Source organism: Microtus pennsylvanicus, chromosome 5, assembly GCF_037038515.1.
Source record: "Microtus pennsylvanicus isolate mMicPen1 chromosome 5, mMicPen1.hap1, whole genome shotgun sequence".
Classification (NCBI taxonomy): Eukaryota; Metazoa; Chordata; class Mammalia; order Rodentia; family Cricetidae; genus Microtus; species Microtus pennsylvanicus.
The window spans coordinates 63,325,107-63,381,861 of NC_134583.1; the positions used below are offsets into that span (position 1 = coordinate 63,325,107).

At 42.7% G+C, this 56,755-nt stretch overlaps 3 protein-coding genes across 6 annotated transcripts in view; 1 reads left to right on the forward strand and 2 right to left on the reverse strand.

The window, feature by feature from the left end:
• Ndufab1 (NADH:ubiquinone oxidoreductase subunit AB1) overlaps window positions 1-182 on the reverse strand; it is a 10,273-nt gene extending 10,091 nt beyond the window's left edge. Inside the window, exon 1 of the mRNA XM_075972095.1 lies at window positions 1-182. This exon is cut by the window's left edge and continues 21 nt beyond it. Coding sequence (XP_075828210.1) covers window positions 1-147 — 147 coding nt within the window. The 5' untranslated portion in view covers window positions 148-182.
• A 6,950-nt stretch (window positions 183-7,132) lies between these two features.
• Palb2 (partner and localizer of BRCA2) lies at window positions 7,133-34,303 on the reverse strand. 4 transcript variants are annotated; one of them, XM_075972096.1, is made up of 13 exons: window positions 33,971-34,303; window positions 31,304-31,363; window positions 30,756-30,849; window positions 28,587-30,020; window positions 24,498-25,165; window positions 23,885-23,956; window positions 20,970-21,131; window positions 18,928-19,013; window positions 16,454-16,615; window positions 13,657-13,773; window positions 10,284-10,371; window positions 9,210-9,358; window positions 7,133-7,561 (listed from the first exon to the last, which is right to left on the reverse strand). In XM_075972096.1, exons 1-13 carry the CDS (start codon window positions 34,016-34,018, stop codon window positions 7,351-7,353), a joined length of 3,351 nt encoding a protein of 1,116 aa, XP_075828211.1. In that variant the 5' UTR covers window positions 34,019-34,303; the 3' UTR covers window positions 7,133-7,350. The 4 variants fall into 4 exon arrangements, with proteins under 4 accessions (XP_075828211.1, XP_075828212.1, XP_075828213.1 ...); XM_075972097.1 differs by lacking the exon at window positions 30,756-30,849 and having other exon boundaries at window positions 33,971-34,167; XM_075972099.1 differs by lacking the exons at window positions 7,133-7,561; window positions 9,210-9,358 and adding an exon at window positions 9,956-10,143 and having other exon boundaries at window positions 10,268-10,371; window positions 33,971-34,139.
• On the forward strand, window positions 34,285-51,839 carry Dctn5 (dynactin subunit 5). The gene is made up of 6 exons (XM_075972100.1): window positions 34,285-34,443; window positions 35,427-35,495; window positions 37,240-37,358; window positions 40,524-40,635; window positions 47,164-47,266; window positions 50,745-51,839. The coding sequence occupies exons 1-6, from the start codon at window positions 34,396-34,398 to the stop codon at window positions 50,840-50,842; spliced, it is 549 nt and encodes a 182-aa protein (XP_075828215.1). The 5' UTR covers window positions 34,285-34,395; the 3' UTR covers window positions 50,843-51,839.
• The last annotated feature ends 4,916 nt before the right edge of the window (window positions 51,840-56,755 follow it).

A 56,755-nucleotide genomic window follows, 5' to 3' on the forward strand; every position in this document is an offset into this window, starting at 1 on the left:
CTGCAGAGTCCCGGACCTCCTCCGGGTTCCCTCAGGGCAGACAGTGATGCTGAGTGGCCGGGCCAAGGCCAGTGTGGGAAGCCGGGGCAGCGGCGCGAAGGCCGCGGGCAGGCGGCGGACACACACGGAAAGGACACGAGCCGCCATGGCTGCGTCAACCCAGAATGCACTGCGTCGCGGTCTCCCGCCCAAGCTTCTGTTAGCTCCGTACGCTGGCGACGCATAGAGCGGCGCTTGAGGACTCCGCGGGCGCTGGCGACCCCTGGCGGCTCCTGGAGGCGCTGCGCCCACCTCCGTTTGAAGGACGAGAGCTACCTTGGTGCCAACTGCACAAATGCCATCTGCTCTTAAACAGTTACTGACAAAAAAGGAACTTATTTATTTTCTCAGAGTTCTGAAATATATTGTTTTAAGAATGTCCGCCTTTGATTCTGGAATTGTGGCAAACGTCTTTAAAGTTAGCACTCTGGAGGCAGGAGGGTCTCTGTGAATTCGAGGCCAGCCTGGTCTACACCGCAAGTTCCAAGCCAGTCAGAGCTACATATTCTTTTTTTTTTTTAAATATTTATTTATTATGTATACATTATTCTGTCAGTGTATATGCCCGCAGCCCAGAAGAGGGCACAGATCTCATTACAGATGGTTGCGAGCCACCATGTGGTTGCTGGGAATTGAACTCAGGACCTTTGGAAGAGCAGGCAATGCTCCTAACCTCTGAGCCATCTCTCCAGCCCCAGAGCTACATATTAAGACCCTGTCTCAAAAAATAAAATATGCCACGATTCTCACGATTCTCCCATAGCATTAAGATTTTTTTGTTTGAATGAAAACTCAGTACAAAATATGAGTGTGAAACAGAATGGATTTAAGACTAGTAGCCAGCTGTGGCTGCTACATCTATGATCTCAGCTCCAGAGGCTGAGGCAGATGATGGTAATCTAGACTACATAGCAAGGTACTGTCTCTAACTAAATAAACAACCCAAAACACACATACACAAACAACCCCCAAAAGCCCATGTGCTTGCTTATGTAATCTGAAGACTGATAAATGTGGAAGTTTAACAATCCATATTTTAAATTTTGGTAATGTACAACTCTGGGTTAAGTCTGCAGTACAGCAAAAGGTACGACTGGACAATCTGTAAGCAATATAACCAACAAAACGAACAAGTGGCAACTTTAGCATCCACACACCAGTTCCACTAAGTAAGGCAAACACCCAAGGGGCAAACTCCTAAATTTATGCACTTTCAAAGTGTCCTTTATTTTCAGCGAAGGCTTTCTGGTGTAAATTGAGCATGCCTGGAGGCATTCCTGCTCATCCCCCCCCCCCAATCTCATAAACACATACCCCCTTACCTAAAAATGTACCTACTATCTTCTTAAATTAATTAAGCTGAGCATGCTCAGAAGTGTTTGTAGGGATGAGAGTATGATTAAGAATGGGCCAGCCACACTCCAGCACTTCCCCTTTTAGGAGCTGTAGGATCCTGACCCAGGGCAACAGGAGGATATCTGAGTCTCTGAGGGCCCAGTATTGACTTTGTATCTGAAGCCAGAGGCCTTGAAGCAGCCTAATGACTCACGGCAATGAACATTCTTAAGTAAAGCTGCTTGGAGGAGAGTATACTATGTGACACACCACAATTTGCAATGTCACCATGACGAATGATTATGTGATGGAGATGCGGGAGGGATGGAGGAGCAGAATGGTGCGTGCACCAGAACGCTGCAGTTGGTAGAGGAGCAGGGTCGACAAGATGTTTTTGTTTTGTTTTGTCTTTTCTAATTTTATTTACTTCTGGAGGGAGGCTACAAGAGTGGAGGGTGAATATGGAAACACTGGGAAATGGGGAATTGGGGTACATCATGTGAAATACCTAAAGATTCAATAAAAAAAATTATGTTATAAAAAAACAAAAACATGGGCCAACCCGTGTGGATATATAGAGCTCACTGAATAAAATTCCCCAGTGTTGGGGACCCAGGGGGGGTCGCGCAAAGATGAGAACACCACCAAGTCTAATAAACCAGAAGCAAACTTTATTCCAGAAACCAGATCCTAGGAAAACCAGAAGCAAACTTAAAAATAAAAATAAAATGCCGCAGGGCACAGAAGCTTATCAGCTAGCTGAGACCACAGCCAGAGATGGTATTTGTTAGGCTGTGGTCCTGACTAGTTTTTGAACCCACCTTTTATAGTAAGGCACCAAGCATTAGGTCTGGGCAAAGGAATTTTTACAACCTTGCCCTGATGCTTGGGTTAGTCAGCAGAGACCCTAGAGAGGGAAGTGAGTTTTAATGTCAATGGGTAACTAGGCAGCCATCATGAAATATGTTTCAGAGGCGATTACAGCGAAAATCACTAATTCTAAGAAAAACAGATGTCTTTAGCAATTATTTAGAAAAGGGACTGCTAGTAATACTAGAAGGTTAATAAATTAGGATTAACTGGTTCTTAGGCTGAGAATTTAGAAGATAGCAGAAAGCTTTTCACACTATCTAAAGATAAAACTCAGATACTGACTGCCATACTTTACAACCTCCATTATCAGAGCTCATCTATTAAACCATTGTTTGTATTTGTCCACTGTCTCCTGTACCTCCAGGCAGTGTATACTGAAGCCCTATGCCTCTCCTTAATGGTGCCAGTTTTCCATAACAGAGACAGTGCCTAACCCAGAGGTCAGTATCTCTGTCTCCTAAAGCTTAACTCAGTTCACATCTGTCGTTTATCAAGGGTGGCCAGGACACTACTCTCAGTTTGCAGGGAGAAGCTCTGGCCTTGTAAATGAAACATCTAGTTGTGAAATGACCTAAGCTTCACAAGCTTCTGAGAAAACAGCTCACTGTGAATGAATGATCCTTGATCTGCTGAGAAAGCTGCTGACAGTCTGTTCTCATTCTCCTAGACTTATAAATTTGTATTTATTTCTACATTCTTATTTTTGGAATCTACATTTTTATTTTCTTATTCTTGGACTCTTCACCCAGTACCTTTGTTTAATGAGTATCCGCCTTTGTTCTCCTGACTGCTGCACTATTTTACGTCTTGGCTGTACTTATTTTAACTGTGTAGATAAGAACTCGTTTTAACTGGCAAAGCTTAGGTCACGATAGTCCCTCGAGCCTGAAGCAATACCTGCCCTATGGGTCCCAAGAACCCTCCTTAGTCTGTGCTATTAGTTAAAGCAGTGTTTCCTAAGGACCAATCATGTGGGTAAACATTCACTTCAAGCTATACTCAGACTACCTTCCCAAGAAGCCTTCCCCCACTAATTTAGCAACTAGCGTAATAATTGCGGAATTTATTCAGCACATGGTTAATGTAGACTGGGTAACTGCGAGGTCTATTAATTAGTCTCTTGTTTAAAGATTATGAGACTTCAAAAAAATTCTATAATCAAGGTAAATCAAATTTTTCTTTCTTCTTTTGCTTAGTCTGAGTACTGGGAAGACCCTAACTGCCATCATCCGAAGATCCGGACATTTCCTATAAAGAGTGGGATGGTTTGTGGAGAAGAGGACTTGGGCCATGTGATGTAAGCACAAGAACACATGGCCTTGCTGTTTCCTTCTCCCCCAGCTCTTCACTCAACTCCTAGTTTCTGTTAATGTTATCTAGGATTGAAATCCAGATGATTTAACAACCACCTTCAATTAAAAATTTCCCTTTGCACAGCAATAAACATGTAGTTTTCTACTTAGGCCCAAGGGCCATGTCACTAGTTTGAGCTAGAAACCAGACAGGTGGGCTGTAAATCCAGACAGCTGCTGGGAGCAGCGGGGTGGCACAAGGAGGAAGAAAGGTGTGCCTCTTGAGTTACACAGGGAGGTCATCAGGCCAACTGAAGGAGAAAGGATGGCTCTTCAGAGAAATGGGGAGAAAACCCAGAGGGTCAAGGAAATCATGCTTTGGCTTTGGGACAGTACCTGAAAAAGGCAGAGGGAAAAGAAGGGTTATACTTTTATGGTTTTTTTTTTTTTTTACCTAAAGCTTGAAAAGGTGGGCAGGCTTAGCAGTCAGACTTGTAAGATTGTATTCTGATCATCTCCTTGTCCTAACCATACAGAACGCCCTAACCCTAACCTATGGCAGGGCAGAATGTAGCCAGGCTGGAAAGCCAAACTGAATCCAGGGAGAAAGAAAGGAAGGCGGAGTCAAGGGAATCACCGGAAGCCTCCAGAGAAGCAAGATGTGAGGTAACAAGCCACAAGCCTCATGGTAAAATATAAACTAATAGAAAGGGGTTAAACTGTAAGAGCTAGTTAATAATAAGCCTGAGCTAATAGGCCAAACAGTATGTAACTAATATTAAGCCTCTGAATAGTTATTTTAAAAGTAGTTATGGGACCAGGTGGGATGAGAAAGCTCTGTTAAATCTGCAAAAAAACGAGGCAAGGCTATACATACCTATAATCCTAGCATGCTGAAGGTGGAGGCAGGAGATGGGGAGTCTGAGGTCATCCTTGGCTACATAGCTAGTTTGAGGCTAGCCTGTGACACATGAGACACTTTCTCAAAAAGGGGAATGAAGATGGGCAAGGTGTGATGGCACTTGCTACCCACAACCTGGGAAATTGAGGCAGGAAGATACTGAATCTAGAAGTACTTGGGCTATACAGCAAGACCATCTGGTCTCAAAAAACCAACCAAACAAACAAAAGAGGCTATAGAGATGGCTCATCAGTCAAGAGCACTAGGTACTATTCCAGGATCCAGGTTCAATCCCCAGCATCCTCACAACTGTTCACGTCTCCATTTCTAGGTGATCTGATGCACTTTCTGGCCTCTGAGGATACCAGATGCACAAATAGTACAGATATACATGTAGGCAAAACACCCATACACATCAAAAAGAATTTTTTTAAAAAAAGAATGTGGGAGAACCTCTCCAAATCCCTTAAAACCACAGGCTCAAATCCAAGAAGACACTGTCCAGACAGAAGCAGCAGAACCATTTCTCTAGAACTGCTTCCTGTGTGGTAAGAACAACTTACCCTCAAAAGACAAGCTCTCCTGATGAGGGCTAACGTATACTGCACAGTCTCCCTTATTTCTGAGAAGGTAGGTAAGGATCTGCAAGTGGGAAGGTGAGCGACACAAGCCAGGCATGCAGGCATATACCTGTTATCCCAGCACTTGGCAAAAGAAACTGGAGGATCTAGAGTTCAAGGCCAGGCTTGGCACAAAACCTTCTCAAAATACTAACAACCAAAATGACTACTTTTCAGCAGTACCCCACGGGAGTGAATAAGCACTCCAGTGCCTCCCTTGTACACACCCCAGCAACACATCAGGTATCCTTCTTCCTTACAACCCATTTGCCCCACTGTCACCCCCTTCTTTTCAATCCACTCTTCTTTGTGTGCTAGGCAAGTGTCCTCATCCATTTCTCTACCTTTAATAATTTGTCTGGTTCTTTCCCACGAGTCCACATACATGCTTGTTTCTAACTTAAAGCCAGAGGACCCTTCCAATGACCTTTGTACACTTCTGGTGCTACCATTCTTCCTTGTCATGGTCAAGCGTAAGAAACGACCTATATTTAATTCTTCACTTTCTAACTCACTCTTGACAACTAGATTCTTTTCCCCCACCCTCCTTTCTTTCTTAAAGACCCGGTCTTTTGTAGCTCAAGTTGGCACTTGGAAAGATGAAAAGATTAATAGCTGTAAGTTTGAGACAAGCCTGGACTAACATAGTGAGTCCCAGTGCAGCGTGAGACTTTATCTCAAATGAAATATGTAAATAAATCTCCTTCATTCACCATTTAAATACCAGTCTTAGGGTGCTGCCTTTAATCCACCCTCTGCTTTAAACATTCAAGATTTTAGAACCAATGTGCTCCAGAGATGTTAATTCCCACCTGAATCTGACTCTGATTAACAGTTCAATATCCAATTACCTAGTAAATGTTCTTTTTGGGTGATTTCTAAGTATTCAAACAAATCTTCTTCCAACTACTGATACCATCACTCATCAAGCCCAGGTTTTAGGATGCCTTCATTTCCTCCCTACTCAGGCACAGTCCCGCTCACTTCCTTGTTGTCCAGCGGCTCTGCCCTCTGTCTGCCTCTGTTCTGTCTGACCTTCACGAGCCTTTACTCACTTTGGAGAACAGAGTATGACCTGATTTTACAACTCAGCCTCTCTTTTTCAACTGCACAATAAAGTTCGGACAAGACTGATTCTCAGGGGCTGGAGAGATGGCTAAGTGATTAAGAGCACCGCCTGCTTGTCTAAAGGTCCTGAGTTCAATTCCCAGCAACCACATGGTGGTTCAAATCATCTTTAATGAGATTTGGTGACTTCTTCTGGCCTGTAGGCATGCATGTAGACAGAATACTGTATACACAATAAATAAATCTTAAAAAAAAAAAGACTGATTCTCTATGACATAGTTTGTCTTTGTAAATCTGAGCTGTCTGTCCTTTCTGCCTGGAATCCTTCACTTTGGCTTCACTTATTCATCCTGTGGGAATCACCTGTCAGCCTCCATGGAGCTTTCCAGGTTGTTCTAACTGCATAATATTTGCATCTCCATAGCAGCACTGGAGCTAACTCTTTTTGTTTTTTTTTTTTTTCGAGACAGGGTTTCTCTGTGGCTTTGGAGCCTGTCCTGGAACTAGCTCTGCAGACCAGGCTGGTCTCGAACTCACAGCGATCCGCCTGCCTCTGCCTCCCGAGTGCTGGGATTAAAGGCGTGCGCCACCACCGCCCGGCTGGAGCTAACTCTTAAAGGACCCACACAGCACTTAAGCTTTATGTTTCCCAGGATAGAAAGTGATGTTAAATTTCATTCAGTACTGTAAATTGATTTATTTTATGGGCATTTGTGATTTGCCTGCATATATGTCTGTGTGAGGGTGTCAGGCACCCTAGAACTGGAGCTATAGATAGTTGTGAACTACTATATGGGTGCTGAGAACTGAACTGAGGAATCTGGCTATTTTTGCCTTCCCAGTGCTAGAATTACAATTCTGTCACTATGTCATTGTCTCCCCTGGTAACTGATGTCAAGTATATGCAAGTACTTTACTGATTATCTTCCGCAGCCTTCTAAGTAATTCTTATTATTGAAATGACCTGAACAGACTGGGAAAAAAAAGGAATAGCCAAGCAGGATGTATCAAAATAAATATTTATTAACATTTACTGTTTATGTACACCTATAATAGCAAATGTGCAAATATGGACTTAAAACCATAACACCAAAACAAACATAAGCAAATATTGTCAGTAGTGCCACCATCAGGCAATCATGTTAAATGTCTCTTAGATATTGTATTCTTTTTCAAAAAACTATTCAAAGGCAAAATACCCAGAAACTATTTGCCTCTTAACTTAAAAGTAGCGGTATATGAATATATTTCCATCTTTTTGTCCAGCTAGTAAGTGAGAATCTGTAACTGACCACTTGACCAAAGACCAATTCTGATTAGAGACAGGTGGGAGGAGAGCAGTGCAGTGACCCAGTGTCAGGTCCCAAACGGCAATCATCCCAGAAGTCAGGACTGCTGCTGCGACATGATCCTTCACATCCCCTTCCAGTAGCCTGAGACAAAGAAGAGACAATTCCGATCTGACGTCAAAGGCTTTAAAAAGGCCCTGAGAGAGTGCAGGAAAGGCACTTCACTGAACATTCGTGTTTAATGTCTGGAACCCACATGATAGAAAGAAAAATGACTATTGAAAGTTGATCTCTTAGCCAGGCTGTGGTGGCACATGCCTTTAATCCCAGCACTTGGGAGGCAGAAGCAGGCAGATCCCTGTGAGTTTGAGGCCAACCTGGTGGTCTACAGAGTGAGTTCCAAGACAGCCAGGACTACACGGAGAAACCCTGTCTTGAAAAACAAAACAACAAAACAAAAAAAGTTTTGAAGGAGTGCAGGGGCTGGAGAGGTGGCTCAGCAGTTAAGAGAACTGGTTGGGCTGCTCTACCAAAGGAATATAGCTTGACTCTCAGCACTCATGGCCATCCTAACTCCAGTTCCAGGGGATTTGACATCTTCTGGCCTCTGTGGGCGCTGTTTATACCAGGTACAGAAACATATACCCAGGATGGATGTACACATACATTAAAGAAATAATAACAAAGCAACCCTCCCCCAATATCCCAAACTTTGGGAAGTGGAGGAGATGGCTTGTTCCATCTAGTCTGTTGTTGCACCAAGAGGAAGGAGAGAAAACACTTATGAGTCTTTAATAAATCACCACATAAGCGTCTACTGATCAGATTGGGGAGCCTTGTTTTCCCTGGCAGCCCCAAGCAGGGGCAGGAGTGAGACCATAAATACACCTGTGCCAAGTTACAATCACCTTTTTCACCAATCAGGATTCAGGGATTAAGGGCTTTCCCTATATGTCCCGTCATTATCAACCAGCACAGAATGTTCAACCAATTAGGTCCATTTGTTCTTTCTGTTAGGAACAGCCATAATGTCTTGGAGAACTAAGGGGCAAGTTTCTATTGTTTAAGGGGGAGGTGGGCCAACCACTGGAAAGGTCTCAGCTCCCCTAGGGTCTGGGAATCTGAACTTTATTTCACCCTAGAGGTAAGATGGAATCTGAAGTCAGACTGGCAGTACTTAGGCCAAGGTGCTTTTCTCTGCTCCCTTCAGGCTCAAATGCTGAAAAGTATTAGCTGCTTTGCCAGAGGGTCTGGGTTTGACTTCCACTACCCACATGGTACCTCACCATTATCTTTAAGTCCAGTCCTATTTAATCCCATACTGATGGGACATCAGAAACTAGGGAGACTAAAATTTAGTCAACTCCAGGAAGCATTCTCTTCATTTCCGTTACCCTCGGTAATGATGATTTTTTTTAAAAATTTATTTATTAATATTATTTGTTATTTTTCTGAGACAGGGTCTCTTTTTGTAGTCCTGGCACTTGCTATATATATATAGCCAAGACTGACCTTAAACTCACAGAGATCCTCCTGTTTCTGACTCCCAGTGGGATTAAAGACATGTACCATTGCATTTAAGATTTGTAGCCACTGAGCCATCTCCCTAGCTCGGTGGCAGAGATCCTGACACACTAGTGTGGCATCAGACACACTAGGCAAGTCAGAACACACACACTGAGCAACTCAACAGCCTTTAGCATCTCATGTGTCTAGTAACACAAAAGTACTGGTTTTATATCTGCAGTGTCTTCCAAAACACCCCACCCTTGAACAGCAGTCACACACTTACCTTCCAGCTTGCCCTTGAGGAAGGCAGCACAGCAGAACGCCCACACTCTGAGCCGTCTTAGGGTTAATCACCAGAAGCTGAAACACGGGGCTTCCAAAGGCTTGGCTCTCTTTGGCACAAGGATGACTCAGAACAACAAATAGGAGCCCCTGATGTAGGAGAGAAATAACCAATCAGACCACCAAGAGAATGTTTGGGGGTGGTGACAAAACAAAAGTAAAAGGAATGATCACCAGACTCTTCAATATGAGGGACATAACCACTGGCCTCCCTTTGTCCGTACAGCAGCTGCTGAGAGGATCTCCACAGTAGACCTCTGGATCCTCGGCCAGTCCTGTCATCCTGAATCCAGCCGACTCAGTCTCCTTACTTTAGCTACACCTCGTGCCATCCATTTAGGAAAAGGCTGGCACAGGGAAGGAGGTCATAGAGACATAGCATTCTGGAAGTAACCCACTAAAGACCCTTGTTTATAGGACACCGACTAGTAGTAATTAGTACATATCAAATAAACCAATTAGTTAAATGAAAAACAGGTAAATTCTAGAAACAAATTCAACCTTCTTAAAAGATTATAAAAGCCAGGTTCAAGATTTTGTGACAGCCTGATCTACATATTGAATTCCAGATCAACCAGAGCTATCTTGTGATTTTTTTTCCCTTTTCCTTTTTAAGTAGTTGGGTATTTTAAAAATATGAATAAAATCCACATCTTAGAATGTTCGTCTTTATATCATACAGTTAGAATATGAGACAAGTAATCACATAAACCTATTTTTATTCATAAACTTCAAAAAGAGCAAATAGGTTAGGAATGTAGCTCAGTCAATCGAGTGTCCATCATGTGCTAGCAATCCCAGCACTGGAGAGGCAGAAGCAGGGGGGTCACAGCTCAAGGTCATTTTATTCAATACATAGGGAGTTTCAGGCCAGCCTAGGCTACACGAGACCCTGTCTCCAAACAAAGCAAAGCAAAGCACACTGTCATCCAATCTGACGACTGCTACTACCACTGCTCTCACTAGTGAGACCAACAGAGTACAAACAAACACCAAGACCCGGATCACCACTCACCATCTCAGAATAGGCTCTGTGACAGACCGAAGCTTGGTAAGAGTCATCAACGTGAACCTTTTTCAGGAGTTGGCCAGTTTTTAAGTTCCTTAGACATCAAAATAAATGAGATGATTACATTCTTTCAGTGAAATGATTTTCACATCGTACACTTTTCTCCACTGTTTGAAGTAAGGCACCACTAATGCAGCTTAGGCTGCTCTCAAACTTGAGCTCTTTGGGCCTCACAGTCTCTCAATGCAGGTATGGCAGTCCTGTACCACCATGCCTGGTTCCTCATTTGTTACAAACTATTTTGGGAGGTGGCAAAAAGAAATCAATAAGGGACAGAGCATCGTATTTTTGTTTAGCCCCACTTTATACACAACTTTTTGATCTCTGAGATAAGGTCTAACTAAGTGGTCCTGCCTAGTCTAGAATTTTATATGTAGGTCAAGCTGGCCTCAAATTCACACCTGCCTCTACCTCCTGAGGGCTGGGATTAAGGACATTCACCACTATGCCCAGCACTTTATATACCCTTATTAAAAGTGTAATGACAGGTTAACTTTGCCAAAGATTGAACTTGATACTTGGGTGAACTCTGCTACACCACCATGGAGAATCTCTCTACCATCTACTCAACCTATTCCACCATCTCCCTGTGTTTGGAATTAAGCCAGCTACAAGTAATACCTCTCGACATTATGACTTTTCTCCCCCCACCTGCCCCTTGGCCAGATGGTGGTGGTGCACACTTTTAATTCCAGCACTTGGGAGGCAAAGGCAAGCAGATCTTTTTGAGTTTGAGGCCAGCTTGATCTACAAAGCAAGTTCCAGGAATGCCAATGCTACACAGAGAAACCCTGTCTCAAAAAACTAAATAAAGAAATAAAAAATGTTTTGCCCCCACCAATCTTCATATACACACTGTGTATGCCTGTATTTATGACACTTGCATGCAGTGCCAGCAGAGGCCAGAAGAGGGCATTGGATCCGTTGGAAGAGGAGTTAGAGGCAGCTGTGAGCTTCCTGACTGGAAGTGACCTATAAGAGTTATGTGTCCAGTTTGTGTTCACTCTTGTTATGCTAATATTTCCCACTGAGAATGACCACATTACCAAATTACACTTTAAAAAAATTTATAGCTATGTCTGTATTTTACTTATTCATATCAGCACTAGTCCAAAATAATGGCATGAGCACAGATTCAACATAATGCCCATCAAAATCACAGCAAAATTCTTCAAAGAATGGTCTTCAACTTCATATGGAAAAGCAAAAAACTCAGGATACCCAAAACAATCCTGTACAACAAAATAACTTCTGGAGGCATCACAATCCCTGACTTCAAACTCTACTACAGAGCTACAGTACTGAAAACAGCCTGATATTGGCATAAGAACAGACAGGAGGACCAATGGAACCGAATAGAAGACCCAGAGATCAATCCACACATCTTCGAACACCTGATCTTTGATAAAGAAGTAAAAAATATCAAATGGAAAAAAGAAAAGTATATTTAACAAGTGGTGCTGGCATAACTGGATATCAACATGTAGAAAAATGAAAATAGACTCTTATCTATCACCATGCACAAAACTCAAGTACAAATGGATTAAAGACCTCAACATAAAGCCAGCCACACTGAACCTTACAGAAGAGAAAGTGGGGTGTACACTAACGCATTGGCACAGGGAACCACTTCCTAAATATAACCCCAGCAGCACAGACACTGAGAGAAATAATCAATAAATGGAACCTCCTGAAACTGAAAAGCTTCTGTAAAGCAAAAAACATGGTCAACAAGACAAAACGACAGCCTACAGAATGGGAAAAGATCTTCACTAACCCCACATCAGATCTCCAAAATATACAAAGAACTCAAGAAACTGGACACCAAAAGAGCATATAACCCAATAAAAAAATGGAGTGAAGGCCAGGCGGTGGTGGCGCACGCCTTTAATCCCAGCACTCGGGAGGCAGAGGCAGGCGGATCTCTGTGAGTTCGAGACCAGCCTGTTCTACAAGAGCTAGTTCCAGGACAGGCTCCAAAACCACAGAGAAACCCTGTCTCGAAAAACAAAAACAAAAAAAAAAACAAAAAAAAAAAATGGAGTGAAGACCTAAACAGAGAACTCTCAACAGAGGAATCTAAAATGGCTTAAAGACACTTAAAAAGGAAATGTTCAACATCCTTAGTCATCAGAGAAATGCAAATCAAAACAACTCTGAGATTCCATCTTACACCTGTAAGAATGGCCAAGATCAAAATCACTGATGACAACTTATGCTGGAGAGGTTGTGGGGAAAAGGGAACACTTCTGCATTGCTGGTGGGAATGCAAGCTGGTGGGAATGCAAGCTGGTGGGAATGGATGTCAGTGTGGTGATTTCACAGAAAATTAGGAAACAACTTTCCTTAAGACCCAGTAATACCACTTTGGGGTATATATCCAAAGGATGCTCAATCGTGCCACAAGGACATGTGCTCAACTATGTTCATAGCATCTTTGTTTGTCATAGCCAGAACCTGGAAACAACGTAAATGCCCCTTGACCGAAAAATGGATAAGGAAAATGTGGTACATTTACACAATGGAGTACTACACAGAAGAAATACATAACGACAGCTTGAATTCTGCAGGAAAATGGATGGAGCTAGAAAACATTATTTGAGTGAGGTAAGCCAGACACAGAAAGACAATTATCACATGTACTCACTCATAGGTGTTTTTTTTAAAAAATATTTATTTACGTATTATGTATATAATATTCTGTCTGTGTGTATGTCTGCAGGCCAGAAGAGGGCACCAGACCTCATTACAGATGGTTGTGAGCCACCATGTGGTGCTGGGAATTGAACTCAGGACCTTTGGAAGAGCAGGCAATGCTCTTAACCACTGAGCCAGCTCTCCAGCCCCCTCATAGGTGTTTTTTTTTTTTTAACATAAAGCAAAGAACAAAATCCCAGAGAACAATGAAAACACTAAGAGAGACTTACATAGATCTAATCTACATGGGAAGTAGAAAGTAGAAAAAGACAAGATCTCCTGAGTAAATTGGGAACATGGGAACCTTGAGGGAGGGAAGAGCCAGGGAGGGGTGCAGAGAAAAATGTAGAGCTCAATAAAAATAAAAAAAGATTTCTTTTTCACATATCTGGGTTTATTTTCTCCTGAGAGTAGAAAAGAGAAAACTACAGTCATGTTTGCAGTCTCTTTCCATGTATCCAGCAGTGGTCAAATTAGCATTTTCCCCTCAATCTCCTGTTTTCTTGGATTACAGCTACGTAGCACCATACCCTGCCCAGGCCCAGCATATCTAACTTTCACCACTCTATACAAACAGAAGCATATTAGTATATATAGATGAGTACCTAGAGTGAAAGCTTACCAGATCACAATGTTGTTCACAGTAGTGGTGCCAAGCAGAGCATCCTGTATCCCTTGGACTTCAGCAAAAGTCAGTATAGTCTCATCAGGGGGCATCAAAAGCTGTTCATCTTTGCTACTGTATTTAAAGCAGTACTCAAAATCACTTTTTGAGCCAAAACAGTTTCTAAGTAGTTCTATACATTACTGGACTATGTACAATAAACATTAAACAAACAGCAGAAAAAGGTTGTAACCAGAAGACATGTGTTCTACACTTTCTATGATAAACACATTTTCTTACCTCATGACTTTCCGGACACATTATTTAGCTCACAGACATTCTGTTTAAATCTGTTCTTTTCCATTCCTACCTCAATGAATGTAGTACCAATTACGCAGGTGACCTACTCTGAAAACTCACATTATTGTGGCCTCCTCTTGAGGCACTCATTCATCATTCAGTGGTCTAGAGACTCTGTAGGCTCATTTCTTACAAACTTGTCTTCTTTCCTTGGCCATCAACACTTTCCTGGGGATTGTTTGATTTGAGCCAGTCATAGGTCCAGATAACTGGACAGCAGACCTAAACTCACATCAATTTTCCCAATGCTGGAATTAGAGGTGTGTACCACCACAGGTGGTTCACTTTATTAATTTAAGGAATCACTTGTCTCTTGCCTAGATTGCCATGTCAGTTCAGGGGTAACTATGACAAATAATATGCTTGCCTTCAGTTATTAGGAATAACAAAATAGTAAGTACAGCAGGATATTCTTAATATTGTCGAGGGTTCAATCCCCAGGACTAAAGTAAACAAAGTAGGAGAAAAGTGCACGCTATGGTAGGATATGCTCCAAAGAGAGAACGTTTCTTTGTTCGGGTTCCTATGTGCTATTGAACAAGCATGCAGGTCTAGAGCATGAGTGGCTTAGAGCTTGCTACGCACGGTCAGTGGGCAATGAACATGAAAGAGTACGTGGTACAAGGCACTTCTAATACTTAAGGGACACAGACAAATTTCAAAGAAAGCCAAAGAGAGAGCAAACTACATTTGCTGAGCTTCTCCACTCCACAGGCTTCTGCCTCTTTAAGCCTGCTTGTTGGTTAAAATGTGGCATTGAAACCATGCTTGCTACATGTGGTAGTTTGAATGTAATTAGCCCCCACAAGCTCATAGAAGTGGCACTATTGGGACGTACGGCTTTGTCGGAATGGGTATGGCCTTACTGGAGGAAGTATGTCACTATGGGGGCAGGCTTTGAGGTTTCCTTTGCTCAGGATACCACCTAGTGTCTTAGTCAAATTACTATTGCCTGCAAGGTGAAGGACTCTCAGCCACTACTCCAGCACCAAGTTTGCCTGCATGCCGCCATGCTCCCTGTCATGATGATAATGGACTGAACTTCTGAAACTGTAAGTGAGCCACCTAATTAAATGTATTCCTTATAAGATTTGCCATGGTCATGGTGTCTCTTCATGACAATAAAAACCCTAAGACCAGGGACTGGGATACTACTGTGATAGGCCCGACCATGTTTTTGATGGAATAAATATGGACCTTGGGACTGTAGATTAGAAAAGTTGAAAGCTTTAAACGCTTCTTAGCAGGCCGTACTAGAAGACGTTGGTGTTGAATGAGATTTGATAAACTTGGGGCCGGGGTGGCTTGCTCAATAGGTTACAGAAGAAAAGAATTGTAGTATGTTGCCTAGAGATCATTCTTGTGATATTTTGAAGACAGTGACTGCTTTTTGCCCTTGTTTCAAGAGCTTACCTGAGGCTAAAGTGAAGAATTTTGGATGAATTCCCTTAGCAGAGGAAATCTCAAAACAGCCTAGTATACACTGTTGTGTGGTTATTAGTGGTAACTCTAATGAAGATTTATAATGAATTACAAAATGTAAAATTTAAGGAGAAGAGAACACCAAACAGTAGAATGGAACTAAATCCTATGTTCAAGGAGACAAACAGATTAAGAAATGGAATAAAGGGAGTGATGATCTCAGGGCAAGATCCCACCCAGCTAACATTTCAAATTGTAGAAAGGAACTAAAGGAAAGCTTAGAGCCAGGTATGGTAGGGCATACCTTTAATTACAAAACTGGGAAGGCAGAGGCTGTCAGATCTCTGAGTCTGAGGCCAGTCTGATCTACATAGCACGTTTCAGGACAGTAAAGCTTAGGCAGTGAAGGACAGAAAGCTGGTGAAGATGCAATTGCACGAGGGTGCCATGTTCTAGCCACAGCAAGCAGAACTTGGCAGATTTGGCCATGTGGTTCTGGCTTTAGAGTACAGGTAGAAGGGACAGAAAAGGGATATGGAATATTCCTCTGCAACTAAGGAATGTCACTGAGATCAGGCATGTGCCAGGGGTGCCCTGAATGAAGGCTTAAAGAGGCCAGTGTGTGAAGCTGTGAAGGAGAAGGCTGGATTGTCTTGGAGACCACAAGATGATAGAGATGCCAGAGCCATGGGATACATGCCAAGGAAAGTTGCTTTCAGGGAGTGGAACCAGCCCAAAAGAAAGTGTGTTGTAGTCAGCAAAGACAAAAGGAATTGGAGATGTGAAGAGCACTTTGACATCATACATGGAGTTTGAGATTTCCCCAGCTGACTTTTGGTCTTACTTTGGTCCAGTATTTCCTCGATATTCTCCCTTTCCTACATTTTGGAATGGTAATATATATCCTATGTGTTTATGTTTGAAGAATGGGATCTGCTTTTTGATTTTGATTTTTACAGGGTATTACAATTAACAGATTGGGGGAAAAATGCCTCTTTACAGAATAGTGAAGACCAACCAATGCTTTTCTTACCCTCCATCGTCGGCAAATGTCATGATTTGTACTTGTTGACTGCAAAAGGTTCCAATGCTACTAACCAGTCTTCGCTTTGTTAGGCCAAGCACAGCTTTTATATTTCCAGATTTCAGTAATACTTGCTTTTCACTTTCATCCCCAGAGGAACACAGCAATGCCCTAAACAAAAAGCAAAGACAAATGGGGAGAAGCCAGGAATAAGCAGTGAGCTATAAGGAAATGAGCACAAATTCTAAATACCAACTTCAAAGACATCAGTCTACACGTGGTTTTATCTCTTAAGGATTTTATCCTACTTGTGTCTCAGCTAAAGATGTCAGTCCACACATAGTTTAAGGATTTTAATGTGTAGGGGGTGTGCACATACATGTGGATATAAATCCTGGTGCCTAAAGACAAGAAGAGGGCTTAGAGTCTCTCAGAGCTGGAACTACAGGTGTCTGAAGAGCATCTGGCTTATTATGTGGTTGCTATATTCTGAACTGCTAAGCCATCTCTCCAGCCGCTAAAATTTTTAAGACAAAGTTTCACTATGCAGCCCTGACAGGCTCTGAACTTGCTATGTAGATCAAGGTAGCCTTAAACTCAAGAGATTTGCTTGCCTCTGCCTCCTAAGTACTAAGATTAAAAGCTTGTGTTACCATGCTCAGCTAGACTAACACAAACAAACAAACAAAAAACCAAAATACAAAACACACAAAAAATCCACAGATCTTCTTTTAGAAATAAATTCAGATTCCCCTTTTAAATTTTTTGAAACAGTGATTCATGTACTCTGGGCTGCCTTAAAACTCACAATCCTCCCTCAGCTTCACAAGAGTTGGAGGAGTGTTGTGTGTCACCGTGCCTGGATCTACCTTTCTCTCTCATTTATTTTTATTTATATGTGTTAGTGTTTTGCCTGCCAGCGTGTCTGTGTGACAGTGTTGGATCCCCTGGAACTGGAACTACAGACCGTTGTGAGCTGCCATGTGGGTGCTGAGAACTGAACCCAGGTCCTCTGCTAGAACAGTCAGAGCTCTTAACCACTGAGCCACCTCTCCTCCACCACCTGGATCTCTTTTAAAATAAAAAAGTGACTTTCATTTTCAGTTACATGTATTTGTGTGCCTGTGTGTGGTATGTGCACCAGTGCACTGCCCACAGAAGCCAGAAGAGGGAGTCAGATTCTCTCAAGATGGAGTTATAAGTGGTTGTTAAGCTGCCCCACAAGGTGCTAAAAACTGTACATGGGTCCTCTTGTAATAGTGTGAACTGTTCACTGCTAAGCCATCTTTTCAGCCCTGAGATTCTTCTCTCTCTCTCTTTTATTTTTTTTTTGGTTTTTCGAGACAGGGTTTCTCTGTGGCTTTGGAGCCTGTCCTGGAACTAGCTCTGTAGACCAGGCTGGTCTCGAACTCACAGAGATCTGCCTGCCTCTGCCTCCTGAGTGCTGGGATTAAAGGCGTGAGCCACCATCGCCCGGCTTCTCTTTTTTTTTATTTGCTTTTTTTGTTTTGTTTGTTTTTTTCGAGACAGGGTTTCTCTGTAGCTTTGGAGCCTGTCCTGGAACTAGCTCTTGTAGACCAGGCTGGTCTTGAACCTACAGAGATCTGCCTGCCCTTGCCTCCCGAGTGCTGGGATTAAAGGCACATGCCACCACCGCCTGGCTTTTATTTGCATTTTTATGTGTATATAAGTGTATGTACACAATGCACATACAGGCGCCCAGCAGCCAGAAGAGGATCATAAGTAGCTGTGAACGTCCATGTGGGGCCTGGGAACCAAACCCAGCCTTCTCAGAGTAGTAAGCACTGGTACCCACTGAGCCATCTCTCCAACCCATTTGTTTGTTTGTCTTATGTGGGCCTTGAACTTCCTCTGTAGCTAAGGATGATGATAACCTCTAACTCTTAATCCTCCAGCTTCAATTTTGCAAATGCTAAGATTACAGAAAAAAAAAAAAAAGATTTAGCTGGGCATGGTGTCACATACATGCCTCTAATCCCAGCAGCTGGGGGGCAGAGGCAGACAGATCTCTGTGAGTTCAAGGCCAGCTTGGTCTACAAAGCAAGTTCCAGGATGGCTAGGGTTACACAGAGAAACCCTGTCTCTAAAAACATAACAAAACAAATTACTTATTTTATGGTTATGTGCCTGAGCATATATGTGTACATGCACCATATGTGTATAGGTGCCTGGAGATGCCAGAAGAGTGTGTCAGAGCCCCTGGAATTGGAGTTGAGGGTAGCTGTGAGCTACCGAGCATAGGTATTGGGAACCCAACCTGGATCCTCTGCAAGAGGAGCAAGTGGCTCTCAACACTGAGCTGTATCTCTCCAGCTTTGGAAACTCAAGAGTCTTTTAAGACATCCTGCTTTTAAGACTTACGAAAGGTCAGAATGATTCAAAATAACCTGAAAAGAACAAAGATAAAGATGGCAGAGTGTGAGAGCAAGAGATCACGTGTGGAGTCTTGAGAAACTGCATACCTGATTTCTCTGATTTCCAAATTTCCCAAAGCTACACATATAAGACTGTAAACATCAGGCACTGGAACTATTTGTAATACTGGAACCTACATAAAGCAAAATTATACTCAGTCATTTATAGTTTCATGAATAGTTTATAAAAATTTATCACATTCTTTTATGTTATTGCAACTGAGCATAGGGTCTTGCTTATGCTAGGCAAACACTTTTATAACCAAGCTGTAGCCCTGGCCTTTTTACTTTGTATTTTGAGATAGGGTCTTATTTAGCTGTTGATGTTGGCCTGAACTTGTAATCCTTCACCAGCTAATCATATTCTCTTTAATTCTCGTGCTATCAGATTTAAATTCCAACATTCAAACAAATGTGAAGGTTCAGAAAAATCTTCTTGTCACTTACTACCCCCATTTAGCATTTGTGTGTGTGTTTTGAAACAATGTCTCACTATGTAGCCCCGACTGACCTGAACTCAATGTGACTATTCTAATTAGTGAGTTCTAAGACAACAAGAGACCTCATTTCAAAAAGCAAGATGGAGAGCTAATGAGAATTGACCCACGTGACACACACATGATGTCGTCCTCTGGTCTGCACATATGTGTACTTCAAACTGAATACATAGGTGCATTACCTGCACACATAAATATACAGGAAGGAAGGGAGGGAGAGAGGGAGGAACACTCATTCATGTTAGAGGCTGGACGTGAAGTTCAATGGCAGATCACGAGCCTATTAGCATGAATAAGGCCCTGGGTATAATCCTCAGAGTAAAAAGATTTTTAGTCACTGTGGAGACAGATGTTCATTGTCACCTCTGTGCAAAGCCCAGTGTTCAAAGCTGTGGGCATAGAAAGAACAAGGAAAGAGCACGAGTACATATAAAGAATATACAGGTAGGACAAGCATATGGTATGTGCCTATAACCCCAGTACATGACAGACAGAGGAAGGAGTTCAAGGTAAGCTTTACTACATGGGGAGCGCCAGGCAAATCTGGACTATATGAGACCCTGTCTCCGTACTTTCCTCTCCCAAAGAAAAGAATAGATAGAAAGAAGTAAATGTTCATATGGATTTAAAAATCTTATACAGGGGCTGGGAAGATGGTTCAGCAGGTAAAAATACTTGCTGTACAAGCCCAGTGACCTGAGTTCAATCCCGGGTGCTGGCATTAAAAGGAGAGAATGATTCCTGAGAGCTGTCTTCTGACTTCAAAACACATGCTGTGGCATGCACACACCCACGCACAATAAGAATAATAATAATAATAGTAGCAATGACAGTAATAGTAATATTTCTAACTGTAACTACGTTAAGAGGTGTATGAAGATGAATAAAGACAATATATAGAAAACAGAATAGTGTTCTGAAGAGGAAGAACACAGCTATCAGCAGTTTAGACTGTAGAATAGACACAAATGCAAGCTTCCCAGAAGACCCACTGCAGAACTCCACTTGCATGCGTGCATGACGAAACAATGTATGATGCTAACTGTAACATGAATTCTAGTTGTCTTAATAATAAAGACCCAGAATCAGATATAGGGGTTAACGCTGAAGATCAGAGAAGCAGAGTAGCCAGATACTATAGAGTTCTTTTACCTCTACCAATGCTCAGACTGAGGGGCGATCCTGTCCTCAGACTGCATCTGTCTCCACCAAACCTCAGACTGCACTGAGCTCCTGTCTCCTTCCACCTTATCTTCGTCTCCCTACTCACTCATATCCCTTCCTGTCTCCACCTCCCTAGTGCTAGGATTATAAGTGTGGGATCCCAGGTGCTGGGATCACCTTTGTGTGAGCTGTTTCTCTTTTAGACAGATTCAATCTCGTGGTTTAGCTCTGCACTCTGATCTTCAGGCAAGCTTTATTTATTAAAACATAAATATCACTAAAGCTATACTGGCATGAGATGGTGAGCATGTGGTGCTCAGTGTAAACTTTCATAATAAATGCTCGAACACAAATCTGCAATGAGTAGTCACAGACTAAGTTGTCCATCCACACCGTAAATCCCCCTTTCAGTCTAAAGACTGGACATACTTCTGTGAAGTGCCAGGTATGAACTTTTTCCCATTGCAAAGCATCCAAAGGTTTCCAAAGAGAAACTACATCTTCACAGGCAGTTACGATACACGGCTCCTTAGCACCAGCTCTGTCCCACCACACGGCACTCACATCCACAGAACAGGAACTGGAAGGATTCTGTCCCAGAAGGAAAAGTTATGTTAAAGTTCTGCTTCGCGGAAAGAGTAAGTACAAAAAGGATGAGTTACAAAGATGAGAAGAAGCACCAGCTAAGTCATATGAAAGTTTTATGCAGGTTCTAAGAAAGAGCTTAATAAATTTTATGTCACAAAACAAACAAAAAAACCCAAAACCATCTACCAGATTTACACCATGATAAACCACAAGAAACTTACCTGTTTGTAAATTAAACGTCCTGATGAACAACTCAGGAGTTAAACCATACACCATAAACTTTTGTTAGAAGACAGGGTCTCGCTGGGCAGCCTTGGCTGAACTAGAACTTGAAAGGTAGATCAGGCTGGCCTCCCAAGTGCTGGGATTATAGGCATGTACCACTATGCCCCACTTCACTATGCCATTTTTGATTAGGACAAGGAGAGTACTATGTGTCAAAATCCACAATCATGGTACAAATGGTCTTTTTCAGAAAAAAATAAAAGATTACATATAATCTAAGAAGTTAATAAAAAAACCAAAGAGAACGAAGTAAAAACAATGAATGAACCAGGTGTGATGGTGCATGGCTGTAATTCCAGTACCAGAAAAAAGAGGCACGAAGACCTGAGTCTAAGGCCAGCTTGAGCTACACACTACTCCATCTCTAAAGCAAGACAAAAATCAGTATAATCAAGAGCTATATGCTTTTGAAAACAAACATGAACAAAAAAGACAAAATTTTAACGTCTGATGCAAAAGGAAATTACTTTCAGAAATAGGGGGATATGCCTTATTTGGCAAAGTACTTATCTATTGCATACAAAGCCCTGGGTTCAATTCCCAGCACCCAACAAACTGGCCATGAAGAAATATATTGTAATCCTAGCACACCCACAACTTGGAAAAGTAGAAGGATAAGAAGTTTAAGACCATCCTCAGCTAAATTGCGACCGTCTTGTATACTTCAGTCCCTGACTCAAATAAATAAATTAAATTTAAAAAATAGGAGAATGGCTGGACGATGGTAGTGCATGCCTTTAATCCTAGCACTCGGAAGGCAAAGGCAGGTGAAATCTCTGTGAGTTTGAGGTCAGACTTCTTTACAGAGCAAGTTCCAGGACAGGCTCCAAAGCTACACAGAGAAACCCTGAATAGAAAAACCAAGGGGGTTGTGGGGGGAATGAGATAAACATGGTGACACACATCTTTAATCCTAAAATTTAAGAGGCAGAGGCACGCGGATCTGAGTTTGAGTTCCAGGACTGCCAGGGCTACACAGAGAAATCTTGTCTCCAAAAACCAAAAAGAACTGTAATCTTTAACAAATAAATTTGAAAATATGAACAAAATGATAAAATTCCATCAGAATTTAAGGCATTTAAATTGACCCGAGTTGAGGACGCCAGGCGAACATGGCCCACGGAACCAAGTAGGAATCATAGGGGCTCACAAGACTGAAGTGATAATCACAGACCTTATATGGGTCTGTGCTAGGTCATCTGCATATATTTTATGGTGTGTAGTTTGGTGTACTTGTGGGACTCCTAATTGTGTGTTGGGGGTATCTCTGACCCTTCTGTGTGCTCTTGGGATCCTTTTCCTCCTACTCAGTTGCCTTGATATGAGGGTTTGTGCCTAGTCTTATGGTAACTTGTTATGCTGTGCTCAGGTGATATCCCTGGGAGGCCTGTTCTTTCTGAAGGGAAAGAGAGGAGGATGGCATCTGGGATATGGGAAGGGGTTGGGAGGAGTGGAGGGAAGGGCAACTGAAGTTGGGATGTAATGTATGAGAGAGAAGAATGAATAAAATAGATATAAACATACACATGTATATAAAATTGACCTGAGAACAGCTTTGACATAGAGCATAGGTGCTACTCCTACGTACCTGCTACAGAAAAGGAACCTGGAGCCCAGAGGCTAGTCTCCCAGTAATTGGCAGCAGCACTTCGGTGAGTTTGGTGAGTTTGAAGTTTTTCCTCTATACCAGTGATTTCCAACTGGGAAAGACTCCACACCCTCACCTCCATCTCCAAGAACAATTCAGCAACATTGGAAGACATTTTTGCAAGGTAATTAAACAATTCTGTGTTCAAGAATGGCCTTGAACACAGAGATCCTTTTGCCTCCACCCTGAGGGCTGGGATTAAAGGTGAGCACCAGGCACGCACCACCACTGCCCCAGGGGATTATCCTTTTCTTGGGAGTTTACTGTAAACCCAACCTGACCTTGAAACTGATAGGAAGCCCACACAGGCCTCAAACTCAAGGCCTACTGTTACTGTCTATTGTGTGCCACTTTCTTATGAAGCGTTAAGTGATTCTTGAAGAATATTATAGCAGGAGAGCCATGGATGATTCCTCTCTCCCACCCTCCTCCTCCTCTGTTAAAACATCTGATTTAAATAAATTACTCAGGTCATTTAAACAAACAAGTTCATTTTTACAAATTAAGGCAAGTGTGGTGGAATATGCCTTTAATCCTAGCACAGTACTTGGGAGGTAGGCAGAGGCAAGTAAATCTCTAAGGCCAGCCCATAGGAAGACTCTATCTCAAAAAAAAAAAAAAGTTAAGTTGTTCTTGGGAATAAGTTGGTGCATAAATTTCAGAAAGATAACTCAAAACACAACTACAACTAAATACTGTGATAAAGAATTAAAATCTGCTTTTCTGCACCTGTTTCTCAATACATTTAATAACAAACAAGAAATTAAGACAGCTCGGTTCTTCCCAAACTTCTCATCAACACACAACAGGATATTCTTCTGACCTTGAACTTTGAGACTAACTGTAGGCTGCTTGGGTTCCAGGTGTCCCGAGCAGGAAGGCCTGCAACGTCAGTCTGTGAAGACAAATTACACCATGAGTTTACTTCCGTGATGCTTGCCTTTCTCACCACTCAGCAGCACAGCTTCCTCAGATGTCCCCTCTACTAACAACACCAAGGCAAATGTGCTACCTCACTGATGACAAAGACAATAGGACCCTCCTCGTATTCTTAAAATACGTAATTCTGGTTGCTGGAGAGATGGCTCAGCAGTTAGGAATACTGGCTGCAGTGAGGACCTGGGTTCAATTCCCAGCAACCACATGCCAGCTCACAACTGTCTGTGACTCTAGTTCCAGAGGATCCAACATCCTTAGAGACATACAAGCAGGCAGAACACCAATGATCATAAAATAAAGATTATTAAAGAAATACATAATTTAATCACTTATTTTTCCCAGAATGAGCATAACGTTTACAATAAAGTCATTTCAAACAAACATAGCAAAAAATCTTTATCAATACTGAGAAGTTGATGGTGAGAAAGTCATGCTGTCTATATTCACTAAGACATTTCATCCTTTCAGAGAAAATTTCATAAAGGAAACGATTGTACCTGTTCAACGGAATGTTCATGTAACTCGAGGCATGCATTTCCACAGAGCTGATTTTCTCTGGAAGTGAATGACTCACTGGGCAAAGGTGTTGCTTGGGGGCCAGATTCACTGTCACAGGTAGGTTGTCCTTGCCTACCTGACACATGCAGGTTGGTATCCAGTTTTGGTGAGCTGACTGAACTGTTGCATTGTTTATTGCTATTAGCAAGACTGTTTGTGTCTCCCAAGTGAGAAGGTCGGGATGTAGAGCAAGTCTGTCCAACTTCAATGGTTACATTCTCACTGGTGGCTTGGGAGGCAAAAGCTGGAGTCGTGCCAAGGATGGGGAAAGCAGGTGAACACGGGTAGGCAGTAGATCTGCCACTATGGTTAGGTGCAGCTGTATCTGTAGGAGTGAAAAGCACTGCTGATGAAGAAAGGTCCTTGCTCGTAGGCTGCCGTTTCAGGGTTGGCCCTGGAGGGTGTGCTTCTGATGGAGCAGTGAGTTCCTCTTCCAAGTCCTCCACTTCTGAATCTATTTGCAGTGCTTCCAGAGTGGCACAATTTCCTTCCCTAGAAAGTCTGTTTCCAAAGGTTTTGGAGTCAGGAGACTCAATCAGTTTTTCTGAGTAGGACTTTAATTTTTGGAGCTTAAGAGGTCCAAAGTCTTCATCAGGTAACTCGAAGTCTGTGATATTGAGAAAAGACAAGTTGCCTTAAAATTCAGATTTTGTTCTCATGGTGCAATGAAAGCATATCATTACTCCAAAGTACTAAGTGTTACTATTATTCTAATGTAGATCTGTATATTTTCACATGTGTATGTTCACATGCATGCAGAGACCAGAGGTCTCTACTTCTTTTTAGGACAAGGTCACTCACTGAGCCTGGAGCTGGTAAGTTCAGCTAGCCTGGTTGGCCAGCAAGCTATTCAGCCACAAAAAGGAGTGAAACATAAATATATTCTACAGCGTGGACATAACAGTTATTTTTTTATTTTTTAATATTTATGTATTTATTATGCATACAGGGTTCTGCCTGCACGTGTGCCTGCAGACCAAAAGAGGGCACCAGATCTTATTACAGATGGTTGTGAGCCACCATGTGGTTGCTGGGAATCGAACTCAGGACCTCTGTAAGAGCAGCCAGTGCTCTTACCCGCTGAGTCATCTCTCCAACTCCTGGACATAATGCTAAGTAAAAACAAACAGATGCAAAATGCAAAGGTCATCTAACACATAATTCCATTTATCTGAAGTATCTAGAATGCTACCTGTCCCCCAGATATCATGCAGTAGATTGGTAGTTAGTTATATATGGACTGGGGATGAAATAGAAAGCAGGTGCTTAGGGGGTGTGGGCTTCCCTGTAGAATGATGAAATGTTTCTGAACTAGAGACGGCATCGGTGTAACACAGTAAACTAGGAAAAATCAGTAAATGTCACTGGATTGCTCACTTAACAACAAACAATTAACTTTATGTTATATGAATGTCACCTCTAGTCAAATTTTTTTTGTTTTGTTTTGAGGCAGAGTTTCTGTGTAAAAATCCTGGCTGTCCTGCAACTCACTCTGTAGACCAGGGTGGCCTCAAACTCAGAAATCCACCTGCCTCTGACCCCCAAATGCTGGCATTAAAAGTGTGCGCTACCATACCCAGCTCTAGAAAGTTTTTAATTCTCAGAGACTGATACTGTTTATTATCTCATCATCTTTAGTAAAACCATGTCTCTGGGACTGGAGAGAACGGTTTAGAACATGTACTTTGGGGCTGGAGCAATAGCTTAGAGATTAAGAATGTTTATTGTTCTTTTAAAGGACTCACAACCACCTGTAACTCCAGCTGTAACACCTCTGGTTTTGTCGGCAGTTGTATTCACATGCACAGACATACATACATACATACATACATACATACATACATATCCACAGTTGAAAATAAAATAAATCGAAGGAGCAAGAGAAAAAAACAAGAAAAGAATGTGTACTGCTCTTACAAAAGGCCAGAGTTTGGTTCCCAGAATGCACATGGAATAAGCAGCTCATGACTGCCTGTAACTCCAGCTCCAGAGGATCTGACACCTTCTTCAGGTCCCTTCAAGCACTACAGTCATATGAACAAACCCACACACATATGCACATAAATAAACAACTTAAAACAACAAACATGTCTCTTCTCTGATCCTGCAAGAAGGCAGCACTAGGCTGGATGTGATGACACAAGCATTTGGTCTCAACAGAAGCAGAGGCAGGCATATCCCTTTAGTATCAGTAATCAAGAGGCAGAGCTAAGAAATGTTTATGAGTCCCAGGGTAGTCCGGTCCACACAACAAATGCCAGGATAGCCAAAGGCTACACAGAAGGACCCTGTCTCAAATTAAAAACAAACAAACAAAGAAAACCAACCCTCAAAACAAACCAAAATCAGAAAGTAGCTGTTTTTTTAATTGTTATTAAAGAAGGTTTTGCTGCAGGTTTTCTTGCTTTATTTTTGTCATGAATGATGCTTTCAAGACATCTCTAATAGGGGGCTGGAGAGATGGCTCAAAGGTTAAGAGCACTGGCTGCTCTTCAGAGGTCCTGAGTTCAATTCCCAACAACCACACAATAGCTTGAAATATCTATGATGAGATCTGGTACCCTCTTCCTGCACACAGCATGCAGGCAGAATACTGTATACATAATAAATAAATCTTTAAAAAAGATCCCTAGTAAGTACAAACTCAAATATGAATAGTAAACTTAATAATGGAAACAGTAAGTTTTTTTGTTGTATTTTTTTTTTTTAGATCCTCCTGCCTCTACCTCCCAAGTGCTGGGATTAATGGTGCGTGCTACCACCGCCTGGCCAGAAAGGTTTTTAATGTAGTTTACTAAAATCATAGCAGGGGACTGGGAAGATGGCTCAGCAGCAAAGAACACTCCAGCACTGGGACTCACAACTATTTATACTCCAATTCCCGGGATCCGACACCTCTTATGACCAGCTCTGGCAGACAAGCAGGCCAAACACTCATAAAGGAAAATAAAATCACAACAGACTATTTTGAATTATATATGTAAAAAAATATCCACCTAGGCAAGGTAGCTCAGCACTCAGAAAGCTGAGGCAGAAGGATCTAGCTTGGACTAGATACTGAGAACCTGTCTCCAAATGGAAAGTTTCTAGATTGTTGGAGTGCACAGTTTTTCTTTTGAGACACTGTCTCACTATATAACACTGGATGTTATAGAACTCAGAAACATGCCTGCCTCTACTTTATTTGTGATCAATGGTATGCAATACCACATCTGGTCTTTTTTTCTTAAATTTTTATATCGTTGATTTAGAGAAGGAAAAGAGCCATGCTTACTATTTTAAAATGAAAGAATTATAGCTCATAAACGAACATCTATGCTCAATGTCTGTCTGTTTATGTACAAAGTTTTATGAGAACATACTAAGCTACATATTGCCTACTGCACCACAGAATAGGTGAGAAAAATGACAAGCAAAATAGTCACCATCTATATTTGCAGTCATTTGCTCATCCCCTATTTAAAGCTGTAGTGATCCTGTATTTTCTGTTGTTTGTCAGATTATGATTGACTTCTGAGAAGATGAATAAAAAGCTTGTTATATTCTTGCCTACTATTCTAAATAATCTTATATTCTACAGACCCCAGCATGTTATCTGCAAAAGTTCTCAGGCTTTCTATTACATGATGGAGTTTTTCTGTAGTTTTATCTAATACATATTTCATTTTACTTCAAAATACCTATATTAGATTCTTCCCATGAAAAGACTGTGCTGTACTTAAATAGGTATTAGTCTGAGTGAGCACCCAATGTATTTCATTTGCTGTGTGAGTGTTTCAAACCTATCACTGAACTCTGGTGCCACACTGTCAGGTTTCAGTCTCAGTTCTACCATCTAAAGTCAATGTACCCTCTCTTACTTTCCTCAATTGAAAGTGGAGATGAAAAGGTCTACTTTGTATAAGGCAGTGATGATTCAGTAAGTTACTAGTGCACAGCATTTTCAAGTACCAGGTACACAGTGATGATTAGCTGTCACATCAACCACCATCAAACACAACCCGATTTATATTCAACTTTCTTCTTACCGTGAATAGTTACTTTTCCACTCTGCCACTTATGCTTGGCGAATCTGCCCTTGGACATGTTAAGACCCAGTATGTGGCAAGGAGGGAAAAGCAGCTGACAACGACCCAGTGTGGAGACTCGGACTGATTTTCGTTTTCCTCTGTGTGCCCTGCCAGGTGTAGTAGCTTTCCTAGATTGGCTGTCAGCTTCAGCAGGTTCTGTGGGAGAGCTGACCTCAGCTGACAAGATTAGTTCCTGAGAGGGACTTCCTGAGCTGGACCGTCCTGTGCATGCGTCCAACATACTACTTTCACTGTGGTCAGTTTCTTCACCGGAGAGGACTACATTCTTAGTTGCTTTATTTTTGTTTTTAAGCCCTTTCTTCTTGACACCCAAGTGACTTTGAATTACAGCTTCTAGAGCTACTTTTCTCTGACAGTCTGACATACGACGGGTAGTTCTAACATAGTATTCTGCAGGAAACAGAAGGCCTTCAAGCACTGTGTAAGAATGCATTTGACTTTCTGTGGAGGGAGGAGAGACTGCCGCTGGGCTGAGGTTCTTAGATGAACCTAGAATTTCATCTTCCTCAAGATCCTCATTTCTACCATCAACAGTGTTACCAAGAGATTTTAAAGATTTAAAGTTTTGGGTAGTATTTGCTGGCAAGTTACTGTGAGTGAGATCATTTATAGAACATGAATTACTTGCCTCTGAATTAGGACTTCCTGGCAGCTGATCACTGGCACTCACAGCTTTCTTTACTACTGGGTTACCGGTAAAGACAGTCATTTTTCTGCCTTGTGCCTCCACATTTATGGATGAAGCTGGGCCCTGAGTAGCAATTTTGCAGTACCCATTAGGAGATGTAGGTTCAAGCTGTTGACTATGACTGTTGTCTGACACAGGGCACGAAGGGACTGTAGTCTCCATGGAGACATTATTTCCTCTTACAGGTGTATCAATATCCCTTTCCAATATGCCAGACGGTGGAATTAATACACCCTCTCCATCAATTTCTGTATCAAGGGCTGGAGGGTAAGGAGTTTTAGTTTTAGACTTCAGACTTAAAAGGCGATTCTCTTCAGGCACCGGGGACCTAGGACTTTTGCTGCTGCTGGCTTCCTGTGTCTTTCGTTGTTTGTCAGGGAGTATGAGAGAATTAATGCCAAGGAAATGTTCTTTCTCCTGTGAAACAGATGTTTTCTTCCACTGCTCCTGTGTTCTCCCTGGCAGTGCACTCCGCTCTTTCTTACCATCGGGACTGCTGATGCCATGCAAAAATTGTTCTTGGATGTCACCTGCTCTTTGTGTACATAATACATCTTCTTGGCCATTTTTATGGTTAAAGGACTGAGGTTCAACATCAAGTATTACAGAGATGTTTTCTCCAGTTTCCTTATCAAGATGGTTGATTTGTAATGTGTCACAAGGAGAGCCTTCATTTATAGATTCTGAGGGAGAAAGTATGTATATATAAAATCAGTTAAGTCTAGTCCCAGGTAGAGCTGCAAGAGAATCAAAAACAGACTCACACAGAAACATATACATAGCCATTCATGTAGCATTTTTTTCCGTCAAAAAGTGGCACTGGGCATGGTAGCCTCACACTAGTGAGGCTGAAGCAGGATTGCCATGAGTACAAAACCAGTTTGGGAAACATAAGTACCAGGCCATCTAGGGCTATGTGGCAAGATGCTACATAAAAAATCATAACTAGGGGCTGGAGAGATGGCTCAGAGGTTAAGAGCACTGCCTGTTCTTCCAAAGGTCCTGAGTTCAGTTCTCAGCAACCACATGGTGGCTCACAACCACCTGTAATGAGATCTGGTGCCCTCTTCTGGCCTGCAATATTGTATACATAATAAATAAATCTTAAAAAAATCATAAATTAAAAACAACGAAGTTAAAAAGCAGAAAATCAATAACTAAACACAAATTAAAATAACTAAAAGTTTAAAAGTCATTTTTCCAATATTAATTCATTGACTGTAGTTCCTAAAATTTGAGAAAAAGAGCAACTAAATAGACAATCCAACTTAAGACAAAGGGTATTGCTTGAATTGTATAATATATCAATTTTGTATTATTTAAGAAGTCTACTGTTTATTATCCATGAGCTGTGAAAAATAACATCAGCCAATTGGGGAATGCATACAAAGTGAGTGTAAGTGAACAGGCTAATTTACCAGAGCGGCTTAGCTGTGGGGAGGCTTCCTGATGGGGCACACAATCTTCTATTGCTTTCTTAGAGTTCTTAACCTTCTCAGCTCTTTTGGCACGCTAGAGAAAACAAAAGCAGCCCAAAAAAATCAATTCTCTTTAAAGCTTTATTACTGTCAGAACCTTTCTTCCCATTATGTGTGGTGGTACACACCTGAAATCTTAGTACCCAGAAGGCCACAGCAGGATTGTGGGTTTATTTATTTTATTATATTTTTATTTATTGCGTATGCATTTGCACACATACACTCAAATATCCCCATGTATGTGTGCCTTAGCGCTTCATTGGAAGTCAAAAGACAACTTTCCTAACACCACGTTGGTAGCAGGCACTGAGCTCACTTTGTCGACCTTGGCAGCAAAAATGACCTCTGAACCATCTTGCTGGCCCCAGGTTTATGAGCTTAAGTCCACAATGGACTACGTAATGAGGCCCTGTTTCAAAACCAAAAACCAAACCACAACATCTTTTACATAGTTTGTATAACACCTTTATTTGCAGAATATGACTCACCTTAAGACGAGCAAGTGTCTTGCTGTATTCCTTTTTCAAAAATGCTAACTTTTCCTTCAACTGGAAGAAAACATGAACAATTCTGAGCAGTGGTGAGGTGGAACCAGAGGGAAGGGAAGTAGTACCTAGCAGGACTGACAAGGGTGGTGCTCAGTGTGCGGCGCTCAGCAGCATCCCTCCTGTTAGACTCAGCACAGGGAAGGGCAGTTTCCCCAAACAGATCTTTTCCTTTCTCAGTTCCTACAGAGTAGTATCAAGCTCTGAGGTTTCCTGTCACCTGGAGCAACTCATCCCTTTCCGTTCCCACTCAATCTGCAGGGTTACTTCCCTGGAGTAGATTTTTAGGTTATTGCTCAAACTGTTTAGACACTTTCCCATTCCTCTGTGCTCATTTCAAAATATGATGGTGTCCATTTCCTTCTGTCTTTCAGTCACTTTGAGAAACAGGGAGGGATTGTTACCATAGTCAATCAACCAACCAATAAATGCTTTCCATCTATTAATGCCTCAGGAACTTACGGTTGTTAACATCTATCCCTCCCCCAGTGACACACACAGAGCCAGTTATCTATCTCTGGTGCTTGAGGCACAAGGTGATTAAGACGATTGATTTACTTGTAGTGAGGGATGCAGACCGTAAGGAAGACAACAGGTAAGACTTCACGTGGTAACAGATACCTAGGTCAACCTGGGTGATATGAGTAACTAGCTTCCTGAAGGTACTACTTCAGGGAATGTAGTCTTGGAGGCATTTCTGAGGGTGACCACTTGCACCTAGGTCTGAAGGAAGGAACTAATCTTGGGGAATGGGGGAATTGCAGTTATTTTAGGCACCACGAGCAGGAAAGCTTCACGGTGGACAGGGTTCATGTGTTTGAAAGTAATACAGAAGAAAGCCAGTGAAGGAGGCAGGAGCTGTCACTGCTGAGTTCCCAGCGAGGCACACAAAAGGTATTCCCCAAAGCTTTTGTAAATAAATTTAATTAGACTATGCCAAGTTATTAATCTCTCAAAGTTTAGATTCTTTGTCTTGGCTTCTGTGGTTGAAACCATTCTCTCAGCAGCAAAGCCACCCTCATCTTTCTGCCCTTTAGGAACCTTAAAGTGGTATCCATCTTTCAGACAATGTGGGGCTGGAGATGCATCTCCCTTGGTGGAGTGCTCATCCAGCGCGGCAAAGTCCTGGCTCTGATCCTCAGCACTGCATAGCCCCAGGTGTGTGACGAACACCTGTAACCCCAGCACTTGGGAGGTAGAGAGGAAGATCAGGAGTCTAGGTCGTCCTTAGCTACCTAGGAAGTGCAAGACTAGCCTGGGATAGGAGACCCCCGTTTAACAACAACAACCTCGAAAACAAAAGAGCAGCCAACAAAGGTTGCAAACAATGCTAACTTTTCTGCATCAATCACTTCCCCCTGCTCAGCTCAGTTTCCAGAGCAGTGTGTGGACTCCAGCACTAAAGTCACTCCAGTCCCCATCCATTTTCAGTCACATGATGATAATAATAACTGCTGATACTTTCGTAACATGACTTTTGTGACTTTAATGTCCATTACCTCGATTACATTCACACTGACCCTAACAAACAGACTGTATATAACCACCCTCACTTTACAGATATGTAAAATGAACACAGAATAAACATTTCTCCAGGATGCTGCCATTTATAACTGCTCCGTTCAACACCCATAGGAAGGGCCTGGAGCAGCTGTTCTCAACCTATGCATGAAGACCCCTGGGTGGTAGAATGACCCCTTGATAGGGGTCACCTAAGGCCACCGGAAAACACAGATATTTATATTACAATCCATGACAGTAGCAAAGTTACAGTTATGAAGCAGCAACAAAAACAATTTCGTGGTTGGTGGTCACCACAGTATGAGGAACTACATTAAAGGGTCACAGCATTAGGAAAGTTGAGAACCACTGTCTTTGCCCTGAGTCTCTATGGCTGTCCTCAATCTTGTCAATCCGTGGGACTTATCTTGTTTACCTGTAAACAATCTTTATCACTGGTAGAAGGTTAAGACTGGATAAGAGGACAAATTAAATTCTATTTTGCGTGGCAAGCACAAGAATCTACAATCTTTTAAGTCTTGTCGAAGAGTAACATATTGAGTCCTAATGGAATGAGAGCACTGCGAAACCACAGACTACTATATTACACTAATATGCATACACACATAACTCGTTATATGTAATACTTATATTTCTCCTTCCCATTGTCCTGGTCCAACATGGGTCTTAAACACAGAGAAACAGAAGGTGCAGAACCAGCTAGAGCACACACTGTGAACACCTCCCTCTCCAATAGTACCTACTACTTTTGGAGGTCAAGGTCCAATCACATTGCAAGGACGAAAATGTCTGTATGTACAAAACTGTTGGAAGACTTACGTCAGGGGGCAAGAGTGGGAAAGGCGGAGGGTGTCAAGGGGGTCTTTAGGTTTACCTCTATTTAAAGTTTTACACCTAACACTTATGCAAGTTATGTGCCGCTAATTTGCATTTGAAGCTTCGCCACGTGGGCAGTGCGTGCACTAGTCTCAACGACTTCTGTGGAGGGCAGGCCGGAGGACTTTGCCTCCCTCGGATTCAGGAGCCAGGGCTTGAAGTCCTGGGACGCGGGGTTAGAACCCTGGGTCACCCTTCCCGCAACCCGGGCACCTTTTCCTTCTCCGCACAGCTGAGAGACTTCCCGGAAAGCTCTTCCATCCGGATGGGAGCAAAGCGCAGAGAGCAGCTGTCGGCAGCCTGAGGCCTGTGGTCAAGCGGACCCCGCCGGGCCTTCCTGGACCCAGGAGGAATCCCGGGGAGGAACGAGGACCTTGCCTGCTCCCTGCGCGTGACTAGCAGGCCCACCTGGATCCCGCGCGCTCCCCAGGCTGGCCAATTAAAACCGCCGCTCGCTCTGCGCAGGCGTAGCTGGAGAGCGCCGCGCGACTGCGCGGGGCTGCCTAGTGGAAAGTCGAGCAGTCGATGAGAGGCCAGGGCGCGGATAGCGGAAGTGGACCGGCAGCCGGAAGTAGCTGGAATCCCAGCCGGATTGAGCGACTGACAGGATCCTGAGTTTCGAAGGGAAGGAGGCAGCCATGGAATTGGGCGAGCTGCTGTACAACAAGTCCGAGTACATTGAGACGGTGAGCCTGTACAGACCCTGTTCCCGCTGGTAGCCCAGCGGCCCCTGGACGACAAGACGACCGTCCCTCCTGTCCCTGCTTCACCCGGTCCTGCTCTCTCAGTCCGTTCCTTGGGGATGACGTAGAGAAGCTTCGTGTTTCCTCTGATTTTATTATTTAGTCCGTGCATGCATGAATTAGGCGCTCTCCTCCTTCCCACCCTCCGTCCGTCCGTCTCACCCGCCCCCCGTATGCATATATATCGATGAGTGGGCGTATACACACATGCCTGGTTTTCCTGTAGTGATAATGTCTTCCGGAATACACAATACAGTTTGTTCGTTCTGATATTCGTTACAGTTTCAGGGTTCAAGCACCTTTAAAAATAATATTTCACAGTCTACTAATGTGTTAAAAGTTATTGTTTCTAGTCGTCAACTCATGATAACACGTGAAAAGTGCTGAAAACACGCAAGTGCCGCTATTAGGGTTACTCTTTATTTTTTTCTGTATGTCCTTGCAACCCTGTGGTCATGGGAAAGTCGTTTTCCTCATTTAGGGCTGTGAAACCAGAGTATAGAACTGGGGTTTGAATGCGCATTAGATACAAATCTTTAATTCTTTTACTGAACTTTTAGTTCCTAGTCCACCCTTGCTCCTTTGAAATATTGGATTCAGTCCGTCTTACATGTTTTGGGGTACTTAGCACTCTTAGCATTGTGTTATACCCCAGCCTTCCCTCCCCTTCCTGCTCTCTCTCTCTCTTCCTTCTCTAATTTGTTTTTGTGATGGAGTCTCACTTTGCTGTCCACTCTGCAAACCCCAAATTCATAATCCTCCTGCCAAGAGCTGGGACAGTAGAGGTGCAGTACCACACTCAGCCCTCATCCCGTTTTAGACTGCACTCCGTTTATAGTAATTGTCTCTGCAGTGCGAGCTTTCTTGATGGAAATGGTAGCCCAGAAATCCCAGCTTTTTCACTCCAGATTTCTCTTAACCTTTAGGCGTCTGGGAACAAAGTTAGCCGCCAGTCTGTTTTGTGCGGAAGCCAGAACATCGTTCTCAACGGCAAGGTAAAGTACACTGGCAGCTCCGGAGTGCATACCTTTGCTCGTCACCATAGCAGCGGGGTTATAAGATGGTGCTGTGTCTCCAGTTTGTTGTACATTTCCAGTTCTCTTTCTTTGTTTTATTTTTTTCTCCAAATTGGATGTATTGAATGAACAAAAGTGATAGATAGGGAGAAGCTAGGGAATCAGAAACGGGTGATTAGATGGGGAATAGAGATGTGTTAAGGAAGAAGGGTGGGGAGAGCAGTGTTAACACATGAGATGTAAAGAGGAAGGCACAATAGACAAAGGGGCATGGGCAGATAGAGCAAGGGAGGGGGCTGGAGAGATGGCTCAGAGGTTAAGAGCACTGGCTGTATTTCCAGAGGTCCTGAGTTCAATACCCAGCAACCACATGGTGGCTCACAACCATCTGTAATGAGATCTGGTGCCCTCTTCTGGCCTGCACATGTACGTGCAGGCAGAACTCTGGATACATATAAATAAATAATAATATTTCGGAAAAAAAATAGAGCAAGGGAGGAGTGGAAGGGGAGGAATTTCATCTAAACTGAACATGAACTTTTTTTTGCCTTTTTCTTCAATATTGTATTTACACTGAATTAAATATTATGAATAAAAAGTGTTGGCGTGGGGGAAGGAACAGAATCCTTTTATGCTTGAACAAAATACAATGGCCCATTTTCTGCTGTGTTATATTGTGCCCAGGACTACTGGACATTAAACCTAAAGAGGCAATAAACTATTTTAAAGCAGAAATTAGGGAGATGCTTGCCTGTAATCTCAGCACTTGGGGAGATGAAACAGGATGATCGCACCAAGTTTCAAGTTACCTTTGACTACATAGGTGTTGCGGGAGCTCTTTCTGCTCCTTCAGCCAATAGCCGCTGAGATACCAGCCCACTGGGGCGTGGTCTCTCTCCCCCTTTTGTTTAAGTATGGCACCCAACGTGGGGTGCCAATTGAAGGCGTAAGTCACAAACAATCCCACACAGTTTGGAATTTGGGCTGGTATCTCAGTGGCTATTGGCTGAAGGAGCGGAAGGAGCTCCTGCAACACATAGCAAGGTCCAGATCATCCTCAGAGACTTAATGAGAGAAACTCTGTCTCAAAACAAAGTAAGTGGGGAACATACAACCAACATATGCGGACGTTGTTATTGCTGAGAGTACAGACCTATATACCAAAGCTTCTGATATATTTCTAAAGGGACTGGAATTACGGCCACATGTGGTGGCACAGCCTGTGTGAAAGCAGATAGGGCAGTCTCTGACCAAGTCTCCAAGGCTCAGAGGACCTCAGGTGAATCTGTGTGACTCTAAACACGTAGTTTTCAACCTGTGGATAGCAAGTCAGATACTTACCTTACGATTCATAATAGTACAAAATTCCAGTTATGAAGTAGATAAAGTAGCAATGAAATAATTTTATGTTTGGGGTCACCACAACATGAGGAACTGTACTAAAGGGTTACACAGCGTTAGAAAGGTTGAGATCCACTGCTCTACGTAGATAATGTTACCTAGCGTGTTCACTCAGTGAGTCGTATTTGTGGAGCATTGGGATCAAAACTTACATTGTTTTGCAGTCAATCCGAAGCCAGTTCTCCTTTCACCGTACAGTTGCCACTTTTATAGAACATTTGGTGTCACGAACCACAGCATAATGCTCAGTGTCCTGATGATTATCCTTTTATGTTACTCTTAGGCTACACTGGTAATTTTTAAAACATGTGTTGCTTTCTAGACCATTGTAATGAATGACTGTATCATCCGAGGAGATCTGGCAAACGTGAGAGTTGGACGGCACTGTGTTGTAAAAAGCCGTAGTGTCATCAGGCCACCGTTCAAGAAATTCAGTAAAGGGTATGTGATTAATTTCCAGTCCCAGGCTCCACACTGCTCCTGGTGATACTGTCCATGTCTTTAGATGTGTAATGAGAAGGGCTATCCTGTTAGGTGGGGTGCTGAATGAGAGTTCCCAATAATAAACACTGCTCTTGGTGGTTGTAGCCTTGTTCATGTTTGGTTGTCAGAACTAGAATAGTCCCTATGAGAGATAGAGAAATGAAGCTTAAATAGTAAAGCTTAAAGAGTAAAAGGTGAAGGTCATATCAGAATCAGATAATGCTAAGATATTTAGGTTTCTAATTTAAAATTAAAGAACTCTCAGAACTGATGTAGCCTATAGTTCATAAAATGTGGGTCATGACCCTGTATTATCTGCATAACTGAGTGTGGAAGACTGTGGGAAAAATTGGCCACAATGAAAGGTTTCTAAATATGCAACAACCAAAAATTAATTTGAAATGAAGTATATAATGAACCCAAAGTTTCTGACAGTGCTTCCCATGTGACATGACTGCAGTCTCAGTTTTGCACACAGCATGTGCATTGCACTGTACATGATGTCTACAAGCCACACCAATGAATACTGCCTGAAACACTTCTGCTCAGGCTTAGTCTACTGTATGTTATAAATTCTAAAGTCTTTACTGAACATACTAAGTGTCTTAGTTAGGGTTTCTATTTCTGTGATGAATCACCTTGACCAAAAAGCAAGTTGTGGGGGAAAGGGTTTATTTGGCTTACTCTTCCACATTGCCGCTCATCACTGAAGGAAGTTAGGACAGGAACTCAAATGGCAGGATCTTGGAGACAGGAGCTAATAATACAGAGGCCATAGAGGGATGCTGCTTCTGACTTGCTTCCCATGACTTGCTCAGCCTGCTTTTTTATAGAATCCAGGACCACCAGTCCAGTGATGGCACCATCCACCGTGAACTGGGCCTCCCCCATTGGTTACTAATTGAGAAAATGCCTTACAGCTGGATATCGTGGAGGCATTTCTTTAACTGAGGCTATTTTCTCTCTGATGACTCTAGCTTGTGTCAAGTTGACACATAAAACTGGCCAGTATAATATGTTTGCTGCTATTAGAAAAACATAATGGTTTAATTACTGAAAATAAACTTTTAATATTTTTCTATAGTTAACCCTTAACATGTAAATATAAAATTAGTATATATTTGATTTTATTTTAGAATGTTGTTTTTTGAGACTGAAGAGATGGCTCAGCAGTTAAGAGTACCACTGCTCTTGCAAAGGACCTGGGTGATTTACAGCTGTGTATTGTTCTAAGGGACTAGTTCTTTCTGCTGGCCTCCTTGGACTTTGGTGTGCATGTGGTGTACATCAGCTCATGCAAACAAATACACATATAAACTCCGTGGTTACAGGTGTTTACTGCTCTGTCAGAGGACCAGGTTCAGATACCACCATCCACATCAGGTGGCCTATACCTCCAGCGCCAAGGGATCCACTGCTCCCTCCTGGCCTCTATGGGTACCCAGAAACATACAAATAAAATAAGGCTTTAACAAAAACAAGTTCTATTAAATGCTGTTATAGAAACATTGTCAGTAATATTTTAGGATTCACAGAAAATGAAATGATGTTAGATGTTTGGAGGAAGCCTGATAACTCCTATTCAGTCTTGATTTAAATATAATCTTGTTTTGTTTTTTCTTTCCCCAAGATAGACTTCCACTATGTAGCTCTGGCTGTCCTGGAACTCACAGAGCTCTATGAGACCAGGCTGGTTTTGAACTCACTGATCTGTCTCTGCCTCCCAAGTGCTAGGATTAAAGGTGTGAGCCACCACATCTGGCTTTAAATTCCGCTCTCTAATAGACTTTCCCAAAGCCCCTGTTAGGTACTAGCACAGCCTTCTATCACAGCTATAACTAATTATGTGTATAGTCCTTTATAGATCTGTTTTCTTCTCTTGATTGTACCCTCCTCCTGCAGCAGATCTGTTTTGCTTACATTGTATCCCCAGTTCCTAGCAGAGAGTCTGGCACACAGTAAATATGGCAGACGGTTAAAGTTTAAAAATGTTGGGAACTAAAATGATTTTTTTAAGATCAGAGAATGTAGAGTCCTTGTATAGCGTACATAAGGCCCTAGGTTCAGTCCCAGCACTACAGGAACAGGTATGGTGGCACACAGCTTTAGTTCAGAGCCAGAAAGATCAGATGTTCAAGGTCATCTTCTGCTACATAGCAAATTTAAGGCCAGGTGAGCTAAATGAAACCGTGTTCTCCTCCCTAGCTCTCCAGGTTTTTTTGTTTTTGTTGTTTTATTTTGTTTTTGGTTGTTGTTGTGGTTGTTCTTTGCTCTGGGTTGAGCACCAAAACAGATAACCTATGAACTTGTCAGTCCTGGAAACAGGTTACTGAACTTGTCTGAGAGCTTTGTCAAGGAAAGCAGGGATGGGTCAGTACCCACATCTTAATTTGCTTTGAAGATTCTACTCCTGCCTTACTGTTTCCTTGTACAACACAGTAATTCTGATTCACTTGTACAACACAGTGACCTGATTCCTTGGTTTTAATATTTGGAATTTCAGTGACCTGGGGATTCTTTTCTTTCAGGGAATAGTCTTATTAACATGACAAAAACTGAGGGTATGGTACATGTTTGTAATCCCACTGCTCAGGAAGCTAAGCCAGGAGGATCAAAGGTTTATGGCCATCTTAGACTATATGACAAATTCTAGGTCAGCCTGGGTAACATAGGAAGAGTCTGGACAGACGGTGGTGGCGCACACCTTTAATCCCTGCACTTGGAAGGCAGAAGCAGGCAGATCTCTGTGAGTTCAAGGACAGCCTGGTCTACAGAACCCTGGTTCCAGGACATCTAGGACTATTACACCAAGAAATCCTATTTCAAAAAACCAAAAAAAAAAAAAAAAAAAGAGTCTGTCTGTACTGGACCTGGTGACAAATGTTTATAATCCCAGAGCTTGAGAGACAGAGGGGCAAGAGGATCTCTCAGTGAGTTTAAAGCCAGCCTGCTCTACATAGCAAGTTCTAGGATAGTCAGGACTACAAAGAGAAATCCTGTCTCAAAAATCAAGGTTCTATCTGTAAGTAAATATATGTTGAGATTATTATCTGTAGTTCTGTAAACCTTAACCCAAACTCCAGTACCTTGACCTTTTCTTGTTTGTCTTCTTTTCCTTTTTAGTGTTGCATTCTTTCCTCTCCATATTGGGGACCATGTCTTTATTGAGGAAGACTGTGTGGTAAACGCTGCTCAGATCGGTTCCTATGTTCATGTTGGGAAGAACTGTGTGATTGTGAGTATGTGACTCACTCAGATAAGCAGCATCACTGCTTCCTCTCTGTCTTCCTTCCCCGCCCGCTCTGTGGGAATCTGTCCTTGTAATGGGGGGCATTCCCTTTTCTTGGGGTTTGGTTTTTCTTACTAGATTTGGAGGGGTTTTTTTTTCTTTTTTTTTTTTTACAAGCGTTAATAATAATGGCTAGTGGGCTGGGGATCTAACTCACTGGTTTATGTAGTTTGTATGAGGTTCTGGATTTGATTCTTCAACACTGCAAAGACATAGTCACACACCCAAAATAAAACCAAGTACTAATGGCTAGCCTTTATTGAACCTTTTCAATATGATGTTAAATATGGGGATACACACACACACACACACACACACGTATGGGGCTCTTGGGGCTAAGAAGATAGCTCGGTTGATGAGGTATCAGTCATGCAAAACGAGAATCTAAGTTTGGTCCCTAGGACCCATATAAAGAACCAGAGTGATATCACACACTTCTAATTGACCACTGGGGAGGCAGAAACAGGCAGACCTCTGGGTCTCACTGTCTGGCCAGCTAGTCTTCTTGGTAAACACCAGAGCAATGAGAGACCCTGTCACAAAAAAAAAAAAAAAAAAAAAACAAACTAAGGTACATGGTGCCTGAGGACCAACATTGGAGGTTGACCTCTGGTCTCCAGACATGATCACATACATGTCGTCATAGTAAACGTATATGCACACAAAACCTTTTCCCTCAGTCACTTCATTTTATATTCATAACCATCGAAGACTGTTGATACTGTTGTTATTCCTATCTGCTGAAGAGAGGATTGAGAACCATAGAGACTAAGGAATTTGACAGAGGTAGTCTGTGGTAGAGCTAGGGTTTATATACATGTCATTTGAATGGTTGTGCTGCCGTATGGGCTCTTTGTTGCCTTGCCTCAGCAGGACAGGCTCCAAAGCTACAGAGAAACCCTGTCTTGAAAAACCAAAACAAACAAAAACAACAACAACCAAAAACTTGCAGTATGATAAGAATGAAGGATATGATGGACGGATAGAAACTGGCACAGAAGACATTATAGTTTGGTCATTTCAGGGGAGGGATTGTTATATGCAAGAGTCTGTCTCTATTGTTAGGGACTGCAGGGCACAGACAGGCCTCCAGTTGAGTGTCTCTATTGTTAGGGGACTGCAGGTAGTGCAGGGCACAGACAGGCCCCCAGTTCAGCGGCACCTGAAAGATCTGGTCCATAGAAGCACAGGCATAAGTTTGTTTCACACAACCAGGATTTGGGTTTCTTGCTGTTTGGTAGATGAAGAATTGGTATCTTTTGGAGTTTCTGAGAATCATGTTCTAGTTGAGAATGTTAATAACCTAAATTTGTCTACCTAAAGACGTTCCCTGTATTTAGATGTGTACCTCAGACTAGAAGTATAGTTTTAAAAAAAAGCCATATTCTCCATCCCCAAATTGCAGAGCCAACTCCCTGCCCAAGATAAGCATCAGATGTTGAAGTATTGAAACCCATGCAGTTCACGTTCTAAGAGCCATAAGGACTCAGCATGGGTGGTCAGTGCAGGAAAGATGTGAAAACAATCCTAATTGGACTTTACTCAGAGGTGGGGAATGATTATTCTGCCAAAGGAATTCTTTAATATGTGTAGAGACAACGTTTTTGTTCTGTTTCATGTTAAAGAAAGGGAATAAGGGAATAACAGCCATCTAGAGTGGGATCTGGTGCCTTTTTTTTTAAATTTTATTTAATTATTATGTGTACAACATTCTGCTTCCCACACACCAGAAGAGGGCACCAGATCTCATTACAGATGGCTATGAGCCACCATGTGGGTGCTGGGAATTGAACTCAGGATCTCTGGAAGAGTAGTCAGTGCTCTTAACCTCTGAGCCATCTCTCCAGCCCCGATCTGGTGCCCTTTTTTGTCCTGCAGACAGAATTCTATATACATGATAAATAAATAAACCTTTTTTTTAAAAAAGAAGGGGCTGAGCCGGACGGTGGTGGTGCATGCCTTTAATCCCAGCACTTGGGAGGCAGAGAGGTGGTTCTCTGTGAGTTCAAGGCCAGCCTGGTCTACAAGAGCTAGTTCCAGGACAGGAACCAAAAGCTGTGGAGAAACCAGGTCTTGAAAAATCAAAAAAAAAAAAAAAAAAAAAGAAAGAAAGAAAGAAAGAAAGAAAGAAAGAAAGAAGGGGCTGAGAAGTGGTGGCACATGCTTTAATCCCAGCACTTGAGAGGCAGAGACTGGTCTACAAGAGCTAATGCCAGGATAGGCTCTAAAACTACAGTGAAACCCTGTCTTGAAAAACCAGAAAAAAGCAGGGGGAGGGGGGGATGATAAAAAGTTACTATCAAATAGAAGAAAGGAAAGTAGTGATTAAAGGAAGACTAGAAGGAGATTGAATAAGGACACTAAAATACAGCTTAGTAAGGAAGACATTCTAGTAGAGTAGCCACAGTTCACAACAACCTACTGTATACTGAAGAATCTGAAGAGAGGCATTTGAATACTCAAAACGTGAAGTGATAAGACAGTCAAAATTCCAATTGCATTGATTTGATCAGCACATGTTGTGTACTGAAGTATCATACTGTAACTTACAAATACAGTTATTAAATACTGGTTATTACATATTGCTCTTAGAAATTGAACCTAGGGCCTTGTGTATGCCAGGCAAACATTCTATCCTGAGCTAATCTTAAAACTTTTTTTTTTAATTTTTAGGACAGGGATTGTCTAAGTTGGTTGGTCTAACCTGAACTTGGTGTGGCCTAGACTGGCCTTAAACTTGTGCCACTGCTGCCCCAGCCTTCGAGTAGTTGGGTTATAGGCTTGTACCACCTGGTGAGATACTCTGCTTTTTATACCTCTTTTCAGAATATTACTTAATGACCTCGTCATTGTTCAGTGTGAGCAGTACTTGTTAGCCCTTGACACATTTTAAAGTAGAGTCTTTTAGAACTGTAGACTCTGAGAGCTAAAGCCTGACTGCCTCCATAGCACATAGACTTTCTAGAGTGTCCTCTGTGGTAGCCTAATGATGGGCTTGCTGTGTAAATCAGAATTGTCATATGCCGGGAGGAAAAGCTTAGCAAGCAATGTCGTAGGCATTACGGTACTGTCAGCTTTATGCTTGTTACCGGACTGGTGGGATTACTGTTGGTTTGGCTTTATATCCTGCTTCCTAGGTGAGGAAACCAAGGCTCAGAGATGCAAATTTGACCTGCATAAAATTATCTAGGTTGCTGTAACATGAGCTGCAGAGCTACAGTTCCTGATTCCTCCTTGGAGGAAGAATGAAGTCTTTTACTTTCTTAGCTGTTACCAGTCCTCTCATGCCTTAAAACTATTGGCATTCCTTGTATTGCTGCGAATTAATCCCTGTACTCAGAATGTTCCTGAAATTTGATTAATCTGTTTCTCTAAGTAGACAAGATCTAAGTGAATGGGATGGCCAACTAGTAGATATAGCAGGCTGCTGGCTCTTTAGTGACTGGCAGTAAGTAGTGAGAAGATTCCTTTCCACTGGTTTTTCCCTAAGGCCATTTGTCTCTGGATCCCAACACAGAAAACGCGTCAAGCCTTACTTAGCGCATTCCATTCTCATGTGCTTAGTCTTGGGGATTAGGAGTGTAGGCGTGACCACAGCCTTAGAGATAACATCACCTTGTTCCCCAGGGGAGATAGACAGCTGATGTCTTTGAAAGTGCCATAGCTAATTCGTGATTGAGAATGTCCATGGAAGAATGAAGATCTATACTTACAGCCTGCTTCTAAGCCAGACACACCAACTGTTGCCGGTCCTCCTGTCCATCCAGCTGGTGGCAGCTCAAGCATTTATGACATTCAGACATTGCAGATAGAAGCTTTTAATTTTTTGTTTTTTTATTTAGTTGAGTGTGATGGTGTTTGCCTTTAATCACAGTCCTGGGGGAGAGAAGGTTCATAGAGGTAGATGGATCTCTGTGAGTTTTGAGTAAAGTCTGGTCTACAAAGCGAGTTCCAGGACAGCCAGAGCGGCAGAGGTCAGAAGAGAATGTAAGATTTGCTGGAACTGGAGTTTTAGACTGTTGCAAGCCACCTTGTGGGTCCTGGGAATCAAATCAGGGTCCTTTGGAAGAGAATCCAGTGCTCTTAATTATTGAACTATCTCTGAAGCCTCCCAGGTTTTGTTCTTGTTTTTGTTTTGAGACAGGTTCTCATTAGTAGCTGGCCTGGAATGTATAGACTAGGCTTACCTGGAACTCACAGCTTGCCTGTGCTGGGATTAAAGAAGGCTGCTACCATTTCTGGTGGTAGAAGCTTTTTTAAAAAATTCATTTAGGGAGGCTGGAGAGATGGCTCAGCAGTTTAGAACACTGGCTCTTTACACATCTGCATTCTCAGCCAGATATTTTTCATCTGGTTGTCTAATCTCATTTCTCCTATCTTGTGTTTTACTACCTAGATTTTTGTCAAATTGTTTTTATCAGGACACAGGAGAATTTACAAGCCCTAGTAAAGATAGCTTTAGGAGCTCAGGGGGTAGTGTTTTCTATGTTAAGGCAAAGGATCTGAGATTAAGTCTCCAGCACCCATATAAAACCTGGGCACCCCAGTTCTGGAGAGTGAAAGCTCTTGTGTCAAAAAGTAAGGTTGAGGGGGCTGGAGAGATGGCTCAGTGGTTAAGAGCATTGCCTGCTCTTCCAAAGGTCCTGAGTTCAATTCCCGGCAACCACATGGTGGCTCACAACCATCTGTAAAGAGGTCTGGTGCCCTCTTCCGGCCTGCAGGCATACACACAGACAGAATGTTGTATATAATAAATAAATATTAAAAAAAAAAGTAAGGTTGAAAATTACCACTTTGGGGCTGGAGAGATGGCTCAGTGGTTAAGAGCATTGCCTGCTCTTCCAAAGGTCCTGAGTTCAATTCCCAGCAACCACATGGTGGCTCACAACCATCTGTAATAAGGTCTGGTGCCCTCTTCTGGCCTTTGGCATACACACAGATACACTATTGTATACATAATAAATAATAGATAAATATTTTTAAAAAAAGAGAAAATTACCACTTTCTTGATTAAAAAAAACAAACAACTTCTGACCTCCACATGGGTATGCATGGATGAGCACACTCACATACATACAATAAAAAAAAAATAGTTAATAAAGAGTGAAACTTTGAGCCAGCTGGTGGTGGCACAGGCTTTTAATCCCAGCACTTGAGAGACAGAGGCAGGCATATCTCTGAGTTTGAAGCTAGACTAGTTTATGGAGTGAGTGGACAGCCAGGGATACACAGAGAAACCCTGTCTTACAAAACAAAACAAACAAATAAGAATAAACCTTGATCTGCTCAGTGAGTATCCTAAGGCATAGGTTTAAACCATATATATATATATATATATATATATATATATATATATATATATATATATATCTTTTCCCTTAACCTAACAAATAAATGAGTTTTCCCATGGCACATTTCTTGCCTTTAAAATGCTGTGAATTATAGGAGAATTGAAAAAATGTTACCTCTGTATAAAGTTAATCATAGTTGGAATATTCAAATAGCTATCTCCCGTGGAAAAACAAGTTGACTAATACCTTCTACTGAAGAAAATTTGTCCAGAGAGCAGACAAGTAGCCCTTAAACTGGCAGGTATCCAATCAGATGTATTAGATTAGCTAATATAAAGTGAGAGTCCAGAAGTAGATCCTAATTTCATGCTCACATGATCCAACGGCTCATCTGACACCATGAACAGAGGTTACTTCCTGGCAAGGATAAGATGTGGTGGGCATCCATCCTGTCTTCTGAACTCTAAAGTGCTCAACCCAGGTTGAGGTTTATTAGACTAAGTTGGCTCATATGCCAGTTCCCCAAACCTGTCACTGGTCAAGCATGGAGTCTGTATGTGGGCTAGAGATAAATAAAGTGTGTGGACCAAGATGGGGTAGGTAGTGCCAATGCAAAAAGATTTCTGTTACCAGAAGAAAAGACAGCAAAACAACAGATGTCACTAGGTCAAATAGAAGAGAAAATGGAACTCTCAGAAGACAGAGGTTTGCCTACTATCTAATGCCTAAGGCAACCTATACTGTCTGTAGCATACAACCCTCCCTCCTGTGTATACCTGTGCATACACACACACACACACACACACACACACACACACACATCTACATACACTCACAAACCCTTTACTCCTTCTTGTCAGATTCCACTTGAAGTATATAATTTCAACCAAACACCCTGTCATTGTCCCTGACTCCCTTGCTATTATAAGATACCATGAATGCTTGGGTATGATGGTGCTTGGCATTAATGCTAACACTCTGGAGGTAGAAGCAGGCAGATCTCTGTGTTCAAGGCTAGCCTGGTCTACATAGCAAATTCCAGGCCAAGTAAGACTACAATAGTTAGACACTGTCATAAAAATACTATGGACAGAGAAAATATAGACCAGCTTCCACGCCGAGTACTAAACAAGCTTTACTCCCATGTCTTGGTCAATCCCTATTAATAACATTTTAATTTCAGGGACGCCGGTGTGTCTTGAAAGACTGCTGCAAAATTCTTGACAATACAGTATTACCTCCAGAAACTGTGGTCCCACCATTCACTGTCTTCTCAGGCTGTCCAGGTAATGTTGATGTTAATGTCTATTTCAGCCTCCTTAAAACTCTTTTCCATTACTAAAGTAATCCCTGCGACTTCTGACTCTGATATGTGATTAGCAACAAAACACTTAGAAAAGGCATGCAAATAAGTTGCTTTTGGTGGTGGTGGTGGTATTTGTTTTTTGAGATGGGGTCTCCTTTGTGTAGCCTTGGCTGGTCTGAAATTCACTTCATAGACTAGGCTGCCCTTGAATTCACAGAGATATCCCTGCTGGCACCTCCTTGTGCTCAGATAAAAGGCATGCACCACCACACCCAGCGAACAAACTGTGTTTTGAATGAATAACTGGATTTACAAGGAAAAAAGGAAATTATCAGAAGTAAAAGGAAATGAGACCCAAGCTGGAAGACTGCAGGTGTTAAATGCTGACTTCATAGTAGAATGATTAAAATGTAGGAGATAAAGCCTTAGATCCACTTGTGGCAGAGAGATTCTCAAATACCTTTGAAGGGTTTTTCCTCAAGGTTGCTATAGGGACTGGAAAGATGGCTCAATGGTTAAAAGCACTGGATGCTCTTCCACGGGACCTGGGTTCAATTTCCTACACTCACATGGCAGCTCAACTTTCTCTAAGTCTAGTTCCATGAAATTCAACTCCCTTTTATGGCCTGTGCAGTCACCAGGCACATACAAGGTAAACAGACATACATTCAGGCAAAATACCCATACACATAAAAATAAATAAATAACATCTAGGAAAAAGGGTTGCTGTGGAACACATCTGCCATCAGCACATAGTAAGGACAAAGAAACATTTCTTTCTTGGCCTGGGCTCTGAGTAGACAAGGGGGAAAGAGAAAAATCTCTTTAGAGATATGGCATGTATACTTCATTTTCTTAATGCATTCAGGTTCCTTCGTACCAACTTCTTATGGTCATTGAACCCTAATGTCAGAAGACAAGGAACCGTCCTGGTGTTTCAGGTTGAATTAATAAAGACTATCTTTAAAAAGGCCCAGGTGCATAGAACCGTCCAGGTCTCTGTATATGTGGAAACTGAGACTGGAAGGTGGGCTGTCCCCAATGTCAAAGCCTTGTCCAAAGCTTCTTGCACCATAACAAGGTATTTTTTGTTTTTCTTTTGAGTAGTTTCACAAATATATGCCAGACATTAGGGTACTTTTTTGGCACTTCTATCTTTGAATTCAGACATGTGGGCTTGCAAGGAATCTGGCACATTTGTGATGGCTATATGAGATAAAAATTGATCATGAAGCAAAAAGAAATGGAAACCAGGATCAATCTTGATCAGAAGCTTTGATACTGTTGCAGCCAGGCAGATAATGTAGTAATTGAAGTCATAGCTCATCGTGGCTGTTTGACCTGGCAACTGAGAGCATGAAATCTGATGTTTAAGGAACAGCTAAATATGGAAATTTATGTGGTATCTCTGAATTTTTAAGGTAATCTAATTATTACTGTGATATTTAGTGGCTGGAGAGATGGCTCAGCTAGTAAGAACACTTGTTTCTCTTGCAAAGGACCTGGGTTTGATTCCAAGCACCACATGACTCACAGCCATCCATAAATCCACTTCCAGGGGATCCGAAGCCCACTTCTGACTTGGGCAGCAGGCATGCACATGGTGCACAAACATACATGCAGGCAAAGTATTCAAACACAAAAGAACAAAAGAAGTTTTTTGAGCCAGTTGTGCTAGCATATATCTTTATCTCAGCACTCAGGAGTTTGAAGCCAGTCTGGTGTGCATGGTAAGTTCCAGGACAGCCAGGACTACATAGAGTCCCTGACTCAGATGAACAAAACAAAACAAAAATACTGTGAAGTTTAAACATGTTTACACGTCTAACGTGTAGCTTTTAGTTATAGAGTATGAGAATTTTATGAAGTTGTTTTTATATATACTTTACATTTTGTATAAGTGTATAAAATATCTGTGTTTATAGGTTTGAATAGAAAATGTAGATATTTGAAACTGCACCTGTATTAATGAAACTGCTCAGAAACTACCATTTATTTAGCAGTATACCTTGGATAGCTTTTCAGGTGGTATATGAAGAGCCACATCACTCCTCTCAAGGGTTACAGGTTTCACACACTGCATAGATAGATTTACCACAAAGCATTGGATCAGTCTCATAGTGTAATGGGTCACTAGCAGTTGTACCTGGGCACTATTAGAAACTATCTTGACACTCTTTTACATGTATTGCACTATGGGACACAATTATCTCTGGTGTATATTCTTAGAAACACTTAGGACCACAGAATGTGAACGTTGAAAACTTTGCTGGCTATTTTTATTTTATGTGTTTGTGTCTTTGCCTGCATATATCTCTAGGTGCATGCAGCACCCAGACCTGAAGTTACAGGTGATTGTTAACTGCCGTGTGGGTGCTGGGACTGAACCTTGGACTTCTGCAAGAACAATCAGTGCTCTTAACTGCCAGGGCATCTCTCTAGCCCTTTACTAGCTATTTTTAAAGTGTCCTTCAAAACATCTGCATGATGGGGCTGGAGAGATGGCTCTGCAGTTAAGAGCATTAGCTACTCTTCCAGGGGACGTGGGTTCGATTTTCCGTACCCCACATGGCAGCTCATAATTGTCTGTAACTCTAGTTCCAAGGGGGATCCAACAACCTTACATGGATGAATGAAGGCAAAACACCAATGCACGTTTAAAAAAAAAAAGTCTGTACAGAGTAAGCTCCAGGACATCACAGAGAAACCCTGTCTCTAACCAAAACAGCAAAAAACAAACGAAATCTGCATGAATGGAGACAGCAGCTCAGAGTACCAACCACTGTTTCAGAATTTTTTTCCTTTGATTTTGCTTTTGTTTTTCTGAGGCAGGATTTCCCTGTGTAGCCCTGCTTGTCCTGGAACTCATACCGTAGAGCAGGCTGGCTTCGAACTTACAGAGATCTGCCTGTCTCTACCTCTCGGAGTTCTGGAACTAAAGGCATGTGCCTTCATGCCCGCTTAGGAGTGAAGTTCTCTGCCATGCTTGTTCCATCATGAACTGTTGTGCTGTCCTCCTTGGATTCACCTACACCTAGCATCATTGCTTGGGTTTTATTGTGCTGGACTGAGTTTCACTGTAGGAATGGCAGGGCAGTTCTTGCCTCAGGGGTAAGACAGGCTCTGTGGGGCTCACACTGTAATCCTGGGGGTGGAAGGCCCTTGTGTGGAACGACACTCGGAGCAGTCAGAGGTGCTTCTCTCTTTTTATCTTGTAAGCATGTTCTGACCTCCTCCACCTGCCATTTGCTTCTTCATTTGGAAAGCTGTAGTGTTTGTTTCCCAAACACAAACTCAGACCTTTCAGCAGATGTCGGTAATCAACAGTCTTGTCAGTCTGAAGATGAAGTACCTCACAGTTAGATCCTCACAGTAGATCCCAGAAGGCTTTGCACAAAGGGTAGGACTCCAGGCCTCCTGGCTCCCTTGCTTGACCGACCGGCTCTCTTTCTCCCCAGGACTCTTCTCAGGGGAGCTCCCAGAGTGCACACAGGAGCTGATGATTGACGTCACCAAGAGCTACTACCAGAAGTTTCTACCCCTAACACAAGTCTAATATCTCTGCTTTATATCTTGAATTCTTTTGACTTCTACGATGAACTTGGAGATAAAGCGAGCAGTCAGTAACTACAAGAGCTACCATCTACTCTCCTTGACAGCATCTACTCTCCTTGATTTTTGGTTCTTTTTTTTTTATTATTTAAAATTTTCAGTCCTCCAAGGTTCTGAGCATTTAAGAATTTAATAAGAAGACTGGAGAGGTGGCCCTGTGGTTAAGAGTACTGGCTGCTCTTCCAGAGGACCCAGGTTCAATTCCCAGCACCCACTTGGCACCTTACAACCAACTATAATTCCAGTTTCAGGTGATCTGATGGGTTTCTGGCCTTCCTGGGCGCCAGATATATATGTGGTACAGACATATATGCAGCCAAAACATCCCTTAACATCAAATAATGAACTCTTTAAAAATAATTTTAATAAGAGAACGTCTGGAGTTGTCTCTTACACCTGCTATGTCACCAGTCACTGTACCATTGTCTGAGAAGGGCAGAAAGGTCTGTTCCCAACACTCCAGCCCTATGGTCCTGCAGATGGCTGGAATGGGCCTGCAGAGCCATAGCACCCTCCCAGCATAAGGTCACATGACCAAGGTGCTGCTCACAACCATGTTCTACCCCTACTGCACACCACCACACAGATTACATTCATCTATCCTGCTGCTCACATGGGACTGGTGGCCACAATTTCTTGTACCCTGGGGAAAGTGTTTGTGATTTCAGAGCCCAGGTTCCTGTTGGCTGTTAAAACATGGGGGACAGAGACGGGCTGTAGTGACACATACCTGCCACCCTAGCACCTGTGGAGCAGAGGCAGGAGGACTGACAGCTACATAGTGAGCTCAAACACTTGCCTGGTGTTCTACTTGAGACCCTGCTTCAAAACAACAAAAACAGACCAGGAAAAGAAAACATAAAGAGCAGGTGGTAGCTGTTCTTTATTTCAGAGAGACCTTAGCTGTCCTAAAGTAGTTAATAAAGATATAAAACATCCTGTTTTAGGCTCATTTATTTACAGAGGGGAAACCTACACTGCAGATTTTGCTTCTGCAGAATTCAAGGTTTAGGTGTGGATTGCTTAGTCAGGTCCTCATTCCTCATCTCAAGGTTTACTTCACCAGAAACAAGCTTCTGTGAACCTTGCTCTTTAGCCTAGAAACATTTGTCTCAACTGGTATATATAAAGGGGATTTAGTATAGGAATGACTGTAATCCAACTAGTCCAAACAGTAGATATCTACCAATGGAAGGTCCAAGAATCCAGAAGTTGCTCGGTCTGTGAGGCTGGATTTCTCAGTTGGTTTTCAGTATACGCTGGAATCCTAAAGAAGTCAGCTCTAATTCCAGTGAAGGAATGACTTGCCACTGGGAGTGAGAGCAAACAAGCAAAGAGAGAATGCTTGCTTATTCCATGCCCTTTATAGAGACTGCTAGCTGAAGGAATAGCCCAGATTAAAAGGTGGATCTTCCTACCTCAAAGAGGGATTAGAAGTGGGTCTTCCCACTTCAAATGGTTTAATTAAGAAAAAAAATCCCTCACAGATGTACCTAGCCATTTGGGTTTTAGTTAATTCTAGATGTAATAAAGTTGACAACCAAGAGTAGCCATCACATTCCCCTAACAGTGCAGAGATACACAAGTAAGTGGCTGGGCTACCTGATGTCATCAGGTATCCTGCTTGTCACCTTTCAACATTTAGCCATAAGGGAGCCTGTAAACTTAAATCTCCATTTGGGTGGCCAAACTTGAGGTGACAGTTCGTGATCTCACTGTAAGCATTGCAGCTCGCATGGAAAGGGATCCTGGCAGTCGGGGACAAGGAATACTGAGTGTTACAGCTCCGGTTCAAGAGTATTGAGCCAGTCTAGAGCCAGGGAATAGCATCACAATAAGGGTGGCAGCTTATAGCCCTGCTCTAGGGAAGGGTTTCCCCATGGTAACAGCTCTGCTCCAGCAGGCAGGAGAGGGCTTGGCTCTGGTGCCCTGGGCTAGTAGTGCTCCGCAGCCTAGCAGGTCCACTCTGCTAGGGGGAGGTTTATGTGAAAGTGTTACACCCCTGCTCTGCTTGCCTCTGGCTTCCCCAGTGAAGTTGTAACAATTTGGTGCTGCTAGGGGAAGGCTTCTCCAGTGAAAGTGTTACAGCCCTGCTCCGGGGGCTCTATCTAAGCCGCTAAAGAAGGTCTTTACCCAAACATCATTCAAGAGATTTATTGGGAGGGAAGATTCCAGGAGAGAGACAGCCACTACCAGAGTGGAAAAAGGGCAGCCACAAACTGAGCAGCCACAGGGCTCATATAGGGCTTCTTGGGGGTGGACTTTTTCTGGGGAGAAGATTTTCAGGGTGGCAATTGGTCAGATTGGCTGGATTTCTGCCCAGGGGCAGATTTGGCTCTGGTTTCAGGGCCAAGGTGTGTTTCTTTCACTAGCCCTTTTTAAACCGTTTGGCTCTAATTTCAGGGCCAGGGCATATTTCTTTAACAGACTCTGATTCTGTGGCCAAAGTGGTTCTTGTTTATTTGTTTGTTTTTTGGTGTGGTTTTGCTTTGTTTTGTTTTGGCATTGGCTTCAGGGTCAGGGTGTTTCTTTGGTTCTGGGTTCAGTGCTAAAGTATTTCTTATACTGTCTCTGGTCTCAGAGCCAGGGTGTTTTTCTTTCACTGGCTCTGGTTTCAGAGCCAGGGTGTGTGTGTGTGTGTGTGTGTGTGTGTGTGTGTGTGTGTGTGTGTGTGTTTCCCCCACTGGCTCAGGTTTTAGAACCCGGGTGGGTTTCTTTGGCCTCACAGTGACCTAGGCTAGAAAGGACTTTCTGATATTAAAGAGACATAAGTAGACAGTAAGCAGACTTGAGCAAACCTCTGTGTTTGCTTTGTTTTTCTTTTACCGCAAGTGAGATTTCTCTGTACATTTGGGATATGACAAGTTACAGCTCTAGACTACTACCATTGTGTCCCAGAGACACTCCAGTTTTAGCCTGACAAATCCCAAAGAGAGTGCTTAATGCTTTATATATGTGAGATCTGTGCCCTTTGAATCAGTGACTGGTCAGTGGTGTCTGGCTCTGTGATTGACCCAGTCAGGGTCATCACCTTTCCTCTCTCACCCTAGTTTGAGGAATGGAGCCTGTTGCCAAATCAGTGTGCCAAGAAGACAAAAACAGTCCCCACTATAAATAGTAGCAACTTTGTAATTGTGCACTGATAATATTTGAGAGTATGCTTAACGGTCATGAGTATGTATCCTAGGAAAGGCCAGCTGGACTCTGTCTCCATGGTGGCTCTCGCCCCAGGGGCAGCCACTAGGCAATTATAATTCCAGAGAAGAAAGTCTTTGTTGGTGGAATATCAGAAGAGAAGATAGATGGCAAAGACCTTTCCAGCTGCAGAGAGGAAGAGAAAGGACTTGGGTTTCTGTTTCTGAGAAAGCTAGGCTTCAGTTGAACTTCAGGCTAGATTCCAAGACCAAAATGTCACAAGGACCTGCCTGGCTCCTGCCTGTTTTCCTTTGAGATGGTTCTTTTATCTGTCTGTCTGTCTGTCTGTCTGTCTTGAGACACAGTCTCTCTATGTAACCCTGGCTGTCATGGAACCCACTATGGTCCAAGATAGACCAAGTTGGCTTCAACTCCCAGAATACTGCCTCTGCCTCCTGAGTCCTGGGATTAAAGGTGTGTGCCACCATGCCTTATTTTCAGATACCATAGTATGACTCCCCCCCCCCCCCCCCCCCCCCCGCTACACACAGCGCTTTTTTTTGTGGGGGCGGGGGTTGAGACAGTTTTTCTGTAGCTTTGGCGCCTGTCCTGGACACACTCTGCCTCCCGAATGCTGGGATTAAAGGCATGCACCACCACCGCCCGGCACACACAGCTTTTGGTATTGGTAGAAAGAGCTCCCCTTTGCTAAAACCCCCCTGGGTTTGGTTCTCATTGGTCCAGATCAGAGAGATGTCCAGACTCAAGTCATCATTGTAGCTAAGAAGTGACACATGGAATGAGAATTAATGGCTGGTAGTTCCCAATGATTCTAACTACCACAGAGGGAATAACTATGTCTGGGCAGGGAAAATCATCAGGCGTCTGATGCAGGCCTCTTCCTTTCCCCAGATGTCTTCACCCTCCCCTGACCAGTCCCCATCCACACTTAACCTACTCCCTCATTACTCTTGGTCCCAAAGGACATTTTGTTTTGTTTTTCAAGGCAGGGTTTCCCTGTGTATAGCTTTGGAGCCTGTCCTGGAACTCACTCTGTAGACCAGGCTGACTTCAAATTTAGAGATCCACCTGCCTCTGCCTCCCTGAGTGCTGGGATTAAAGGTGTGTGCCGCCACCGCCCAGACCAAAGGACAGTTTATAAGTGCCCTGAAGGGGGATCTGGGCCCAGACTAGGGGCAAAGGGAAATATGTTTAGCTTGAGTAGGTGTGGTCAACAAAGAGCCATTCCAAAGATGCTTTTCTGTTAGGAACTGCGGAACTGCTTTCTTCTGTCCCCAGCCAGTCCTCTAGGTAGAAGTCTAGTTCTGTACCTCCATTTCTTAAGGAACTAGGAGTAAGCTCCTGGGTTACCCAGTACTTATATAGTAGACGCTTACCTGGATATGAGCCATACTCTTCCCATCCCTACTCCTGCCCAGATAAGTTTCACATTGTAGGGTTCCAAGGGATTGGGAACAAGGTAGAATAATTGACCTGTAAGGTTCTATTGTCCCATTCTGTTTTAAATAGTTATCCAGAGCCTTTGTGGTTGGTTGGGGCTGGCTAGTGGCTTCTGAATGCATCACTTACACCTCAGTCAGTTCTCTTAGAACCCAGGGCTATAGTTCCTTTCCTGGTCATTGACATATCTAGGCAATGGTAGGTTTGAAATTAATCAGACAACTATTTATCCTACTTAGCACATCCTTAGAATATTAGCCATAATGAAGAGGTCTTGGCAATTAGAAATGTCTTTCTTGGCATACCACCATGGCCTATAAGAGCCCAGAGGGTGTTTTCCAGCCATGTTCCGGCTAGTATCAGCCACCCGCCAGGACAAACTGGCTTCTATAGATGAGCTGATAGCTATAAGGCTGTTAAGATAGCACTGGCAGTGCTGGGGCAGTTGGTAACTGGTCTCAGCAAAATGCCCTGTCACCTTGGACAAGCTGTCATAAGTCCATGCTCACTGAAACACAGAAACCTAGCAACAGCATTGTGGTTCTCATAACTTGTGTGCTTGTCATCCATTAGCATCGGAAGGTGGGACCCTGACCACATGCTGTGTCGCAGAAGACAGCACCAGGCACCCACCTACTCATTTAAATCCTTACTGAGCCCACTCAGAGAACCAGGCCCTGCACTGGAGAGTAACAGGCAGCCAGTCCCTGCTCCTAGGGACCGAACAGCTTAGTCAGGGGAGAAAGCCATGAAACAAACTAGAGTTCCCCGGTAGAGGTCTGATTTTGGCAGTTGTGGTGAAGTGTGGGTACCGAGGTGGGAATGTCAGCTCCCACTCTGCCACATACTAACCCTGTTATCTGACCCCTTGGAACCTCCAATCTTTGATCTGTAAAGCAAGAAGGGTCGGGTAGTTTGAGGACTTCAGTTCCTTCACACATGTAAAGCCCTGGATCTCAGTGAGCACACCATAAACAGCACTGTCTTTCAAAAGCGCAAGACCCTGAGTAGGAACCCTGTCGTTAAAAGCACAGCTTCTGACACCTTTTAGGTTTATAGTGAGATTAAGCAAATTTTACCTTTATAATCAGACTGCCACAAAAAAGAGACGGGAGGGGGAATATCATTTACAAAGAAGTTTTATTTATTATGTACACAGTATTCTGCCTCTAGCAGACCAGAAGAGGGCATCAGATCTCATTATGAGATGTGGTTGCTGGGAATTGAACTCAGGACCTCAGGAAGAGCAGTCAGTGCTCTT

What these genes read in the sequence shown, in the direction of transcription:
- Dctn5 (XM_075972100.1), top strand. Translation starts at nt 34,396, where the DNA reads ATGGAATTGGGCGAGCTGCTGTACAACAAGTCCGAGTACATTGAGACG. An exon ending in AGTCCGAGTACATTGAGACG is followed by an intron (nt 34,444 to 35,426) that starts GTGAGCCTGTAC and finishes CTTAACCTTTAG; the next exon opens with GCGTCTGGGAACAAAGTTAG. An exon ending in TTCAAGAAATTCAGTAAAGG is followed by an intron (nt 37,359 to 40,523) that starts GTATGTGATTAA and finishes TTTCCTTTTTAG; the next exon opens with TGTTGCATTCTTTCCTCTCC.
- Palb2 (XM_075972096.1), bottom strand. Translation starts at nt 34,018, where the DNA reads ATGGAAGAGCTTTCCGGGAAGTCTCTCAGCTGTGCGGAGAAGGAAAAG. An exon ending in CCCACAGCTAAGCCGCTCTG is followed by an intron (nt 30,021 to 30,755) that starts GTAAATTAGCCT and finishes TTTCTCCCTCAG; the next exon opens with AATCTATAAATGAAGGCTCT. An exon ending in TTGGAAATCAGAGAAATCAG is followed by an intron (nt 16,616 to 18,927) that starts GTATGCAGTTTC and finishes CTTTTTGTTTAG; the next exon opens with GGCATTGCTGTGTTCCTCTG.